General features: G+C 46.6%; 1 long non-coding RNA gene across 2 annotated transcripts; it reads left to right on the top strand.

Annotated features, from left to right (window-relative positions):
* The first annotated feature begins 24,360 nt into the window (after positions 1-24,360).
* LOC123330549 lies at positions 24,361-70,926 on the top strand. 2 transcript variants are annotated; one of them, XR_006546551.2, is made up of 5 exons: positions 24,361-26,883; positions 27,780-27,864; positions 64,456-64,686; positions 65,974-68,579; positions 69,097-70,926. It is a non-coding gene; the product is annotated as an uncharacterized LOC123330549 (long non-coding RNA). The 2 variants fall into 2 exon arrangements; XR_006546550.2 differs by lacking the exon at positions 24,361-26,883 and having other exon boundaries at positions 26,893-27,864.
* The last annotated feature ends 983 nt before the right edge of the window (positions 70,927-71,909 follow it).

Genomic DNA, 71,909 nt, shown 5'->3' with positions numbered 1-71,909 from the left:
TCTTGATGTACATTTGGGTTGTTTCCAGTTTGTGGTTATTTTAAAGCTGCTAGGAACATTCTTGTATTTGTCTCTACCTTTCAGCAGATAGTATTACCTGGGATTTGTTTCATTTGAACTTGAAAAGCTGGTCTGGACATTTAGGAAGATTGTATAGGAAATGAATACACAAGAAACCTGCTTGGTTTTGATGCAAATTGCAGAATGAAGAAGGATCACCACACTCAGATTTGACACAGGTGCTTGGCTTTAAAGATGTGCTTGGCCACAGTTTTATTACCTAAAAAGTCGATGAATGGAGTTTGTATCGAGCAAGGAGTAACTATACCATTGCTACGGCTCCTTCCTACTCCTCCTGACCTGGGGATGAACGGGATGGAGTCTGAAGTGACAGGTGAGATGGGGCGAACGTGGAAGATCAGTTGCACTTCTGGAATGCACGTGGAAGCGGACGTGTGTCCCACAGTGTCAGAGGGCAACCCCACTGCTCCGACTGTGCCTCCTGCCCAAGCTAAATCTTGCCTTTTGAAAAATAACATGAGGATTTGAGAATGAATTTTGAAGACCGTATAGTTAAAGCTAATGGCTATTTTCTAGAAATCTTCCAGGCTTATGGCTGCGTTGGGTAAAGTGGAGAGACTTTTACTGTGTAATCCTCGGTCACCTGTTGAAAACAGGAAGCGTGAGGAAACCTAGTTAGATGCAAGAGTGGAGCTCGCTTGGTTTTGGCCCCATTGCCAACTGCTGTGGGTAACACTGCATGGAGTGTTCCTTTTTATTTCTATTTCAACTGAAGTATGGTTGACTTACAGTGTTTTAGGTGTGCAGCAGAGTTATTCAGTTACAGATGTATGTACATGGTGTACATGTGTGCGTGCGTGCTCTGTTGTGTCCAAGTCTTTGCAACTCCCATGGACTGTAGCCCGCCAGGCTCCTCCATCCATGGGATTCTCCAGGCAAGAAAACTGGAGTGGGTTGCTGTGCCCTCCTCCAGGGGATCGTCCTGACCCAGGGATTGAGCCCACGTCTCCTGCAGTTCCTGCATTGCAGGCCGGTTCTTTACTGCTGAGCTACCAGGGAAGCCCATGTATAATGTACGTTACATATAATATATATATATATATATTCTTTTTCAGGTTCTTTTCCATTAGAAGCTATTACAAGATATTGAGTGGGTCCCCTGTGGTATATAGTATAGGTCCTTGTTGGTTATTTGTTTTACAAATTGGAGTGTATATAGTTTAATTCCAAACTCCTAATTTACCTCTCCCCATTTTTTCCCCTTTGGTAACTAAAGGTTTGTTTTCTATATTTGTGAGCCTATTTCTGTTTTATAAGTAAGCTCACTTGTATCCTTGTTTAAGATTCCACACATAAGTGATATCATACACTATTTATCTCTGCCTGACTTACTTTGCTTGGTATGATCATCTCTAGGGCCATCCATGGTGCTGCAAATGGCATTATTTCATTCTTTTTATGGCTGAGTCATATTTCATCATATATAGACCATGTCTTTGTTATCCATTCCTCTGTGGATGGACATTTAGGTTGCTTCCATGTCTTGGCTATTGATGACCTCAATAATACTTCAATCAGGATTCAGTAATCAATAATCTTTCCCTTTTCATTGAAATTTGAATCATCCGGTTGCCCATGTGTTGATGTGAGTGGCGAGTTTTCCAGTACAGAGGGTGTTCGGCTGTATTCCCTCAGGGTCAAGTTCATTGAGTCGCACCCAGGGACTAGTACCCGGTCATCCCCCGTGGCTGCCATGGGGCTCGGCCCTGCTGCTGCCTGAGCTGCCGCATTTGTAATGAGGTTCCCCTGTGTTTTGTTTTCTCTTTAGAATCCCCTTTATCAGGTTTTGGTGTCAAGTTGGCCTCATAAAATGAACTGAGGAGACTTCCACTTTTGCCTGTGGTCTGGAACATTTGGGTAATATTGGAATCCTTGTTGATTTTAGATAATAATATAGAAACTCCCTCAGACACCCACACAGCTCCCTGTCACTTCATCTAGTGAGTGGATGTGCAAATAGTCCTGGAAAGCTGAGATTGGTGGTGCCTCTAGCATCCATGCCCCTCCCCTCCATGATGTCTGCTTTCCTTCTAAGCTTGACAGCCACCTGCTGTGGTGTGCATCCATTCTTTTCTACCTTGTCTCCCATGGGTGTGTTATAAATGATACAAGACTAGGGATTTTATTTTGTTTATTGCTCTGTCTCTAGTGTCTAGAATAGAAGTGGCCTATGGCAGGAGAAGGCAATGGCACCCCACTCCAGTACTCTTGCCTGGCAAATCCCCTGGACAGAGGAGCCTGGTAAGGCTGCAGTCCATGGGGTCGCTAAGAGTTGGACACGACTGAGTGACTTCACTTTCACTTTTCACTTTCATGCATTGGAGAAGGAAATGGCAACCCAATCCAGTGTTCTTGCCTGGAGAATCCCAGGGATGGGGGAGCCTGGGATGACCGGGTACTAGTCCCTGGGCTGCCATCTCTGGGGTCACACAGAGTCGGACACGACTGAAGCGACTTAGCAGCAGAAGCAGCATGGCAGGAGCTGGAGAAGGAAACGGCAACCCACTCCAGTATTCTTGCCTGGAGAATCCCATGGATGGAGGAACTGCATACCATCCATGGGATTGCAGAGAGTCGGACATGACTGAGTGACTTTCTTTTCTTTTTTTTTTATGGCAGGAGTTAATAAATACTTGTTTGAGTGAATGAACTTAGCTGCGAAACCATCAAGCTCTAGTCACTTGTTTCTTAGTTGTAGAACTTTCATGGATTATCTAAGTATTTTAATTCTTTCTGAGTAAATTTTTATTTTTATATTTGACCAGAAAAGCATCCATTTCCTCCAGTGTTAAAATTTGACACAGGATTGCCTGAGGCATTCTGTTATATTTCTATAAAGCTTTTCTTTATCTATGGGGATAACTTCTTTTTTATATCTGATCTTGTATCTTTTTTAAAATTAATGAGCCAGTCTTTGTATTAATGTATCTGGGATACTTTGCAAATCTTTATAAGTAAACTGCTCTTTTCTTTAAAGTGATTTTACCTGAGTTTTCTTTTTATGTGTAAGATCCAAACCCTCCTCAATTTTGTCTCTTGATTCGATCTCCTGATGACCCTATAGCCCAGGTACCAAATCCAAGCATGGCTCGCGCTCAGTTGCTTCAGTCGTGTCTGACTCTTTGTGACCCTGTGGACCGTAGCCTGACAGGATCCTCGGTCTATGGGATTCTTCAGGTAAGAATACTGGAGTAGGTTGCCATTTCTTCCTCCAGGGGATCTTCCTGACCCAGGGATTGAACCCAGGTCTCCTGCGTTGCTGGTGGATTCCTTACCCACTGAGCCACCTGAGAAGCCCTACCAAATCCATAAATCTACTCAATTCAAGTAGATTTAGATAATCTCAACTCTTTAGAAAACTTTCTAAATTCCACTTGGGCAGAGACCAATTTATGTTCACCCTCTTTGTCTTTAGTGTCCCAGGCAATCCTGGGTGGACATGCCAGTCAGTTCACTTAGACCTTATGATCCCACAGGACAAGGGATGAAATCCAACCTATGAGCCCTTGCTTCCAATTAGGTTCTTGTGCCAAAGATTTGACCTAAGATGCACAGAGGCCATCCATTCGCCCAGTAATCCCAAATGCTTGCTGGACACTCAGGCGGCATGGAAGAGAAGTAGGCTCAATGAGCTGAAAGATAATAAAGAAACACACTTGCCATTTGTGACCTGATCCAGCTGGATGGAGACCACGGCCCCGTTGGCAGTCCCACAGCCTGGACAGGAAACCATGGTGGAGAAGCCACTCAGACACTGTTCGTGCACACATTGAGTGGGTGTTGCTCCTGCCATTGAGGGAGATTTTCTGCTGTTGGACACCGCTGACCTGCATGAGTGCCTTTAGCACATCATACCTTTTCTAGTCCCCATTTCCTTACTCATCCGACAGAGTTAATAATACCTCCTGGAGAAATGAGACCGTGAATGTGACTAATGAAGTGCAAAGGGCTCTCCAAATGCATCTTAGTATCAAAGTAAGAAATATCTAAAATACTGTCAAAGTAGATTGGGAGAAGACGTCAGTTACCAAAATCTAATCAGGTTTTGAGCTGCGTCAGGGTTTCCCAGGTGGTGGAGTGGTAAAGAATCCGCCTGCCAATGCAAAGAGATGGGAGTTGGATTCCTGGGCTGGGAGGATCTCTTGGAGTAGGAAATGGCAACCTGCTTCAGTATTCTTGCCTGGAAAATTCCAGGGACAGAGGAGCCTGAAGGGCTATAGTTCAGGGGGCCGCAAAACTCAGACACAGCTGAGCGACTAAGCACACAGGGCTGAGAGTGAGGGAGTCAAGAGTGCAGAGGGCTGAACTTAAACTTCTCAAAGGCACCTGCCGTCCATCAGAACTGAGGAAGCAGAGATGTTCCACCCTCTCACGGAGGTAGACCGAGTTTGATCCATCATGATTTGACAGATGTCTTGATGGAGAGAATGGTTATGTGTGTGGTGCCTTCCAGGCTCTAATTTTGTCCCTCTTGAATGTCAAAACTCTTTTGCTGATTTTTCTGTTTCCCAGCAGTAGATTTTTGCCAGCGGCTGAACTGGATTCTCAGCCTCTAGCGATAACTCAAATTGGACAGGTAGTTCCTGCTGTCAATTCACCATAAGCTTTCATCTTCTGTGTGTTTTCCTTTTAAGTCCTTTCCCTTAGAAGATCTTTGATCCTAAACCCCTGTTAGAATCTTTGATCCTAAACACTGTTGGAAATTTTACTCTTTCTTTCAAAATCTTTCCACCTAGCTCTTTAGGCTCTACTCCCCTGACCACTTAGCCCAAAAGGTGAGCAAGCATCTCGTGGATGAAATCATCCATGCATTTCAGGTCCCTTGCCCTACACCACCTCTAAGAGGTTTTCTGTCTCTCTCTCCCCAGCCATATCCTCTATTTGGCCAAAGTCTGATCATCAGGCTTTTATCTAGAGCTGGAAGATGCCTCTAGGGAAAAATGGGTATTAATCACCTACTTTTCTCTCTCTGGAATTTTAGTTTATTTAGTCCTCATTAAGTCCACAGCTCTCTAATGCTTTAAAATGATTTTTGCAACTTGTTATTTTGTCACTAAGTCATGTCCTACTCTTTGTGACTCCATGAACTATAGCATGCTGGGCTTCCCTGTCCTTTACTGTCTCCTGGAGCTTGCTCAAACTCTTGTCCACTGAGTCAGTGATGCCATCCAACCATCTCATCCTCTGTTGCCCCCTTCTCCTCCTGCCTTCAATCTTTCCCAGCATCAGGGTCTTTTCCAGTGAGTCAGATCTTCTCATCAGGTGACCAAAATATTGGAGCTTCAGCTTCAGCATCAGTCCTTCCAATGAATATTCAGGGTTGATTTCCTTTAGGATTGGTTGGTTTGATTTCCTTGCAGTCCAAGGGATGCTCAAGAGTATTCTCCAGCATCAATTCTTTGGTGCTTAGCCCTCTTTATGGTCCAACTCTCACATCCATACATGACCACTGGAAAAACCACAGCTTTGACTATAGGGACATTTGTCAGCTAAGTGATATCTCTGCTTTTTAATATGCTGTCTAGTTTGCTCATAGCTTTTCTTCCAAGAAGCAAGCATCTTTTAATTTCTTATCCCTTAAAAGAAAAGTGTTGAGAGCAGGAGCATTGGCTATGACCTAAGACATCCTAATTAGAAGTGGAAGTCTGACTTTTTCCATACATTGATGACTTGATTACAGCTCAGTCCACTCCATGCTCTGCCTTATCCCTGAGACTCCATAATTTTACTTGCAAAACTACTGCATTGGAGGCATTTTCAGTGGTCACAGACCAGGATTTTTTTCCTTGCGAAGCTGAGTAGTCCTTTAAAGACTGGAACCTTTGAAACTAGCTTTATGAGAATTATGACATCATTCTGAACTTTTGAATCTTCTATATCAAACTGGGGCCTGAAGTGGAAGATCCTGCACTCCCTTGTAAAGTCATGACATGGCTGAAGTATCCCATCAGGGTTGTGCCCTTTGATCACTGCCTGGAGTTATCTCCTTTTGGAGTTCTTCCTTTTAAGGCGTGAATATGGAGGAGGGATTTGACCAGGGTTTGGAGCTTTTTTACTTAACCAGTTAATTAGTTTGGCTGCACCATGCCCTAGTTGCAACACGCAGGGCCTTTGATCTTCATTGCAGCATGTGGGAACTTGAGTTGCGGCATGTGGGATCTAGTTCCCTGACCGGGGATCGAACCCAGGCCCCCCGCATTGGGAGCTCGGAGTCTTAGCCACTGGATCACCAGGGACATCCTGGGGTTTGAGCTTTTGGTCTGTGCAATTTATGAAGATTGGAGGAGTAAGTATCGACCTAGGGAGTGTAGAGACAGAATTAGTTCCAACCCGCCCAAACGTTTCAGGTCGATTCAGAGTTCCCTTTTTTCTTTTCCTTTTCAGGCTAGCTGTTCACTGAGCCACCATCATATGCCACTCTTCATTTTGGGATCCACTGGATGTTTTTCTCAATTATACTTTAAGAAGAACTGATTTCACCACCTGGATTACAGGCTTAAGCAACTGAAAGCCTTACTGGATTATCATTACAACCCTGTAGACTCATCTTTTTCAGAGTGTTGTCAGTGACGAGGTGGACTCTTCAGGGAAGGTTCTTTTACGGCAGAAGAGAAGGAGCCAGCTACAATGGGACCATGTCTATATGATGCTACGTGGTGGCTACAGCCAGGTATAGAGAGATGGCTTGAGGTCTAGAAACAAGGGGTACACAGCTCCTCTGAGAGAGAAGGGTCAGTGATCATGGAATGCTATCCCCCATGACCGGAAGGCAGTTGTAGGGAGCTGAGGGAGTTCCAAGTGCTGAGACTTCATTTCCAGTCCTTTGCACATGCCATCCAACTAGACAGAAATTATTCCTTTACTTAGGTCTCTCACATTTGGTGTGATAGGCCCTGCATCATATATCTTCCAATTGCCCAGTTGGCAGACATTCCTTCCACCTTTTCACTCCTGAAGCACATGGCATCATTTATGTATCAAACCTGCTGTCACTGAAGTCATGAGTAAAAATCCTATCTACCCTCCACTGCAAGGAGATCGAACTGTCAATCCTAAAGGAAATTAACCCTGAATATTCATTGGAAGGACTGATGCTGAAGTGGAAGCTCTGATACTTTGGCCACCCAATGTGAAGAGCCAACTCATTGGAAAAGACCCTGGTGCTGAGAAAGATTAAGGGCAGGAAGAGAAGTGGGGGTGACAGAGGATGAGATGGTTGGATGGCATCACCAACTCAATGGACATGAATCTGAGCAAAGTCCGGGAGATAGTGGAGAACAGAGGAACCTGGGATGCCACAATCCAGGGGGTCACAAAGAGTTGGACATGACTTAGCGGCTGAACAACAATAGCGTCAAGAGGGCTGTGTGTTTTGGTGGTTATAAGAATGAGCTCCAGGTTCAGATTTCCTGAGTACAGATCCCTGCGTCTGCTCTCACAGGCTAGTATCTAGGACAAGTCAACTTTTCCTGTTTGTGAAGTAGACCAGATCTTGGTAGCAACTTCAATAAATTTTGTGAGGGTTAACAAGCCACTATGTAATGATGTACACAGCACTTGGAATTACACACACTGATTACTCAATAATGCTAGCTGCTCCTTTTCTTACCACTTCCATTGAATTAATACACACAGAGCATTGAGAGGAACTAAAAAGCCTCTTGATGAAAGTGAAAGTGGAGACTGAAAAAGTTGGCTTAAAGCTCAACATTCAGAAAACGAAGATCATGGCATCCGGTCCCATCACTTCATGGGAAATAGATGGGGAAACAGTGGAAACAGTGTCAGAATTTATTTTTTGGGGGCTCCAAAATCACTGTAGATGGTGACTGCAGCCATGAAATTAAAAGACGCTTACTCCTTGGAAGGAAAGTTATGACCAACCTAGATAGCATATTCAAAAGCAGAGACATTACTTTGCCAACAAAGGTCCGTCTAGTCAAGGCTATGGTTTTTCCTGTGGTCATGTATGGATGTGAGAGTTGGACTGTGAAGAAGGCTGAGCGCCGAAGAATTGATGCTTTTGAACTGTGGCGTTGGAGAAGACTCTTGAGAGTCCCTTGGACTGCAAGGAGATCCAACCAGCCCATTCTGAAGGTGATCAGCTCTGGGATTTCTTTGGAAGGAATGATGCTGAAGCTGAAACTCCAGTACTTTGGCCACCTCATGCGAAGAGTTGACTCATTGGAAAAGACTCTGATGCTGGGAGGGATTGGGGGCAGGAGGAGAAGGGGACGATGGAGGATGAGATGGCTGGATGGCATCACTGACTCGATGGACATGAGTCTGGGTGAACTCCGGGAGTTAGTTGGTGAGGGACAGGGAGGCCTGGCGTGCTGCGATTCATGGGGTTGCAAAGAGTCGGACACGACTGAGTGACTGAACTGAACTGAGCATTGAGAATACATTACCCTTTAAATAAATGTTACTTTTCTTACCTGGTTGTCAGCTCTTTGGTTACAGAGACTCTCTCAACAGAGCAGTAGTGAAGGGCACCACAGTGGCCGCCCTTATGCTGGAGTGCTAATAAGACCACTAAGAGGATCTTTGTAAAAGGGTCTCCAGGATCATTTTACACTGACTGCTTGTCTGTGCTCAGTTGTGTCAGACTCTTTGTGACCCCATGGACTTATAGCCTACCAGGCTCCTCTGTCCAGCCAAGAATACTGGAGTGTGTTGCCATTCTCATCTCCAGGGGATCTTCCCAACCCAGGGATCAAACCTGAGTCTCCTGCATCTCCTGCATTGGCAGGAGATTCTTTACCACTGAGACACCTGGGAAGCCCTCCAGAATCCCAGAGAAAATATCAAAGGGAACTTTTGTAAATGATGGTTAGGCTTACAGATTCACATGGATCTTACTCATGAACTATGAGCGAGAGGCCCTCAGGTCTAAAGGGGTGTGAGTGCTCATTGACAAACTTGCCTGTTTTGAGTTTCCTGGAGGGACTGCTAATGCAGGAGACATAAGAGATTCATGTTTGATCTCTGGGTCTCCTGGAGAAGATCTCCTGGAGAAGGAAATGCAACCCAGTCCAGTATTCTTGCTTGGAAAATTCCATGGGCAGAAGAGCCTGGGGCTACATACAGTCCATGAGGTCATAAAGAGTCAGACATGACTGAGTGATTACAATCATTCAAGTGATTATATGTAGTGTGTCATTGTGATTTTAACCTCTCTAATGATTAATGGTGCACATTATCTTCAGTGAAATAGTTACTCAAACCTTTGTCCATTTTTAATTGGGCTACTTATCATATTATTAAGTTGAAATAGTTCTTTATATAGTCTGAAAAAATCCTTTATCAGATATGTGCTTTGCAAATATTTTCTCTCAGTTTGTGGCTCATCTTTTTATTTTCTTATTGATATGCTCTAAAAAGAGCAAAAGTTCTTAAGTTTGATAAACTTCAATTTACCGTTTTTTTCTTTCAAAGATCATGTGTTAGTGTCATATCTAAAAAAAACTTTGCCTAACTTAAAGTCACCAAAGATTTTTCTTATCTTTTCTTCTAGTTCTGAAAAAATCCTGGTGAAATTTTTATAGGAGTGGCTTTGTACTTGTAAGTTACTTTGGGAAATATTACCATCAGTTCTCTCCACTTTTTAATATGTTGTCCAGGTTGGTCATAGATTTTCTTCCAAGGAGCAAGCATCTTTTAATTTCATGGCTGCAGTCACCATCTGCAGTGATTTTGGAGCCCAAGAAAAGAAAGTCTCTCACTGTTTTCATTGTTTCTCCATCTATTTGCCATGAAGTGATGGGATTGGATGCCATGATCTTAGTTTTTTGAAGGTTGGGTTTTAAGCCAGCTTTTTCATTCTCCTCTTTCACTTTCATCAAGAGGCTCTTTAGTTCTTCTTTGCTTTCTGCCATAAGGGTGGTGTCTTGTGCATATCTGAGGTCATTGATATTTCTCCCAGAAATCTGGATTCCAGCTTGTGCTTCATCCAGTCTAGCATGTCTCATGATGTACTCTGCATAGAAGTTAAATAAGCAGGGTGACAATATACAGCCTTGACGTACTCCTTTCCTGATTTGAAACCAGTCTGTTGTTCCATGTCCAGTTCTAACTGTTGCTTCTTGACGTGCATACAGGTTTCTCAGGAGGCAGGTCAGGTGGTCTGGTATTCCCATCTCTTGAAGAATTTTCCACAGTTTGTTGTGATCCACAGTCAGAGGCTTTGGTGTAGTCGATAAAGCAGAAGTAGATTTTTTTTCTGGAACTCTCTTGCTTTTTTGAAGATTCAACAGATGTTGGCCATTTGATCTCTGGTTCCTCTGCCATATTAACAGTATTAAGCCTTTCAATCCATGAACAGGATATATTTTTGCATATACTTAGATCTTTAATTTCTGTCCACAGTGTTTTGTAGTTCTCAATGTACAGTTCTTCTGCTCCTGCTTTTAAATTTATTCCTAAATGTCTTCTTCTTTTTGATGCTATGGAATTAGCTAGAAGAATTAGCTAGAAGAATTGTTTTCTTAATTTCACTTTTTATTCTTTGTGGCCCGTGTATAGAAATACAGCTGATTTGTGTGGATTGGTCTTGTGTACCGTGACCGTGTTAAACTCACTTCTGAGATCGAGTAGTTTTCTGTTTTTTTAGATTTCTTGGAATTGCCTGCACAAAAGATCAACTTGTCTTGAGAATAAAGACAATTTTCCTTTTTCCCTGATATGACTGCATTTAATTTCTTTTTCTTGCCTTTCAGGACTAGCCAGAATATCCAGAACAATATTGAAGGTAAATGGTGAGAGCAGATCCTGTTGCCTCATTCTTGAGCTTCTGGGAGAAACATTCAGTCTTTCACAATTAAGTATCTGTATCTACCATGTCACCCACTCCAGTACTCTTGCCTGGAAAATCCCATGGGTGGAGGAGCCTGATAGGCTGCAGTCCATGGGGTCACTAAGAGTCAGACACGACTGAGCGACTTCACTTTCACTCTTCACTTTCATGCATTGGAGAAGGAAATGGCAACCCACTCGTGTTCTTGCCTGGAGAATCCCAGGGATGGGGGAGCCTGGTGGGCTGCCGTCTATGGGGTCGCACAGAGTCGGACACGACTGAAGTGACTTAGCAGCAGTATCTACCATGTCAACTGTAGGCTTTTGTAGGTTCTCGTTATCAAGTTGAGGAAGTTCCCTTATATTTCTAGTTTTTAGAGTTAGTCCCATGGATGGTGTTGAATTTTTTCTAACTTTTTTTTTCTCAGCATGAATTGAGATGACCATGTTTTTGTTCTTTGTTCTCTTAATAAGGTTTGTTATTAACACATGAAGTGATTTTGAAATGGTAGACTATTCTTGCATTCATGAAATAAGCCCCACTTGGTCATAGTATATGATTCCTTTTCTGTGTTGCTGTATTTCGTTTGTAACTTTTTTGTTAAGGAGTTGTACATCTATCATTTTCATTCAGTTTAAGATATTTTCATTTTCCTCCATGATTTTTTTCTTTGGCCTACTGGAGACATAGTATTTGTTGTTTAATTTCTAAAAATTTGGGGACTTCCCACATTTTTTCTGTGTTAATTTCTAATTTCATTGTGTTTAGAGAAAAAGTTTTGTATAGTTTCAAACTTTTAAAATTTCTGAAATTAATTCATTACCTAGATTATGGTCTATCCTTGAAGTGAAATCATATGTTTTTCAAAAGGATATGCATTCTGCTTTCTATTTATTCTATTCTATCCTATATTATGAATGTAAGTCAAGTTGGTTGATGCTGCTATTCAGTTCTATGATTTGCTGAATTTTTGTTAAAAAGTTTTTTGTATCAGTTGCTGAAAGAAGTATTGAAGTGTCCAGTTATAACTGTAGAACTGTCTGTTTTCCCTTTCAACTGTGACAGTTTTTGTTTCAACTGTTCTGGGGCTTTGTTGCTAATTGCTGCATCTTTCTAATGAATTGACCTCTTTATGAAACATCCTTCTTTGGCTTCTCTAATATATCTCATCTTAAAGTCTGTTTTGTCTCATATTACTGTAACCTCTCGAGCTCTTGTATGGTTATTGTTCTCATGGCATATATCTGATCCTCTCTTTACTTTGATCTGCATCTTTAAGTCTAACTGGTGTCTCTTGCGGACAGTACAGAGTTGGACCCAGCTTGTCATTCTGATCATCTCCGCCTTTTGAGTGGAGGGTTTTGTCCACTGATGTGACTGCAGTTATGCTTAATACTTGGCTTTTTTTTTCTTTTCATTTCTTTTCTTTGCCCTTGCTGCCTTCTTGGCTCCAGCAGTGCCAGGGGCTAGCCCTGTTGGCTGGAATCTAGGTGGTCCCTCATAGCTGCCTGGCTTAAATGAGCCCAAGGGGACACAGCCACTCCCCAGCAGGAGGCAGCCTCTGATGAAAGGACTCTCCCCTCGTTTTCCCGCTTCTGGAGGTGTTGGGAACCTGACTCATTTTTCCATCTCTCTGTGTTCTTCCCACGACCTTGGGCCAAAGCTAACCTCATTCATATTTGTGTCCCCCCTTCTGCCTCTCCTCTACTCCTTGCCAACCTTCCCCTGCCCTGGCTGGATACATTGGTAGATCCTGCACTCAGGAATCACCAGACAGGAAGTGGAATTCAGTTTTTTATTTCCAAATACATGCCCCCTCTCCCGAGTAGTGTGTGTTTGTGTGTGTGTGTGTGCGTGCATGTCTATAGAAGCTGCAAGAAAGAAGGAAATAAGAACTCATTTCATGTCTCATGTAAACCCCCAGGAAACAAAACTTCATGCTCACTCCTTTACACTTACATTTGCTCACTGTTATGGGGGCTTCCCTGGTGGCTCAGATGGTAAAGAATCCACCTGCAATGCAGGAGACCTGGGTTCTGTCCCTGGGTCAAGAAGGTCCCCTGGAGAAGGGAATGGCTACCCACTCCAGTATTCTTGCCTGGAGAATCCCATGGACAGAGGCTGGAGTTCACAGGGTCTCAAAGAATCAAACATGACGGAGCAACTAACTTTCACTTGACACCAGCCAGCTCTGGACATGAGCAGTTTTCTTCTGAGCCATCCTCACAGACTGTGCTGTCTGCATTCACCCATCACCTTCCTTCCATCCTCTGCCCTGCTTTGCTGGCTCCCCTGTGGAATGTCTCAACAGCACAGACTCTCACGTGGTTTCACGGCAGCTTTTGTTCAGTGGCACCGATTAGCTCCAAAAGTTACATGGAAAAGCATCTCTGATGGGCAGTTACGTAAGATCATGGGTCACTGGTTCTTCTGGAAGCGATTCAAAATACCTAGAAATGTATTAGAGTTCAATCACTGCAATGAAGCCAAGATCGGAGCTCCGGTGTTTATGAGGGAGCGGCGAGTTTTCTGAGGAAGCATCACTGGGAGGTGCTGTTTCTCCACTGAGCCTGGACGTGGCTGCACCCTCCGACTCTTGGCTTTCGCTCCTCTCTGTTCCTGTCTGTTAACTGCTTGCAGTTCAGGAAGCACTGCCGCCTTTCCTACCTGCTGGATTGTCACTGCCTCTTACTTTTCCTCTTGGTTGCCCCTGGCTTCACATGTCCACATGTCTCTTTATCTGAGAAGTGGTACCAAGCTAGCATTACTTTTCTACATTACAAGCTAGCGTTACGTTTCATTTCAAAGGAAGCTGCCTTTCCCTCCCTGGTTCTGTGTTTATTCAAGGAACACAGAGGTTTATAAGTGATTAAGGTTGCATGTTCTCATGGGTCGTGGTACAAGTGGGTTGAAATTCTGGGTTAGATCCACATGCCCCTCAAAAATATCAAGCTAGAAAAATTTTGAAATGTGTGGCAGAGACATTTACTGTTCCGTGATTATCTTTATGATATCCACATTTCCCAGCCCCTTGGGGCTAGGTGGGTCCATGAGACAAGGTCTGGGCAATGGGCCAGAACTATAAAGGATCACTTCTAGACCTTTAGGCCACTTGAGGGAGGGTGTATGAGCCTACACTTCTCTTCACTGGTGCATTGAACTGGAAACCATGGTACCCAGATGGGGTAGCTCTAAGAAGCAATTTGTCTGGGTCTCGGAGTTACTGTTCAGAATAAGAGTCCATAGAAAATGGCAAAAATCACAGAAGGCTTTGTGAGGGAGGCAAACGAAGCTTTGCATGTAAAGTCCATGAGATTTCCAGGTTAGCTTATTATGGCAGGATAACCTACTCAATTCTGGCTAACATATGAAGCATTCGAATGTTAGAAAATAAGACATTTTCTGCAATAACTAATAAATTAAATAGTGCATAAACAAAAGGGGTGATCAGTGATTTAATAACTGTTGACAAAGTTGAAATCCTGGTGCTTATGGAATGTAATTTGTAAAGTTTCTGGGAAGGAGTTTCTTAGGGGAGAATCAAGGGCTAGCAGTTACTGATGTTGTGTGATTTTGTTTCAAATGTCTAACCTATTTGAAAATTTCTAACATATTAGAAAAGTGTCTAACGATTTTTTATTTTTTTTACCTCAGTGCAGATACCAAGCATAATAAGAGTCATTTTCATATTTTCATTCATAAGCAGAGATGAAAGGAAAAATTATTTTCCCTAGAGTATGAAAGTGTGATAAAATGATTGCTTTAGGTGGAAATACCTTGGATTTAAGCAGTAAGAGAAGAGGAAACAAAATCTCTAATTTACTGTTTCAGTCACGATTCATGATGCTTCTCAAGATCCCGGAAACGTTGAATTCACTTAAAGTTGGACAGTTCTCTTTAACAGCCTCGAGAGGGCGCCATCACCCTAGTGCAGCTTAGCTGTTGAGCATCTCAGGATAGGGGAGAGTGACTGCTCTGTTTGAGTAGAGAGAGCGTGAGTATCTTAGGTTGTTGTCATTTTTACGGTCCGGAAATAACTTTTTTACATAGCCGTTTTAAGCATTAAAGTTAGAGTATACAGTTTAAATTCTCCTCTAAAGTAAGATATTTCCTGTCCCAGTAAAACCCCAAAGTATTTGCAAAAATACATATCAAAACACAAATCAGGGAATGACTGTATGACTTAGGAAATAATTTGCATCAGAATTTCTTTGAGTGGAAATCTTCCTACTTCATTCAATAAATGTATGATAACTTTTTTTGTATCAACATTTTAGAAGTAGATTTATTTAAGAAGGCGAATCATACACGTGGGACAAACCTGATTGACCTTGATATTAAGCCTCTGAACTCATCAGACTTTCCAAAGCCATAATATAAGAGGAAATAATTGTTGGGCGACCTCCCAGAGGCAGCTTTTGTTAATGCAACTTCGGACTGTAGCCCACCAGGCTTCTCCATCCATGGGGTTTTCCAGGCAAGAATACTGGAGTGGGTTGCCATTTCCTTCTCCAGGGGATCTTCTCCACCCAGGGACTGAACCCAGGTTTCCCGCATTGTAGGCAGACGCTTTTACTGTCTGAGCCATCGTGTTAGTTGCTCAGTCATGTCCCACTCTGCGACCCCATGGAGCATAGCTCACCAGGCTGCTTTGTCCATGGAACTTTCCAGGCAAGAATACTGGAATGGCTAGCCAGTCCCTTCTCCAGTGTATCTTCTTGACCTCAGCTGTGTCCTACAGTTTGTGACTCCGTGGATTGTAGCCCGCCAGGCTCCTCTGCCCATGGAGTTCTCCAGGCAGGAATACTGGAGTGGGTTGCCATGCCCTCCTCCCGGGGATCTTCCCAATCCAGGGATAGAACCCAGGTCTCCCTTATTACAGGCGGATTCTTTACCATCAGAGCCACCCGTGGGGAACATTAAAAATGTGTTCCTGGGGTAAGAGCTCTCCTTTAGAAAGTTTTTAAGAGGCTGAGAACTACAGAGGTGAAGCGTTATCTGTTTACCTGGGTTCTAGAGGTGCAGGATTATTACTTAGAGTTATCATTTTCATCTCCTTGGGGCATCTCGTTAGGATTCAGACTGTTCTGTGCCCTGAGGGAAACATGTAGCAGGATGTGCTAGAAAGGTTCAAATTATATCAAGCATGAGGGGGTTCGGAAATGGAAAACAGCCTCGGGCTTTCCCCCAGCTTCCACTTCAACCCTGTCATCAGCCTGGGGGAGCTGACCGCACAGCTGTGTTTGCTTTGACTTGTAAGATGGAGACAGGCAGACACCGTGCTTGGTGTGCAGGTGCCCCAAGACCAGCTTTCGGAGAGAGGTCTCGGGGTTTGCTACTGTGCTACACGGATAGTGTCCCAAAGGAGGGTGTGAGTGTCGTGACCAGGTCTGTTAGGCGGGATTTGAGCAAAGAGGCTGGGTGATGGAGACAGCATGGCACACTGAGAGGTAAGGGGTCTGAAAAAATGGCTGCTGGGCAGAGAAAACGAGCCTACACTCTCTCAAACACACGCTGGCTTAGCCTCCTGATGGTGGAAAACACAGGGTCTGGACCTAAGCAGCTGCCTCAGCCAGTGACACAGAGTGAAGAGGACCGAGTACATTGTACGGTGATGGGAAAGCATCATAACGTTTTCAGGTAGGATGCTGAAAAGATGCTGGTGTTTCAAAGGTCTCATGACTAGAAAGTTTGAAAAGTAACAGGTTGGATGACCTACCCTCATTTTAGAACTTACTACTTCCCTGGTGGCTCAGATGGTAAAGCGTCTGCCTGCAATGTGGGAGACCGGGGTTCAGTCCCTGGGTCAGGAAGATCTCCTGGAGAAGGAAATGGCAACCCACTCCAGTATTCTTGCCTGGAAAATCCCATGGACAGGGAAGCCTGGCGTGCTTCAGTCCATGGAGTCACAAAAAGTCGGACATGACTGAGCAAATTCACTTTCACTTTCACCCTAGTTTGGTGTCCAGGAAATAATGAGCTGTTAGTATTTAGCAAGAAAAATGAAAGCACAGTTACAGAATTTCAGCCACTTTTTCCTTTGTAATTGAACAATAATAATCAAGGGTTTCCCAGGTGGTGCTAGTGGTAAAGAACCCATCTGCCAATGCAGTACACATAAGAGACATTGCTTTGATCCCTGCGGCTCAGAGGGTAAAGCATCTGCCTGCAATGTGGGAGACCTGGGTTCAATCCCTGGGTGGAGAAGATCCCCTGGAGAAGGAAATGGTAACCCACTCCAGTATTCTTGCCTGGAAAACCCCATGGATGGAGAAGCCTGGTGGGCTACAGTCCATGGAGTTGCAGAGTCCGACATGACTGGGCGACTTCACTTTCACTTTTCTTTTCAGGAAGATCCCCTGCAGGAGGAAATGACAACTCACTCTGGCATTCTTGTCTGGAGAATCCCAAGGGCAGAGGAGCCTAGTGGACTACAGTCCATGGGGTGGCAAAGAGTTGGACACAGCAGGGCAGCTTTCTCTTAACTTCTTCATGGCATGTACAACACAAGAGTGAACTTTGATTCAAACCTGGGACTTTGGGTGATTATGAGGTGTGAGGGTGGGTCCATCAGTTGGAACAAATGTGCCTTCTGGTGGGGATGTTGAGAGTGCGGAAGCCTGTGAATGTGTGGGGATGAAAGGAGGCAATAGAAACTCACTGCCCTTCCCACCTGTTTTGGTGTTCTAAAACATAAAGTTTACTAAAGTATAAATGCATGTAAAAATTCTCTGTATAATTAAAAAAAACTATACAGAGGCTTTGTAATGAAGCATAGACATTGCCATTTGCCCCCTTAAATGACATTTGAGGGTCCCCTGCCGCCCCAGGCACGTGGAATCGTCCTGAGTCCGGGATTGAACCCGTGTCCCCTGCATTGGCAGGCAGATTCCTATTCACTGCACCACCAGGGAAGCCCTGCTTTTGCATATTTCTCGTTAGAGGCATATCTAGGGTTTTTTCCCCCCTATTGTTATTGTGACTGGGATGTTTTCTCCCCTATTAGACTTGCTAATTGCTTGCAACAGTACATAGAAAATTGTCTTGGGGGTAATTCATGCTAGCTGCTGTAATAAATACTCCAACATTGCAGTGATTTAGCACCAGAAAGTTCTGCTTTTTGCTGATGAGCAATCTGATACGAGTCGGGTCACCTTCATCCAAGAAGTGTTCAGCGTGCCAAGGTCTTTCCATTCCAGTCGTGCAAGGCTGGGGATTTCTGGACTCTATTTCCAACTATTACCGTGAGGACACCAGCCCCTCCTTTTCTGAACTCATCTCTTTCTTGTAATTGCTTTCCAAGTAAAGCTATTGCCAGGACTCTCCATTAACGCTCTCCGTTCATCTTCAGAACTACAAGATCCTCTGGCTTGTGACCTGACTTCCAAAAAATAAAAGCTAAGAATTTTACCAAGTATCTTGCCGCGAGATAACGCTGACTCATCTTCTAGTCTTGAATATCAGTTTTCTTACCTCTTGCCATCCGGTTACTAAAACAGTGCTATGTTTTTTAGATTTTACTGCGTTTTTGAATTTCAAGAATCCTCTTTCAAGTTATTTGTTTTGCATCAGGATGATTAGAGTGAGCCAATGTAACAAACAATCTAAAAAGAGGAGTGGCTTCGTCCCTGAAGCTGTGTTTCTTTCTCATGTTGCAGGTGTAATGAATTTGGTCTGTTTTGAAATGTGTTTTTCCTTTGTCATTTCTAAGTATGTAGGGCACGGGCAACGGGAGAGAGTCGTACCTTGTTCAGTCCACCGCTTTGGTCTGCTACTTTCCTGTGAATTGGTTTTTTATCCCTTTTAAAATGTGATGCCCAGCAGGAAGCTCCATGCCTCTGGCCCCTCCAGCTTTTGAGTCCTTGGATATTGTTTATCAGGCAGGAAGTACATCAGCTGTTCCACCTTACTTACCTGCTGTGAGCTGGAATAATTATACCTGCTCGCTGGGGCCCTCAGCAGTGTGTTCCCAGCCTGAATGGGAAACCCAGGATGACCTGAAATGATGTGTTTAGGTTTCCTCTTCCTATTCCAGCCCCTCGCCAGCCGCACTGCCCCAGTTGGAAGGACTGGTGGTGGTTTAGTCGCTCAGTCGTGTCCGACTCTTGCGACCCCATGGACTGTAGCCTGCCAGGCTCCTCTGCCCATGGGATTCTCCAGGCAAAAATACTGCAGTGGGTAGCCATTTCCTTCTCCAGGCTATCTTCCCGACCAGGGATTGAACCTGGGTCTCCTGCATTGCAGGCAGATTCTTTACCAACAGAGCTATGAGGGAAGGACTAGATTCTTATTTCCTTTGCCTCCCAATCGTGTTCTGCTGTGTGGTAGGCTGACCCCGGCCCACTTGCTTTTTAAAAAAATTTACTTATTTTTAATTGGAGGATAATTGTTTTACAGCATTGTGTGGGTTTCTGCCCTACATCAACATGAATCAGCCGCAGGTATACATTCGTTCCCTCCTTGTTGAACCTCCCTCCCATCCACCCCAATCCAGCCCACTGAAATCTGCCAGCTTTTCCCACTGGAGCTGGGCAATGGCCTTGGCTCCCTGACAGATGCAGGCCTGACCCCTGGTGCCTGTCACCCCCTGGGCGTCCCGTGCTCCTGGAGCTCCTCCAGGCTCTCCCCACTTGTCTCCTCACCCTCCAGGCTGCCGACTCCCGTCTGTCAGAGACGGATAGTTGTCCAGTGCGTATTGGCTATGGTTCTTTCTTTCCCTCGCAGGACGGCATCTCTTTAGAAGGGCTGGCTGCTCCGTCGGGTCAGTTGTTCTTCCTGCTTGACTTTCCTTGATCATGAATCCCCCACCCCCAGCCTTGAATGACGTGAGGGGTCCTGGCCTCTGTGTCCCCTCTGAACTGATAATCATTCAGGATGCCAGTGCATGCATGCGTGATAAGCCACTTCAGTCGTGTCCAACTCTTTGCGACCCCATGGACTGTAGCCTGCCAGGCTCCTCTGTCCACGGGGATTCTCCAGGCAAGAATATTGGGGTGGCTTGCTATGCCCTCCTCCAGTGGATCTTCCCGAGCCAGGGATAGAACCTGCATCTGTTACGTCTCCTGCATTGGCAGGTGGGTTCTTGACCACTAGTGCCACCTGGGAAGCCAGGACATCAGAGCTCTTGGGAAGAATTCACAGAGGAGGAGGGAGACAGGTGAAGTCACTCCTTTCCATGAACACTTCAGCTCAAATTAGTTCTGTCACATGAGTGATGCAAAGTCATAAACTGTTACTGATGAAATCTGGGCACACAGCGAAGCCTCTTTTATGCAAGGTTCACCTAGTTTAATTTGCATATATCTGAAGGTGACTCCTTCCACTGACACCCTGGGAGGGGGTTGGGTGATGGGCTCTGAAAATAACCAGAAACAAAATAACCAGTGGGGAGGCCACAGGGAAGGGGCGGAGCCCAAAAGAACAGGTGGTGGAGGGGGAGGGACCCCAAAGCCCACCACAGGGAAGTCGGCTGATCCTGAGCTTCAGTTCCAAAGTCCCTTAGGAGGAGGAGGATGAAGTGCTGTCCGTAAACACACTCTGTTTGCAGGGACTTTGGTGAGAGAAGTGCCCACAGTTGGGTCACTGTCATGCCAAGGCCTTAAACATAGTCAGACACAATTGCATTTGATAGAGTCCCTATGGGGCTCCCTGGACTCTTTATCATAAGCAGACACATCACAACATTATCACCCCCAAAATGATGACTCCATCTGATTTTCCTGGGCTGAACTGGAAACCCGAGATTGTATCTGCTGGTAACTGCTCCCATGTGTGTGGGTGTTCTTATCGACCCGTCACCCACGAGGGCCTCTGGCCACTTCATCCTTGTCCATGAGATAAACTGTGTGAATGCGGACTCTTGGAGGTTATGGTAGGAACTGTTCCCTTCTCGTGCAATTCAGAGCCCTAGGAGTTTGCAGTGACACAAACAACACACTCCGTGGAAAACAGTGTATAAAAACACACGTGGGACTTCCCGGTGCTCCGGTGGTTAAGAATCCACCCACCAATGCAGGAGACGCGGGTTTGATCCCTGGATTGGGAAGATCCCACAGGCGGCGGAGCAACTAAACCCGAGTGCGGCCACCACTGCAGCGGAGCGCCCTGGAGCCCCTGCTCGGCAGCGGGAAAAGCCACCATCACGGCTAGAGCAAGCCCACGGCTAGAGCAAGCCCACAGCTAGAGCAAGCCCATGGCTAGAGCAAGCCCAAGCACAGAGCAAGCCCAAGCACAGAGCAAGCCCAAGCACAGAGCAAGCCCACGGCTAGAGAAAGCCTATGGCTAGAGCAAGCCCGCGGCTAGAGCAAGCCCACAGCTAGAGCAAGCCCGCGGCTAGAGCAAGCCCACGCACAGAGCAAGCCCACGCACAGAGCAAGCCCACGCACAGAGCAAGCCCACGCACAGAGCAAGCCCACGGCTAGAGCAAGCCCACGCACAGAGCAAGCCCACGCACAGAGCAAGCCCACGGCTAGAGCAAGCCCACGCACAACAGAGACCCAGCACAGCCAAAACAAGAAAAGTAATTATTTTTTTAAAAATCACATGCACACTGTATATTTTTATATAAATCAACTTGAAGATAAAGAGCTTGTCTTGTCGTATGTGGTTCCTCCAGAGGATGTATTGAAATAAGGAAAGCAGGAGATTATATTCTTTTAGAAGTGATGTCAATAATTCAAATTGAAAGAAAAATCCAAACAACCCTCTAGATACTGGGCTTGAAAAATATATAACAAATCCAAGGAACATTTTTATGTTTTTTAAAAATTTTACATTTGACCATGGCTCTTCCTGAGGTTTCATGAGTATATACCTGGATGGAAGAGATGAGAAATCTGAAATACTCCTAGAACAGGTGAGGAAAAAAAGTCACTTTTAGACCATACTTTTTTCTTTCTCAGAAAAATGTATAATTTAATATTTCCCTTTCTGGCTTCCACTGGAAATCAGTTTTCCTTAGAAGTTAAGTGAGTGTGGTTCGAGTTTGCTTGAATGTCTTCTTTGGAAACTAGTACTTTGCAGTGTTCCCACCTCAAACCTGCATCTCTTGAGTTTACCCTTCAGCCTTTCAATGTATGGAATTATTGGCAAAGATGGATAAAGGAAAATTAAGAATCAGGTTAAGAAGGAACAAATCAGGGGTCAGCGGACTTTTGCATAAGGAGTCAGAAAGGCAGTATTTTTCGTTTTTTGAAGCTGATGATCTTTTTCCTTCCCAACTTGGCTGCTGTTACTCTAGACGGTGGGAAGAATCCTTTTATAATGTATTCATACGTGAAATCATCACATTCTGTACTTTAAATATTTCATAATTTTATTTGTCAATTAAGAATTTTAAAAAAGCCCCCACAGACAAGGAGCAAAAGATTGGGTACGGCTGTGTGCTAATGAAACCTTATTTTTAGGTTTCAATTTCATGTAATTTTCACATGCCCTGAAATATTAATTGTTGTTTAACTCTTAAAATCCTCTTAAAATGTAAGAACTATTCTCAGCTTATGAAGTGAAAGTGTCAGTTGCTCAGTCATGTCTGACTCTTTGCGGCCCCGGGGACTGTAGGCTCCTCTGTTTGTGAGATTTTCCAGGCAAGAATACTGGAGTGGGTCATCTTTCCTTTCTCCAGGGGATATTGAAACAGATGACGGACTGGATCGTTTGCTGACTTCTCACAAAATCACACCCTTGACTGCTTTTTACGTTTAGCTTCCCTTTAACGTTCCCACAAACACATTTATTATTATTTTTCAATTCTTAAAAAAAAATCTTTATTGAAGTGTAGTTTGCATACATAAAATCACCAGTTGTATACTTTGATTTTTTTTTTAAATTGCTTTACAGTGTTGTTACTTGAGCAGCATCTGACTGGGTTTAATGTTCTAGGCTCACATTTTCCTTCCCTCATTACTTTACAAACATCTCCTCCATTCTCCTTTGATATCAAATATTGCTATGGAGAATAAAGTTAGCCATGTTAAAAAAAATCCTTACTGTTGATCCGCGTTTCCCTGAGATTCCATTACTTGTTCTTGACGTGGCAGGAGCTTAGCCAGTATCTCAGTCATCCTTGCTGTGTAACAGGTCACCGCAAACTTAGCACACGGTCATCTCGTCTCACAGTTTGTGTGGTCAGGCGCATGGGCAGAGTGCAGGTGGCTACACGTTTCGTGTGGTCCCGGAGGCTGAGGTCCTGGCACTGACCCAGGGTCTGTGGGCATCTGAAGGCTCCCCTGGGGACGGACCGGCTGCCATGCTCACTTGGAGGCTGTTGGCAGCATCTGGACCCTTGTTGGGTTGAGGGTCTCCGACCCTCCCATGAGGACTGTTGGCTGGAGTCTGCTCCCTGTTCTGTGCCACGTGGGCCTCATCCACATGGCAGCTCGCTTCATTAAGGCGGGCAGGCTGCGATGAGACAGAGGAGGCTCCAGAGAAAGAAATCTGCGTCTTTTATAACCTGATCACAGAAGGGATAAGAAATCACACCCTTGTGTACCTTGGGAGCTCTAACATGTACATCGTCAAAAACGGAAAGTAAATTCGTCTTTTTTTAGGGAACACTTTTACTTTTGATTAGTGACCTACGTCTTTAAGCTTTGACGACTTAATTGCAACAACCTGGGCTGTTTACTCGGATCATACAACCCAGATGAGCAAAGAGCGCATACCTGATGGTCAGATGGTGTGTTTAGAGCAGCCAATAATGGAGTAGAGCTCACTGTGGTTCTGGGACTATCTGGGGTGCTTTCCAGCATCAGTTCAATGACCCATCACACCAAACGTGTGAGAAAGGCCCTGACTCTGTCGCTGTGGGGCTGGGAGGTTCACTGACCTGCTGGAGGTCACACGGTCCGAGTGGTGGCCCCTCTCCCTGCTCAGGTGGGCAGGTTCCAGGCTGCGCTGACCCACGGCTTTACAGAGGAGGACACGCTCCTGCAACAGCTCAACCTGGAAAAGGAGAGCAGGGCGATGACAACCTGAGGAGGGCGCCTGTTGCTCCAGCAAAGAGTAAGCCCTGACTGATTCAGAGTAGAATTTTGCTTTTTGTAAAATGATCGGTCAGTACTCCAAAGGGGACATGACTTAGCAACAACAAAAGCAACAACTCCAAATGGGACTGCACAGCATTTTTCTTCTCATCTAAGCAGACAACTAGTCTGTCTAGTCAAGGCTATGGTTTTTCCAGTGGTCATGTATGGATGTGAGTTGGACCATAAAGAAAGCTGAGTGCTGATGAACTGATGCTTTTGAACTGTGGTGTTGGAGAAGACTCTTGAGAGTCCCTTGGACTGCAAGGAGATCCAACCAGTCCATCCTAAAGGAGATCAGTCCTGGGTGTTCATTGAAGGACTGATGCTGAAGCTGAAACTCCAATACTTTGGTCACCTCATGTGAAGAGCTGACTCATTGGGAAAGACCCTGATGCTGGGAGGGATTGGGGGCAGGAGGAGAAGGGGATGACAGAGGATGAGATGGCTGGATGGCATCACCGACTTGATGGACATGAGTTTGAGTAAACTCTGGGAGTTGGTGATGGACGGGGAGGCATGGCATGCTGCGGTCCATTGGGTCGCAAAGAGTCAGACACGACTGAGTGACTGAACTGAGCTGAAGCAGACAACACACAAACCTGGGAGGAGCCACAATGTTTAAGAAATTCTACTCATCGGTCTTCTTTATTTGAGCTATATTTTTATGTCACCCAGACATGAATGTCATTGTTTGGTGACCCTTTTTTTCTTTTTCTTCCTTTTTCTTTCCCTCTGACCAGTGTTCTTTCTGCAGTACAAATGTTGGAAATAAATGCGGGGTTGCCGAGTTAATCTTAGTGAGAATCTTTATTTTGAGCTGGTGGCCAGGGTAGTTCCCCCTCCCCACTGGGAGAGAACCAGAGTGAGTCTTTTTCTTTGAGCCACATGGCCCGAAGCATGAGAGTGGAAACACTCGTGGTTTGTAAAGTCTTTTATGACACAAACCAATGTATCTCTCGCTTACCTGCTTCTTGCAAGACAGACAGGGAATGACAAAATCACCATCCTGGGAACAAACGAAGTGAATCATAATACTTGAAAGTTATTTAACTTTTGCTGTGTGAACAGGGATGCACGTGTCTACACGTTTATATTTTGTGGAGGCTCTGTCCTCTCGTTTCTCCTAGAACAGGCCTTTATTTTTAATTGCAGTAACTTGACACGTAACACTATATTAGGTTCAGGTGTGGAACACAGTGATTTGATACCTGTTTATTGTGAAATGATCACCCCAATAAGCCTAGTTAACATCTGCCTCTACACATTTGTGTGTTAGTCACTCAGTCATGTCAGACTCTTTGCAACCTGGTAGACTGTAGCCCGCCAGGCTCCCACGTCCATGCGATTCTCCAGGCAAGGATACTGGAGTGGGTTGCCATTCCTTCTCCAGGGTACCTTCCCGACCCAGGCATCGAAACCAGGTCTCCTGTATTGTAGGCGGATTCTTAACCACCTGAGCTACCAGGGTCTCCACACAAAGTTTTACGGTGAGAACTTATAGGATCTAGTCTCTCAGCAGCATTCAAACACGCATACAGTCTTACTAACCCCAGTCACCGTGATGCACATTCCACCCCCGGGACTTTTTCTCTTATAACAGGAAATTTGGATCTTTTGACCACCATCATCCATGTTGCACAGCCCTTAAGCCCCAGTCTGGCAACCACCAGCCTTTCTATGTATCTATGAGGCTGAGATCTTTGTTTAGATTCCACATAGAAATGAGGTCATATGCTATGTGTCTTTAGCTGTCTGACTTATTGGGTTGGCCACAAAGTTTGCTCAGGTTTTGGCCAACCCAGTATTTCACGTATCACAATGGCCTCAATTCCATCCACGTTTCAAATGGTAAGGTTTACTTCCTTTTTTATGGCTGAATAATATTCTGTTGTACATACATACTGCATCTTCTGTGTCCATTCATCCACTGATGGACATTCAGATTGCTTCTGTATCTCAGCTGTTGTAATTAATGCTGCCGTGAACCTGACGTAATGGATGGGGCATAGTTGATTAGAATAGATTCATAGGGCTTATGTAGATCAATCAGTACTATGGATCCACCATAGTCACCAATACTTTAATTTTATCCTAATGACTATGTTAAACGCTTACATATGACTGACTTTTTGTTGTTCAGTCACTAAGTCATGTATGACTCTTTGCAACCCCATGGACTGCAGCATGCTATTCTTCCCTGTCCTTCACCATCTCCCAGAGTTTGTTCAAACTCATGTCCCCTGAGCTGGTGATGCCATCCAGCCATCTCATCCTCTGTCGTCCCCTTTTCTTCCTGCCTTCAATCTTTCCAAGCATCAGTGACCCCACAAGAGACTGAGGCAGACTTGTCTGTGAGCGCTGGGAGTCTCTGGTGGAGGCATGGATTGACGGTGGCCCTCCGCGGGCTGAGGGGCTCTGGCAGCAGCAGTCCTGGGAGGCATGGAGTGCTGGCACAAGTCCTCTTGGAGGAGGTCACCGTTAGCCCTACCATGGAGTGAACCATATGGTAGGCCTGCCATGGAGGCTGCAGACGCCAGGACAGGGCCGCCTCAGGCCAAACTACAGGGAGGGACACAGCCCCAGCCGTCAGTAGAAAACTGGATTAAAGATTTACTCACTGGAGCAAGACCTGGTTTTCCCCACAGCCAGTCCTTCCGATCAGAAAGCTTCCATAAGCCCTCTCACTCTCATCCATCAGAGGGCAGATAGAAGATGCAAGAATTGCAGTCCCACGGCTTCCAGAACAAAACCCAGAATCAACCAGGTATCAGGATCTGTTCCGGCACCTTAAATGACTTAGTCCCCACAAAGCCCCTTCTGGTAGGTCTGATTCCTTCCCTCCCCATTTTACAGATGAGGAAACTGAGGTGTAGAAGGAGTGAAGAACCAGCTCCCGCTCCCACAGCCGCACCTGGCAGAGCAGCTGCTGCTGGACCAGCAGTTCCTGGCCCCTCAGGGCGTCAGGAGTCAGTGACCCAGCAGGTAACGGGGGGCACGGATGGTGCTCTGTGCAACTGCTGGCCGGCTGGTTGGCTGGCGTGACTGGGCCCCGTTCCCATCGGAGGATGGGGCCACTGGGGCTGGGTTCACGGGGGACGCAGGTTTCACAACAGTGAGCAGAAGGGTGTCCTCGGGCCTGACTCCCCCGCCTGCCCGAGGCAGCCGTGTTTCCTGCAGCACGTGGGGTCACCAGGCAGCCCCGGGGCCCCGGCAGGACTCACCCAGACCTCGGCATCCCACGGGTCTAGGTGCCCAACCTCCCTGGGCCTGGACAGACAAGGTAGGAAGCCAGCCCTCCGCCTGGGGGGCTGGGGTAGAGCAGGAGACCCCTCCCCGGCTCTCAGGGGCTGGGCCCGCTCACCCCCTCTCAGACCCCTGTCTCCCAACCGACTCTGGAGCTGGGGCATCTGGCTGGTGCCCGTCAGGCATGTTTCCTCCACCGGCTACAGAGAAGCGCTTTGCAGTCCACAGTTACCTTAAATACATGTACATTAAGTCTCCACTGGATTTCTAGAAATCCGCACACGCTTTAAAGGGTTGGAAACACTCTGGGAAGTCTCCAAAGGCAGCTTCGGGATCACCAACCCAGAATAAGAAACAGCCAAAGTCACTTGGGGGTGCTTCCACGCCTCCCCCCACCCCCAGGATTCCTGTGGCTGGAGCCAGGCTTCCCATCGGAAGGGAGTTGTTGCTGTTGTCCAGTCGCTCAGTCGTGTCCGACTCTTTGCGACCCCATGGACTGCAGCACTCCAGGCCTCCCTGTCCATCACCATCTCCTGGAGTTCGCCCAAGTTCATGTCCATCGAGTCGGTGATGCCATCCAAGCATCTCATCCTCTGCCACCCTCTTCTCCTTCTGGCCTGGATCTTCCCTGGCAGGAAGGGTGGACCATCTGCTGATCTGGACCCTCTGCTGATCTGTGGGACCGGGACTGCGATCCCTGCAGGCGATTCTCCAATCCTGGTGAGCAGAGCGTGTTTGCATGAAAACGCAGTAATTAAAAATAACAGGAAAGCCTTTCTATTTATAGATGGTTTTATAGGCTCTCCTCTAAAAAAATTCCCAAATTTGGCTCTAGCAATTTGGTAGTGGTTCTTCTGGGTCCTATGAGGGTTTTATTTTTAGTGGCGCAGAAGGGTTTCTGAAGGCATTCGGCTGTAATAACAGAAGAGGGCCACAGGCAGCCTTTGCAAAACACCAGGCTCCTCAGTTGGAAGAGGACAGCTGAAAGTAAGAAGCAGGTTAGCGTTAGTGAGGGTGCTCGTTCTCTGGGACGACTTTGCTTTTTGATTTCACGTTACGTGGTGTAAGACACTCTTCATACACTGAGTGCTTCATCGCTGCTTACACTCATCCCTGTGAGAGACTGGCGGAAAATTTTGTCTTATGTTTATGTAAAGATGGGGAACCTGAGCCTTGATGGGCCAGGATAGAAGTCAAAGTTACCTTTTTTTTTCCTTTTAATTTTTAAGTTGGAGGATAATTGCTTTACAATGTTGTGGTGATTTCTGCCATACAACAACATGAATCCACCATAAATATACCTATATCCCCTCCGTCTTGAACCTCCCAGTCCCCTCAGCCCATCCCAGCCCTTCAGGTTGTCGCAGAGCAGGGAGCTGAGCTCCCTGTGTTACACAGCAGCCTCCCATTGTCTGTCCATTTCATGCATGGTAAGTGGCAACCCACTCCAGTGTTCTTGCCTGGAGAATCCCAGGGACGGGGGAGCCTGGTAGGTTGCCATCTATGGGGTCGAACAGAGTCAGACACGACTGAAGCAACTTAGCAGCAGCAGCAGCAGCGTATGTTTCAACGCTACTCTTTTAGTTTGTCCCTCCCTCCCGTCCCCCCGCCCCGTGTCCGCAAGTCTGTTTTCTGTCTGCATCTCTATTCCTGCCCTGAAAATAGGTTCATTAGTACCATTTTTCTAGGTTCCATACATATGCGTTAATATATATTTGTTTGTCTCTTTCTGACTTACTTCACTCTGTATAATAGCTTCTAGGTTCATCTACCTCACTAGAACTGACTCAGATTCATTCCTCTTTGTGACTGAGTAGTACGCCATTGCACATATGTACCACATCTTTTTTATCCATTCATCTGTCTGTGGACATCTAGGGTGCTTCCATGTCCTGGCTATTGTAAACAGTGCTGCAATGAACATTGGGCCACCTGTGTCTTTTTGAATTATGGTTTTCTCAGGGTATGTGGCTCAGATGGTAAAGTGTCTGCCTACAATGCGGGAGACCTGGGTTTGATCCCTGGGTTGGGAATTTCTCCTGGAGAAGGAAATGGCAACCCACTCCAGTACTCTTACCTGGAAAATCCCATGGACGGAGGAGCCTGGTGGGCTACGGTCTGTGGGGTTGCAAAGAGTCAGACACGACTGAGTGACTTTACTTCACTTCATTTCAGGGTATGTTGCATTCGATCCCTGGGTTAGGAAGATCTCCTGGAGAAGGGAAAGGCTACCCACTCCAGTATTCTGGCCTGGAGAATTCCATGGACCGTATAGTCCATGGGGTTGCAAAGAGTTGGACACAACTAAGCGACTTTCACTTTCAGGGTATATACCCAGCAGTGGGATTGCTGGGTCATATGGTAGTTTTATTCCTAGTTTTTTAAGAAATGGAGTCAAAGCTGTCTTGAGGCTTGGTGTTATTATCTGCTCACCATAGGATGCCACAGGGTCATTACAACTGGCTGAATAAGACACTCTGTGTCCTGGCAGCTATTGTTCCTTATTGCCTAGAATCTCCTGAATTTCAGAGGATTCTTGGCCATTTCATGTACCAGATAAGACCAGGGTTAGTTTTGCTTTGATGTTTGTTGGTGATGATCCCTGCAATTAAATCAGAGTAGCAACCTTTCTTTCCTTAGAGCTGTGTTGGTGTATATGCTGAATAAATTAATGTCCTCATTTAAAGAAATTCACTTGGCATCAGCTATTTCTTTTTATGCAACTAGACAAATAGAGTGTGGGGAGAGGGCTAAAAAGAGAAGAATTTTGTATTAAAGAGTTTTTTTTCTTTGAAAAAAGCACAAGATAAGTCACTGGTCAATGTTTTTTAGTGCAGAGTGGTGAAAAAAAAAATGACCCAAAGATGGTGCCTGAAGTATAGACTGGAGTGACGTGCTGGACTCACTCAAGTGCTCCAGGGCTCATTTAACTTGTGACGGCAAGGTGGACACAAGAGAGGAAAAGAAAGGCTGCTCATTGTCAGGCTCTTGATTTTGAGAAAGATGCTACCCACAGCTTGAGGGAGAGCTTTGGAAAAATTTGCTCTTACTTTCTCTGCTTATGAGAGTACTTCTAGCAAAGGTGCTTCCCCAAATTGCCTTTTTGTCCTTTGAGTATCAGTCAGTGTACTCCAGAGACACAGAACCAATGGTGTGATTTTTATTAAGAAATTTGGCCACATGATTGTGGATTTCCTGGAGAATCAGGAGAGTGTGGCGGTTCAGCTGTTCACGTCCACATGTCATCTGCTGGCAAAATTCCCTCCTTGCTGGAGTGAGGTCAGTCTTTGTTCTAGTCAGGCCTTTGACTGATCAGATGAGACCTGCCTACATTATGGATGGCAATCTGCTTTTACTCAAAGTCCCCTGATTTAAATGTTAATTTCATCCAAAAAACAGTCTCAGAGAAATATCCAGAATAATGTTTGGCCAACTGTCTGGGTACCTTGGGTCAGAAAAGTTGACGGGTAAAATGAACCATCATATCCTTGCCTGGAAGCACAGAACAATTTCAGGAACTCCACAGTAGGGACCCTGCTCACCGGGTATCTACGGGCCCCTATGTTTCCTAGAGCCTTGCAGTTCCGCAAACATCTCTTCCACGTGAAGCAGTCAGCATCAGCGGTCCTCCTCAGTCACTATTTCCTTGCCTTGGCGATTGGGGAGTTATGTGTGAAGAAAACAGAATTACGCAATTGAAGCTCCTGGAGTCTTCTGCCTACATGCTGCTGCTGCTAAGTTGCTGCAGTCGTGTCCAACTCTGTGTGACCCCAGAGACGGCAGCCCACCAGGCTCCCCCGTCCCTGGGATTCTCCAGGCTAGAACACTGGAGTGGGTTGCCATTTCCTTCTCCAATGCATGAAAATGAAAAGTGAAAGTGAAGTCGCTCAGTCGTGTCCAACTCTTAGTGACCCCATGGACTGCAGCCTACCAGGCTCCTCCATCCATGGGATTTTCCAGGCGAGAGTACTGGAGTGGGGTGCCATTGCCTTCTCCATCTGCGTACGTGAGTGAGAAATAAATTCTTATTGTGCTAAGTCACTGAAGTGCCTTGAAATCTCAGTTTAGTTCAGTTCAGACTGAGCGACTGAACTGAACTGAACTGAACTGAGATTTCAAGGCACAGCTGTTCCATTCTGACCCTGGCTGTGGGTCTGTGTCTAAGGGTGCCTCTGTTTTTCTCTGCGTGTGTTTGTGGCAAGTTGATTAGAAGACCTGTGTGCCAGAGCTCAGTCAGCACCACCCCATACACTGACACTCACGCTGGTGAAGCCTGTTTTCCACATCTTCCCTCGCTGATTCTGACGAGTTTCTAGAGCTCCTCTCTCCAGGTCAGTTCTTTCCTAGGCTGAATGCAACGAGTATTGTTCCTGGCTCATCTGGGTCCATTCTCACTGTCTCTGGAGGCCAGCAACACCCATCCTGAAGCTCTTTCTTGCTTTCAATTCAGTTCGGTCACTCAGTCATGTCCGACTCTTTGTGACCCCATGGACTGCAGCACGCCAGGCCTCTCTGTCCATCACCAACTCCCAGAGTTTACTCAAACTCATGTCTATCGAGTCGGTGATGCCATCCATACATCTCATCCTCTGTCGTCCCCTTCTCCTCCCGCCTTCAATCTTGCCCAGCATCAGGGTCTTATCCAATGAGTCTGTTCTCCCCATCAGGTGGCCAAAGTATTGGAGTTTAAGCTTCTGCATCAGTCCTTTCAATGAATATTCAGGACTGATTTCCTTTAGGATGACTAGTTGGATCTCCTTGCAGTCCAAGGGACTCTCGAGAGTCTTCTCCAATACCACAGTTCAAAAGCATCAATTCTTTAGCACTCAGCTTTCTTTATAGTCCAACTCTCACATTCATACATGAAAAACCCATAGCTTTGACTAGACAGACCTTGGTTGGCAAAGTTATGTCTCTGCTTTTTAATATGATGTCTAGGCTGGTCATAACTTTTCTTCCAAGGAGCAAGCGTCTTTTAATTTCATGGCTGCTATTAATTTAATGGTCTTTTAATTTCTTGCTTTAGTCCGCCTGGAATTCCTTCCTTGGAGAATCCTCATCCTAACCCACATGACCTGTGGGACTGGAAGTCACCCCCCTTCTCTCCAGTATTGTGTTGACTACATGATAACCTGGAAAAATAAAATGACAGCATCCACAGCGTTCACTCTGGGTTGGTGTTCTATCAAAGCCAGACGCATTGGAGCCCTCTCTAACTTCCTGGAATTGGATGGGCGGGGGTAGCCCTTAACCTAGAAACGTGACCCAGGCACGTAGGCTGGGCTGCCAGAGTAACCTTCCCACCTGCTTGGATGTTGTTTCATCGCAAACAAAGAGCCCAACACGCAGAATGGAAGGGAGACAGCAGGGCTGTGAGGTGAAGGGATGGGGAGTATGTCCTGACAACATGGTTTTACTCTCTGGATTCATTGGAAATTCACCATAGGTTTCCCACTTAGCTGAGCAGATATGGCCCTTCTGTGGCTTTGGCTAGTTGATCTTGGGTTTCTGTCCCTTGCCGGAAGTCCTGATATTTATGGCCACATTCCAGGGACATCAACATAACTTTTCCTATCAACAGCTGCTGTCAAGGTCAGCTGCCAAGAGTCAGGAAAAGACGAACCCAATTCTGAACAGAAGCTTTAAGTATGGAGAAGAGGAAAATTGACCTTTTACTTTTTTTTTCCTGATTGGCTCTTCCTCCCTTTTAATGAGTCAAGTTCGTTTGTCAGTGTTACTTAATTTCCTTTATTATATTTGTGTTAGTCGCTCAGTCGTGTGACTCTTTGCCACCCCAAGGACTGTAGCCCGCCAGGCTCCTCTGTCCATGGGATTCTCCAGGCAAGAATGCTGGAGTGGGTTGACCATTTCCTCCTCCAGGGGATCTTCCCAACCCAGGGATTGAAGCTGGGTCTCCTGCATTGCAGGTGGATTCTTTACCATCTGAGCCACCAAACAGAGGGTATTTAATTGGCACATCTTGGCTTCTGCACTGATCGTACCTGCCAGGTACTGAGTATAGGTGATGCGTGCTTGCCTGTGAGTCTTTGTTAAGCAAAGACCTGGCAGAAAACACTTCAGCATGTTATTTCAATTTGAACCTGATTTCCCACATTTGTACAAAAGATAGCCTTCAGAGACTGTCTTTCAGGATCCCTTGAGATAGACGGAGCTGCTTCCACGTCATCATGTGATGAAGATGCTTCGGGATGAAGACTTGCATGTGTCCCTGGACCCCCAGGAACGCTCTCAACTTCTCACCTGGTGCTTTCTCCATAAGTGATCCCTGGGCTGTTCTGCTGCTAGAAGATTTTCTTCAAAGGGATGTTGTGAAATCTCATTTACGAATTGCTAGAGCCCCAGAGGCACTGTTTTCTCTAAGCATCCTCCTCTGTAGCTAACGTTTTACGTGTGATAGTACACTAGACCTAAAAATCAATTTCCTGGGACTCAGACGTCAGAGCATGATGACGCAGGTGCCATTAAGTGAGACCAAAGACGCTTTTGGCCTCAAGCAAGTCTCTGAATGATGGGCTGAGAAGAACCGAGCAAGACATCATGTAGAGAAAGCTAAAGGATCGAGTTATTCCTTCCTTCTGAAAGGGGTACTGTTGAATTCACTTTTATTGAAGAATTCTGAAGCACCGTGGTTAGCTGTTTCTTAGATTTCTAAATGCTTTGCGTGATGACATCTGTTTGTGATTTGAAGAGAAATTTGACCACTTGACATTGGCGGAGGTACCCTGTCTGTCTTGACTGTACCCTATGTCTTGTCTCTAAGTTACTGAAAACCTTCTTGGCATCTGGAATGTCTCATATTGTTCCCTGGGTGGCTCTCTGCCTCAGCTGCAGAACAAGGGAAGCTTCTAGACACATGAAACATGAACTCCTTAGCTCCACATGGAAACACACCATTCTCAGAGTTGAAAATGACTTTCAAGAATAGTTTTACAACCATTCCCTTATTCACGGATGACACAGGGAACATTCGGAGAACGGAAGCCACTTATTGAAGGTCTCCATGGTTTTGGGGGCGGAGGGGGATGGTTGCCGGGAACAGAGGATGCAGAGGGGAAGGGACACTGGGGAGAAGAGGGCAGACGTGCAGAGCAGTGTTTACAATGTGTCCGGGACAGTGTGGTCCACGGCCAGGCTGTCTGTGCTGGGGCTCAGCTGAGGACTGCAAGGTGGCAGGCTGTCCTCCTCCAGTGAACACTTTGCTGTCTTATCAGGATCCCTGAACCGCTCAGGATGCAGAGCTCGGTGTCACTCACATGTCACTGCAACCTAAATGTCTATTGACAGAAGAATGGACAAGAAGATGCGGTACATGTACACAATGGAATACTACTCAGTCACGAACAATAATGAACGAGTGCCATTCGCTGTGACGTGGATGGATCTAGAGACTCATCCCGAGTGAAGTACGAAAAAGACAAGTATCATATAATACCACTTATGTGGGGAATCTAGAGAGGGCGTACAAATAAACTTATTTGCAAAGCAGAAATAGGGTCACAGATGTAGAGAACAAAAGAATGGATACCAAGGTGGGGGAGTGGGTAGCAGGATGAACTTGGATATTGGGACTGACACATATACACTGCTGAGTATACAATAGGTGACTAATGAGAACCTACTCAGTGCTCTCTGGTGACCTAAATGGGAAGGGAATCTTTGAAAAAGAGGGGATATATGTGTATGCATAACTGATTCACTTTGCTGTACTGCAGAAACTAACTCAACATTGTAGATCAGCTATATTCCAGTAAAAAATTTTAAAAACTCCTAAAAATGTCACTGCAAATTGCTTTTCCAGGCCGAATACAAGCAACCTTTAGCATCTACAATTTTGAATTATCTGTGCCTCTCTTCACCAGCATTAGCAGAGATAATTGAAAATTGGCAACACTTAAATTCACGTTAAAAAAAAAAAACAGCTCAGAAAGCTTGTTAATGTCTTAAGACCACAAGGGTGCCATTTATTCCTTCCCAGAGGAGTCCTCCAGGCTCCTGCAATCCAAGGAGGATCTCTGGTCTCCCAGATGACCCAAGCGATGTCACTCATCTTGTTCTGGATGTCTGCTCATGACCCAGGCCCCTTCTGTGGTAAGGAGATATTTTCCCTGTATAAGGGCCTCTGGGACTCATTGGCGTGACCAGCAGCATCGACTCAGTCCTAGAAGCTCCAGCGGCCACCAGCGCTGGTGGCCAGGGGTGGAAGGGGCCCTCGCCAAAGTGTGGCGAGCCTCCCTATGATTCCAGTGCAGCTCAGCTTGGCAGGTGGCGCTAGTGGCAAAGAACCCGCCTGCCAATGCAGGAGACAGAAGAGATGTCAGTTCAATCCCTGGGTCAGGAAGATTCCCAGGAGTAGGAAAGGGCACCGTCCTCCAGTATTCTTGCCTGGAGAATCCCATGAACAGAGGAGCCTGGTGGGCTACAGTCCATGGGGCTGCAAAGAGTTTGGCATGACTGAAGCGACTTTGCATGCCTGCAGCTTGGTAGAGAGTCAGGCTGGCTCAGCGGGGATTGAAAGAAAAGCGTTTTGACTTTCCTGCCTAATGAAGATTCGTCATGTGTTAAGACTCTTAATCACTGAAGCTAAGAACCACTATTAATTAGAGCTGATAAAAGCATAAGAAATATTTAATCCTCTTGTTCTGGGAGCTGGGGATTTTCACAGCCTGACATTTGCGCTCGTAAAGCTACTAGTCTTACTAGGTTTAGCGTGGCTTCAGTTGTCAATGATCAAACGCACTGCCTGTGGCCCCGCTGAGCCATGTCCTGCCCTGAAAGATCCTCGGGGTGGGGGGCAGTTTGATGACTGTCACTGGCTTAAAATGAACACAGACACTCCAGCAAAATGACTGCTCAGAAAGACTTTTCTAAAAATTGGTCCCCGAGTGTTCATTTCTCTTAGGAATAAGGGGTTAGGATTAGCAGCAAACACAAGAGCTCAGCTTTTAGGTACTTTATTAAATCTGTTCTCTGCTGGTCGATTTTTAGTTTTCCTCCCTTTTAAATAATTGCCTTTAAAAAATATCATACCATACTATCAACTTTTGAAAAATAATGTTATAAAATAACTTGGTGTTTGAAGGTAGATTTTCTTTTTTTTTTCATAAAGAAGGCTTAATAAACATGCTTGTGAACCCAAACTATGTTTATTGGGTGAATGTGTAGCTAAACCTGTGCCTTTAATCCTCAGGTAAGCATTTGTATGGCTTGCATTCAGTGTGTATTCTTATAGCTGGGAAAAGTCAGTTGAGCTGGTCGCTGGTGAAGGAATTCAGAGTATGTTCACATTCACAGGGGCTTGAATGAAGGCAGTGAGTAGAGGTGATGAGGGATTTTAATAAATGTGCCTGGAAGTACATTCTTCAATGACATTGGCTGTGACCTTGGGCTCTTGATCACTGATGCGGCAACAGTTGATGTGAACAGTCCCCAAGGCTGAATCCTCCAAGCACGTTTGGGCTGAGACTTGGGGTCTCTCACTTCAGCCCCTTCCCGTTGTTACAGTGCCCTGTCAGCCAGGCTTCAGAGAAAGAAAGCTTTCCCCCTCATTCTCTTTCCAAACTGTCTGTAGCCTTGGTGACCAAGATTGTCATATAAAAGTCTACGAAAAGCTTTTTCATTGAAACCCAGGTACTCCAATTTTTCATGGAACCCTTATAAATGGTGGCTCTCATGTTTTAATGTATGCCTTTCACCAAGAGGCTTGAGTGGAGTGGGAGAGCCCTACCATGCCCAGTGCCCTGGGGGCCTTTCTGCAGATTCACTTTCTTTCACTCTGGCTTTTTGGGGTCCTGAGTCAGTCATGGGAAAACAGAGGCATGTTTATTAACAACCAAGACATCCCGTTAGGATGGGCTCATGTTTTAGTCACCTGGATGAGGTTCCCGAGTGATGTCATTAACTTAATTTTGCCGGTGCTGTTATTCATTCACTCAGTCGTATCCAACTCTTTGTGACCCTGTGGACTGCAGCACGCCAGGCTCCCCCTGTCCTTCACTATCTCCCAGAGTTTGCTCAAACTCATGTCCATTGAGTCAGTGATGCCATCCAACCATCTCATCCTCTGTCATCCCCTTCTCCTCCTGCCTTCAATCTTTCCCAGCATCAGGGTCTTTTCCAATGCATCAGCTCTTTGCATCAAGTGGCCAAGTTATTGGAGCTTCAGCTTCAGCATCAGTCCTTCTAATAAATATTCAGGGTTGATTTCCTTTAGGATGGACTAAACCTCTTTCCTTTAGGTTTGATCTTGCAGTCCAAGGGACTCTCAAGAGTCTTCTCCAGCACCACAATTCAAAAGCATCAATTCTTCAGCACCCAGCCCTCCTTATGGTCTAACTCTCACATCCATACATGACTGCTGGACAAACCATAGTTTGACTGTATGGACCTTTGTCAGCAAAGTGATGTCTCAGCTTTTTAATGTGTTGTCCAGGTTTGTCATAGCCTTCCTTCTTAAACTTTATTTAAGGGGATGTATTTCCATGGTGCCCTGGATGGGGTGGTAGCTAGGGAGGAGAGTATGGTTCTAACTTATCATCTTAATTCAGAAGCTCCCAGGTTTTTTTTTTTTTTTCCTTCTAAAGTTTACTTTCCTCCATAATTTGTTGTTGAGTTTTGTTTTTTTTTTTTTTTAAAGTTTATTGGGAAAACTTGTGTCTAAACCTGTATCTTTAACCTCAAGTAAGCACCTGCGTGTGTCAGGAACACAGTTTTTTCCTATCAAAGCCATTTCTCCCTGCTTTCTCTTACTTCTCCTTTGCTAATAAAACTCCAGTCTGAAACGGGTGAAGACCCTCGATCTGTGGGAAGGCTGGTCCCAGGAGAAGGACCATGACTGGCCTAAGCTAGCCCTTGTCACCCCACTCCTCTTTGCCAGTGACTGTGGGCATGAGACCTGGTCCTGGCCCATGGACTTGTATGTCATCATCCCTGCTCGATAACTCACCCCACACCACTGTGGCGTGAGTGACGATGGACGTTATTCTTCCAGTTTCTGTGGGAAAGGAATTTGAGGGTGGCTGGGTTGACTGGGGATCTCTTGAGAGCTTTCAGGCGCGATGTTGACCAGGGCTGAGGTTCCCTGAGGACTCGCCTGGGGCTGTGGGATCCAGGGGTCTAATTCTCAGGTTGGTGCTGGCCGTTGGCTGGAGGCTTCCGTTCCCTGCCCCAGGGATTCTTCTACAGGGTCTTTAGGACGTGGCGCCTGGCTTCCCCCGGAGCAGGCAAGCTGAGTCAGGGAGAGGAAGAGGTGGAGAGAGGGGAGAGCGAGAGAGATGGGGGGAGAGACAGAGACAGACGGAGACAGGGGGAGGGGGAGAGAGAAAGAGAGAAAAACTACCCACTCTATGACCTGACTTTGTAGACCCATAACAGCACTGTACTGTTACCTGTCGGTCTGTAGCTAATTACCCTAATGTGGCAGCTTAAAAAAACACACTTCTTATCTTGCAGCTTCTCTGGGTCAGGACTCAGGACTCAAGGTCTCTAGGGAGGCTGCAGTCAGGGTGTCGGCGGGACTGGGTTTCAGCTGAGGCTTGATGGGGAAGGATCTTCCAAGTTGAGTCAACAAGACTGACTGAGCTCCTCACGGCGGTCAGCTCTGGGCTGCCCCCCGTCCCTTACCCTGTGGGCCTCCATAACAAGGTCACTTTATCAAAGTCATGGGGAGAGGGTCCAGTGAGAGTCTTCTAGCCAGACAGAAGCCAAAATCCTATGTAACAAAAGCACAGAGGTAGCCTTCTTCGCCTTTGTCATGTTCTGCAGGTTAGAAGCAAGTCGGGGAGGGGGCTGTGGAGGGGTGTGAGCGTCGGGAGGTGGGACTGTGGGCGCCTCGGGGCGGGGCGGGGGCTGCCTCCACAGTCCCCCTGCTGTGCCTTCTGCTCTATTCATGCAGAGCATGCTGAGTTGCTCAGTCATGTCCGACTCTCTGCGGCCCTACAGACTGTAGCCCTCCAGGCTCCACTGTTCATGGAATTCTCCAGGCAGGGATACTGGAGTGGGTTGCCATGCCCTTCTCCAGGAGATCTTCCACACCCAAGGACCAAACCTGGATCTCTTACATCACTTGCTTTGGCAGGCAGATTCTTTACCACTAACACCACCTGGGAAGTCCCACAGTTTTCAGGCTGAGTGAGCCACTAAGTCTGGCCTGCATGCAAGGGAGGGCATGAGGCTTCACATTTCAAGGGGAGAGAGTCAGATAATTGATGGGCACATTTTCAAGCCCTTGCTTTCTTGACAGACAGCATATGTGCTTGGCTCTTCTCCTTCAGCCTTCTTCTTAGCTGTAGAGCTGATTGCAGCCAAAGCTGCAGCTGCTATGCTGTATCCACAGGACCACTGGGAGGGGATGAAAGGCCAAGAACTGCAGGTGGGGAAATAAGGTAGAAAGGGCCATGGTCGTATCGACAGCATTGGGAACATCTGAACCCACATAGCAAACTGGTGACCTCTGGATTTCTCATTATGAGTATAATGAAAATTAAAAAAAAAAAATCTTTTATTCTGAAATGGTCTAGGACTCACAAGGAACTTCCCTGATGGCTCAGATGATAAAGAATCCACCTGCAATGCAGGAGACCTGAGTTCAATCCCTGGAGAAGGTCATGGGAACCCACCCACTTGCCTGGAGAATTCCATGGACAGAGGAGCCTGGTGGGCTACAGTCCTTAGGATCACAAAGAATCAGACACAACTGAATGACTAACACACATGGGACTCACAAGAAATTGCAAAGATAGTACAGAAATTTCCAGCTATCATTTGTATGATCTTACATAACCACAGGACCCCACAGGAAACCAACCCTGGCACAATGCCATCAGCTCAACTACAACCTAACTCAGCTTTCACCATAAATTTCTATTTTTGAACAGCACGGTTGATTGCATCTGTCTCTAGTTTGCAGCCTAAAGCATTCATAGCTGATGCATTATGAAATTGTAAGTATATAAACACACGGATGGACCATTTTTGATCTTCTGATTGGTTGGTCGGCAGACAGACACTTGGGAATGCTGACTGTTTCAAGTATTTGATGGGAGTTTCTGCCTGACCAGCAGAGCACAGAAAGGGACTTGTTTTGAAGGTTATCACAGATCATAGGATAAGTTATATGTACATCCTGGAACAGGATGTTTCTAGGTTACTACTCTTAGAAATCTCTCCTATGAATTAATTAGGGTTCACCTTCACTCCTGCCTTCTTTGGTGCAATGTAAACAATTGTCTCCAAATAATCCTGTTTGAGTCTCTGCCCTGGGGGAGTTCAGGCTCTCTCGATTCTGCATGCATGCAGGTGTGGGTCCTGCTAAATTCAGCTTCCATTTCCCACATGCAGCAGGGCCTGGCATAGGGTAGGCACTCAGTAAAGGTGCATTAGGCAAACAAATGAATCAATGATGGGATTTCAATGCAAAGTGGCCTCACATTCAGGTGATGTGGGTGAGTGGGCAGGTGAGAAGACAGGTCCCACCCTGATGTCACCAGTGTGATGTCATCCAATAAAACTCACTCCTAAGACTCTAGACTTTTCCTTTGCATGATTAATTGCCTATTTTACTTCCCAACGTGGAGCGGCTGTGCTGGGGTGGGGGTTTCTCCATCAGGCCTCTGTGTACCTGTCTGTGTTGGCCGTGGGCTGCCTACTCATTGTCTTTTTGGGGGTTCTGAGAGGCACTGGAAGTGGGGGGGTACCCCCTAACCCATGTCTCCCACCCGAGTATGACTGATACTTCACCTTCCACTACTAAGGGTCATGCCACAAACCAAAGACCCATGAAAATGGGTTCTAGATTGGTTTACTTTTAGGCCCTTTCAGAGCAGCAATGGGAAACTGGGAGCCACTCTTCTGGAAAGTGACGCTGAAGTAAATCTCCTGGGAATGAGGCTGTCTCTGTGGAGGAGGACCTGAAGCTGGACAGGGAGGGGAGAACCCTGTACTGGGAGGTCTGGGGGCAAGAGGACCTCAGTGTGAAGGCGGGTGAGCACTGGGAGAGAGAGGGTACAGGCTCCAGGGCTGGGGCTCTTGAAGACATTGGATGTCTCTCTGTTTGGCCTGAGTCAGCCCGAATGGCATCTGTAGTTCGAGCCATGGTTTGGGCCTTTTCCTTGGAGCATCCACTTTTGGCTGCATCAGTTAGGGATGAGTCAGCACGACCCAAAGTGATGGTGGCTTTGTAATAGGGAACAACAAATTTGATTCCATATTGCATCTGTTTCTTTTACTTTAACCTGTGTATTCTGCTTTTGCTAGAAGTTAAGAATGTTGCCTATCACTCAAAATATACAGAACAGCCCATTCTCAAGGCTTGGACCTTTAAAGGTATAACACTTTCCCATTTTTATAGTGATAAAAAAATTTCAGAACAGAGAATGACATTTATCTTATTGGAGGTTTATAGGAACACTGTGACTCCATCTCGGTGGACAGTTGTGAGAACAAAGGATTCCAGCACCAAAAGTTTTCAGCAACCAGCCACAGCCCTCTCTTTTTAGTCTGAAAGAAGTCTGAATTCTAACTCAGATAGGACGGTTCTTTGGGACGCTAGCCCATCATCTCTAACTGCTGGCTTTCCAAGTAAACTTGCTGTTCCTTGCCCCAGCAGTATGAACTTGGACTCAGTAACAGCTTGAGCAAAATTCATTTCCATTTCATAAGTAAATAATGCTTTAAGATATTGGGGATCTGGACCCCTGTTTTTTCATGCTGCCAAACATCGTCTTCATTATCAGGAGCCAAGATGTGGCATCAGCTATGACATCCATAGCCAAACCCAAAAGATGGAGAAAGTGGTCGGAAAAGATGCCCAGAGGAGCACCAACTCTGCTAAGGAATGCTACTGGGAGCATCTCAACACTTCACGTACATCCCACTGGACAAATTGTAGTCACACGATCATACCTATCTACAGGGGGCTGGAAAATGCAGCTTTTATTTTGCACAGCCCGTGCCTGACTCTATAGAAAAGAGGAGAAAACAGATTTGAAGGAGGGCCACCAGTGGCCTCTGCCTGAAGCATCACTTACACACCCGAGAGCATATTCTCCAAAACTGTCAGCCACAGTCATCTAAATTCAGGGGTAAGAATACATTTTGCTAAAGCTATTACTGAGTCCAAGCTCACACTTCCATGGCCCAAGATTTTTCTCTCAGTCAGTTCATTCAGTTCAATCACTCAGTCATATCTGAGTCTTTGTGACCCCATGGACTGCAGCACACAGGTCTCTCTGTCTATCACCAACTCCTGGAGCTTGCTCAAACTCCTGTCCATTGAGTCAGTGATGCCATCCAATCATCTCATCCTCTGTCATCCCCTTCTCCTCCCGCCTTCAATCTTTCCCAGCATTAGGGTCTTTTCCAGTGAGTCAGTTCTTTGCATCATATGGCCAAAGTATTAGAGTTTCAACTTCAACATCAGTCCTAGAATTACTCGGCAGACAGGAGGGACTGGGAGGATGGGAGTGATCTTTACCTCCCAGGCAGGCTGAGAGGTTTCATGTAGCTGGAAGGAGGAAGCCAGGCATCTGTCTGGGGCCATAAGCTGGGTATTGACGTGCTTTCTGGGACAACTGCTGATGTGGGGGTTTCCTCTGGGGACTAATGGCTACCATCATTTTCAGCACTAGCAATGCCCTCTATTTATGTTTTTAAAGCAACGTCAGATCATTATTTTAAAGCCTTTTGAAGGTCTAGTTTCTCATCGCGTAGGGCTCATTGTCATTTTTTCCAGGAAGTCTGGTCTCCTAGCCCTTCCCCTTCTCCCCTGCAGGGTCCCTTCTGTGGATGCCCTGGCTGTCTCCACACAGTGTCCCCTCACATAAGTATCCCCCTTTCCAGGTCACCTGGGGACCGAGGTGGGCGGGGGGAGGGTTTCAATAGCACTACCGCCTCAACTGATGACTTCGTGGAAGGGGGACAAATGACCATGGCTCCCTGACTCAGAACTGGCCGTCTCTGAGTGTGTTACAGTCACTGGCAGGGGCCAAGCTGGAAAGACATTCCTGTCTGCATTTCCCTTCATTCACAGAGAGTCAGCTCCAGGCCCCAAGACTGAGCAGTCATCCAAAATTAGATGCCGCAACGGTTCTCATTTGTTAGTTAAAAATAGCTGTTCTGCATCTTTCTTGCAATCCACCCAGGGGCTGTTTTCAACAAATGTTTATGATTGAGAAAGACATTTGCTAATCTACTGCTTATTCAGGGAGAATAGCACTTCTTTCTTGTCCTCCCGCAAATAGACAACCCAGGACTCTGGTGGCAATTCACTTGCATTTTCTTTGCATTGGCAGGGCTGTTTCATTACAGGAGAATGACCAGCGAAGAGAGAGGCGAGAAGGGCATATGTTTAAGATGATTCTATAAAAGAGGCAATTAAAGTGGGCTCTGCTGGAAGACGGCATATGGTGCCGGGTAATTTTGATGCAGAGGAAATGCCCACATCTTTCATTTAGATGGCGGTGAGCCCAAAGCAGCGGCCACCTTGTGGATTTTCAGTCTCCGCCTGAGTGTACATGTTCATCCATCCTCTCTGAGGTAGAGCTTAGGGGGGGAGCCCCTGCCTTTCAGATTCAAGGCCCCCTTTATTCTTACTCTGAGTCAGCCCTGCCTTTGTGTTCAAACGGGGATCGCCCTCTTGCTTCGGATGGCTCCTGTCTCAGCTCTGCCCTGTGCTGCCCCTCCCTTTTCTCATCCTTCCCTAAGTCCTGCTCCCCCTGAGTCCGGTTGATGCGGGAGAGGCCAGAGGGTGGGTAAGGGGGGGCCTTACCTGGGCACTAGGGTCTTTCTCTCTCTGCCAATAAAGTGACATGAAGCTCCTCTAGGGGACATACCAGTGTTAGGAATTTTAAAAGTTCAGTTTGCCAAGAACAGAGTCTGAAGACATTTATTTTGAAGGCAGCGTTAGCCCTGAACTTTAAAAGGCCCCCCACCCCCCCACACAGGGAAAGTCATCTTTAAAACCCGGCTTTTGGATCTGAGGATCAGCTGGGAAGCAGAGCTATTCAGCCAGGCAAGCTGCTACCTATCCTGAAAAGTGTGACCGACAGAGGAGCGTGCTGGTCATGACTCCAGGCGCAGGTTTCCACAGAATATCCAGACTCACAGGACCTACTTCTCATTCCCATTCAGTGGCCGGTTTGTTTTTACTGAGTTACGATAGAATCAGATGTCGAAAAGCGACTTGTGTGCGCAGTCACTTCAGTTGCAACCCCACGGACGGTCGCCCGCCAGGCTCCTCTGTCCATGGGACTTCCTAAGCCAGAGGACTGGAGTGGGTTGCCATTCCCTTCTCCAGGGCATCTTCCCAACCCAGAGATTGAGCCAGCATCTCCAGCATTGCAGGTGGATTCTTTACCCACCGAGCCACCTGCCGAGTCACTGAAAAGCTAACATAGGTTTAAAAGGACAGAGAACAACAAACGCAGTAATATGAATTTTTTTTGTCCTTAAGAAGGTGTCAGGGGAGAAGTGCGTTCTCCTCTGGGGAGAAAATGATTCTGAGCCCTTAAAGGCCTGGTTGGAAGGGAGAAGGGAGTCATACCCTGCTGATGAGTGATACTGCTTTTTGGACTCTTGCCAGGACTTGGGTAGCAGCAGGGAGTCTGAGTGAAGGAGCAGAAGTCTGGAGAGAGACCATAGATATTAGAAATAGGAGCTACAGCCTGGCAGGACTCGGGGCCTGTGACCTGTGACCTGTGCCATCTCAAAGGCTCCACACAGAGGCCCCACCCTCAGATTATTCTCTGCTGCCACTGGTTTGAAATTCTTTTTTTTTCCATTCTGCATTGCTTTTATTTTATGAGAAAGCTCATTTCAAGTCTCCATGAAAACTCAGCTGAATACAAAGGCTTAGTGAAGGAGGCCTGGTGTCCTGCTTACAAAAGCATGGCCACCGTCCTTTGGCCTTAAAACTGCAAGAAGGGACAGACTCCGGCGTCCACTGGCAGACGTTCATCAGCCCCTAGAGCCTCACTCTCTGCAGCAGGTCATTTTTGGTAAGGAAATTACTTCTGCAAACTCCATCTCCAGGCTTTGGCTCAGGCGTCGCGTTTCCAGCATCGTCTCCACGGACAGTTTGGGTCCTGATGCGTGCGGCACAGTTTGACACACCTGGATTCATAGAGACAGCTGCCTCTGGGCTTTCTCTGCCATTGATGAGACTGGGGATGGGGGATTCTAAAAACAGTAGCACCCGCTAGTGGTCAGCACTGCTCCACCAGAAGCATGCACTCAGGGTGAAAGGTTCTTGCAGCAGGGGGATGACCGCCACTCCAAGGACAGCCACACCATCAGCCACTGTCCTTCCCTGGTCGTCTGCTTTACAGTTTCTCAACTTCTTGTTTTGACTGGTGGATCGTTGTAATCTGTTATGTCTTTCTTAAAGCTTGACCCATTTTCCTTCTAAATTAACTCCTCTGAAATGAGGGCATTTTGAGAAGGGGCGTCCTTAGTGGCTCAGTGGTAAAGAATCCGCCTGCCAATGCAGGGGACATGAGTTTGATCCCTGGGTTGGGAAGATCCCCTGGAAAAGGGAATGGCAACCCACTCCAGTATTCTTGCCTGGGAAAACCCATGGATGGAGGAGCCTGGTGGGTTACCCTCCACGGGGTCCCAGAGAGTCAGAAATGATTTAACAACTAAACAATGAACATTTGGAGAAGAATTTGTTGGTTCTTGTTCCATTTTCACTTTACAGTCCTCAGGCAAGAAGTTCATGTCCCAGGTGGGGGGAATGGGATGTGCACGCCTTCAGGAAAGGGGAGGAAAGGGGAGGAAAGGGGAAAGTCCGGGTCCCAGACAGCAGGGTCATGGGCGGGGGCTGGGTTTGGGTTGCTGCCTGGCCTGAAACGCTTCACATGTTTTGAATGAGGAGTCGGCTGGTCCTGGCTAGAGGGAAGGTCAGAAGGGAAGCAGAGAGGAAGGGTAAGCAGAGGGGAAGGGCAAGCAGAGGGGAAGGGCAAGCAGAGGGGAAGGGGAAGCAGAGGGGAAGGGCAAGCAGAGGGGAAGGGGAAGCAGAGGGGAAGGGCAAGCAGAGGGGAAGGGCAAGCAGAGGGGAAGGGCAAGCAGAGGGGAAGGGGAAGCAGAGGGGAAGGGCAAGCAGAGGCAAACGGTCGTGAGCTGAGGGAAACAGCGTACAAGACAGAAGATCGTATGTGTTATACAACTTGGGAGAGAGGAAGGGGCAGAGAGGGCAGAGAGAGCGAACACTGGACTAGATGTTTTTGGATCATACAGAATAAATAAAACACCTCCTGTTACGTGGCTTCCAAAATACTTGCACAAGAGATGCTTGTGCTCAGTCATGTCTGACTGTTTGCGACCCCGTGGACTGTAGCCCACCAGGCTCCTCCGTCCATGGGATTCTCCAAGCAAGAATACTGGAGTGGGTCACTATTCCCTTCTCCAGGGCATCTTCCTGATCCAGGGATTGAACCCCGATGTCTTGAGGCTCCTGCACTGGCAGGAGGATTCTTTACGACTAGCAGCACCTGGGAAGCCCCAAGAAATGCTTGAGCGAGTGAGTGAAAGTCATTCTGTTGTGTCCGACTCTTTGAGACCCCATGGTCTATACAGTCCATGTGATTCTCCAGGCCAGAACACTGGAGTGGGTAGCCTTTTCCTTCTCCAGGGGATCTTCCCAACCCAGGGATCGAACCCAGGTCTCGTGCATTGCATAAATCTTCCATCCAGGTGTGTCATGGCTGCCTTTAGTTGCAACGCCTTGAAGTAAAACAAACATGAGTGCAGAGTGATCTCTCTTTATTTTTCGTCAAAGCCAATTAGGAAATGCCCTTCTTTAAATCAAACCAGCTTTTTTTTTTTTCTTTTGGAAAGGTTTGGTTCCCGAGTGAAAGGGGGACGAAGGGCCGCGTGGCTCCTGCGTTACGTTTAACTCAGGAGCTTTCCAGTTCTCAGCCCTTCCTGCAAAAGTGTTTCGATCGCTTTTCCCTTTTCTTCTCTGAAGGGAGTTTTATGGTTCTCTGATGTGCATGAAGGTCAAGGGAAGCTTTGTGAGCTGCGGCACAACATGAATTACGGAGCCCCTGAAGTAACGGTGGGGTCAGAAGGGGCCGTGGAACACACGCTCGGAGGCTGCATCCGCAGGCCTGTAACTGCTGATTCATCTCTCCCGCGTGCAGCGAGAAGTCTCCCCCTCTGCCTGCTCGTTAGTCCCGAGGCCAAGCCTTTTCCATATTCATCACGGAGCTGCACCCATCAGGCTGTGGAACTCGGAGCCTCCCTGAGCCGTGACTCACGGCCTGTGAGAATTACTCCACAGACAGGAGGGACTGAGAGGATGGGAGTGATCTTTACCTCCCAGGCAAGCGGATGCAATGACCCAGAAACCTGGGCACGGGGCAGGAAGCTGGCCCACACGGTTAGCTTCCCTGTTGGTTGTGCAGCCTGGTGAAGTCTCTGAGGTTTACGGTCTTGGGGGAGAGGAGACAGGGATATCAGCTGGCAGGCCATCAATCTACGGATCGGAGGTGGCTGGGATGCTGTGGGGCTTAGGGGTGGGGACAGTCTGTGCGTGTGTGAGGTTGTTGTAGAAGGCGGGTCTTAAGTCAGACCTGGAGGGAGAGGCCCGTGGTGGGGTTGGCAGGCTGGGGGTGCCTGGGCAGACACCATGCGGAGAAGGGTAGTGTTGACTTGAACAGTGTGGTGAATAGGGTGACTAACTGGGAAAAATGCCTTTCCTAGTCCCTGGGGTCGTGAAGAGTCGGACACGACTGAGCGACTTCACTTTCCCTTTTCACTTTCATGAATTGGAGAAGGAAATGGCAACCCACTCCAGTGTTCTTGCCTGGAGAATCCCAGGGACAGGGGATCCTGGTGGGCTGCCATCTATGGGGTCGCACAGAGTAGGACACGACTGAAGAAACTTAGCAGCAGCAGCGGGAAGGTGGTAGATACCAGGGCGTGGCAGAGGAAGACCACGGTTAGGGTCAGGGTCTCCCCGCCTCATCATGGACCAGAGTGACCTCACAGGGGCCCCGGCAGCCCCTGCTGCAGTGCCCATGCTCTGCCACCTTTATTTTGTGGCCAAGCCATATGCCATGTGGGATCTTAGTTCCCCGACCAGGGATTGAACCTCAGCTCTGGCGAGTCAAAGCACTTAGTTGTAACCACTGGACCACCAGGGAATTCCTGCTAAGCCCTGTCCTCCATATGGGCGCCCTGCAGGGATCATAGACGTTCACTCCTCTCTAGAGTCGGGGCGGCCCCCACACGAGATCCTGGGAACACGGAAGCCACATGGCAGCCTCATTTCCAGCTGTTCCCTGCTCCTTCCAGGGCCCAATGAGCCAAGCAATCGATATCAGAGATCTCAGCTCACAGCCTGCCGTCAGGTAGGAAAGAGAGCTGCTTGGGACGTGCTGAGGCTGAACATCACAGGGCTTCGGGGGAAGCCAGGGTGACCAGACCTGGAGTCAAACCGGGGCTGTGTCCCAGAAGAGTCAAGGCCAGATGGTCACGGAGCCAGGGTGCCCCTGGTTCGTTCCTCCGCTTGTTCGGCCCTGAACTTTCTGGGTGCTGGCATGCTGCAGTGGGGGCCACAGATAAGCCGCAAAATCTCAGGAAACCTGAAGCTTCATTGGGGAGACTGACCACAAACATGTAAAGAATAAATAAGATGACCCTGTACTTTCCCACTTGTGAAATCGATAGCCAGTGGGAATTTGCTTTATAATGCAGGGAACTCAAACCTGGTACTCTGTGACAGCCTAGAGGGGTGCGATGGGGTGGGGAGGAAGGCTCAAGAGTGGGGGACATATGTACACCTATGGCTGATTCACGTGGGTGTATGGCAGAAACCAACACATTGTAAAGCAACTATCAGCCAATTAAAAATAAATAAATTTTAAAAAAAGAAGAAAAAGAAAAAAAAGAGTAAATAATGCAATACCAGATGCTGAGAAGGAAAGCAGAGCAGTGTGGTGTTAAGGGGTGATGATAGGGACAGGCTGGTTGGCTGGGTCACCCTGAAAGGCCTCCTGGTGGGTGAGGGGTCAGGCGGCTGGGAGAGGGTCTCCAAGGTGCTAGCGGTGGGGGGAGTAGCATGTTGGGAGAGGGGTGCGATTCGCGGGGCACAGCACAGTCCTAAGCGTTTCCGCGCGTCCATGCTCGGGGGTGAGAGCAGAAATGGGGGGCAGGCTGGGACCCTGAGGCTGAGAGATGCCCCCACCACTGCTCCTCGGAGCCCACAGCTGGCAAGTGGTGGGGCCGGATCCTGAACACCCACCCTCCACCCATCCCAGGCCAATCTGCTCTCCGTTTTCCCAAAGCGACCACTGACACGCCCCTAGCATTGAGCCTCCCAAGGAGGCTGGGGATGGAGCTCCTGGCCAGGCTGAGCTCCACATGCACGTGTCCGGTGGAGGCGCCCAGGGTGGCAGGAGGGGCATCTCTGCGGACTCCTGTCCTCCTGGAAGGGTCCCAGAGGGAATGCTAATGCCGTAGCCAAGGGTCTTGGCTCATTTCGGATGTTCTAAGAGCCGCCCAGGGTTTCTGAGTACGAATCACGGGTGCAAGGTGGAATTTTAGGCAGGTGGGCAGCGGGAGGGCTAAGGGTGTGAGGGTGGGAAAGGGACTCACCGCCTGGGCCAGCCTCAGGCTCACGGTGTCGTGGGTTGTATTGTTTCCCCCCCAAATCCAGCCCTAATCCCTGGGACCTCAGGATGTGATTTCATTTGGAAATAGGGCCTTGGTGGGTGGTCACATGACATTGAGGTCATTAGGCCGGGTTTTCTCCCCACGTGGCTGGAGTCCTTATAAAAGGAGAGAAAGTGGACACAGACACAGAGGGAGAATGAATGTGAGCATGCAGGCAGAGATGGGGTGAGCTTACACAAGGCAAAGAAGTCTGTTTCAATTGAGTTGTGTCTCCTTCATATTCATGTATGAAGTCCTACCCCCTCAATGTGACTCCACAGTAAGCCCCCACACCCAAACCTTCAAGTTGTGAACTTTCAAAGGTGCAGATGTGCGGTCCATCAACGTCAGGCGTGAGTGACGTTGCAGCTGGCCCTGCATCTTCCATTGCTGATGACCCTTCAGCTCTACTGTCTCCCACCTCCTCTACCTCCTTGTCAGTCACTCTCCTTGCCTCGTCACTTGATGCCAGCCCCTGTGTGCCAGCTGTTGTGTGATACCACTGTACTTCTCAACGTACCATACTGCAAGATTAAAGATGCTTTCTTTATTTTTGTGTTTGCTGCTTATGGATTATTTGGGTGAAAAATATTATAAACCTATCTCAGTACGGCACTACATAGCTGATTGTGTCAGCTGGGTACCTAGGCTAATCTTGTTGGACTTCTGATGTGCTCTCGGAATTGAACTTGTTTGTATGTAGGGAAAGTGAAAGTGTTGGTCACTCAGTCAGGTCTAACTCTTTGTGACTCCATGGACTGTAGCCCACCAGATTCCTCTGTCCATGGAATTCTCCAGGCCGGAATACTGGAGTGGGTTGCCATTTCTTTCTCCAAGTGAACCCAGGGCTTCTGCATTGCAGGCAAATTCTTTACCATCCGAACCACCAGGGAAGCTCTGCATGTAGGGGACTTACTGTATTTGGAGATGGGGGTCTACAGGAGGTGAAAGTGAAAGTCACTCAGTCGTGTCAGACTCGTTGCAACCCCATGGACTATACAGTCCATGCAATTCTGCAGGCCAGAATACTGGAGTGGGTAGCCTTTTCCTTCTCCAGGGGATCTTCCAAACCCAGGGATTGAACTCAGGTCTCCTACATTGCAGGTGGATTCTTTGCCAGCTGAGCTACCAGGGAAGTCCCTTAAAAGGAGGTGATAAGGGTTAAATGAGGTCTCTCTAATCTGGTAGGACTGCTGTCCTGATAAGAATAGGGAGAGACACTGCAGTTCTGTCTCTGTGCCCCATGAAGACAGAGAGAAGGCAGTGGTCTGGAAGCCAGAAGAGCTTATAGCCTCCAGATCTGTGGGAAAATAAATGTCTGTAGTTTAAGATGCCTGTCTGTGGTTTTTTTCATATGGCAGCCTAAGCAGATGAAGACACAACATGCTGTTGGGTGGTAGGTGAGAGGCATGGATCAGAAACTCCCTCACATCTCAGAAGGATCCACCCTGCTGACACCTGGATCTCTGAGCTTCCCAGGTGGCTCAGCAGTAAAGTATCTGTCTTCAGGAGATGCAGGAGATGTGGGTTCGATCCCTGGGTTGGGAAGATCCCCTAGAGAAGGCAATGGCAACCCGCTCCACTATTCTTGCCTGGGAAATCCCATGGACAGAGGAGTCTGGCAGGCTGCAGTCCATAGGGTGGCAAAGAGTCAGACACGACTTAGCAGCTGAGCACACACTGACTTCTGGAGCTGTGAGCAAATACAGTTCTGTTATCAAACGCTGTTTGTGATACTTTGTTACAGCAGTCCTAGTGAACTCTTACCATTGGGAACAGAAAAAGCTTGCAGAGAAGATTCATTCTGGGTTGGAAAGTACCAAGCCATTGAGGTTGTAACACACCAAACTTCTTATTCTTTTTTTCCTTAGTGCTTTAATGGAAATGGCACTTTCAGGAAACTCTAATGATGAGTAAAAAAGATTTGAATTTTTCCTGATGATGAAAATATGAGGAAAGGTTATCTTTTTTTCCCCTACATACTAAGAAATAGGACTTACTCCTTTTCTCCTTTTACAAATGTACTCAGCCTTACATGCTAATAATAATTTTATGTGACATTAAAACATAGGGACTGCATAAACAGCAGAGCTCTGGTGTGTAGTAATACCACTCACTAGCTTCAGCCTACGAGAAAGAATATTAACAGATATATTGTTGGCACACTTCAGTTCAGTTCAGTTGCTCAGTTGTGTCCGACTCTTTGTGACCCCATAGACTGCAGCATGCCAGGTCTCCCTGTCCATCACCAACTCCTGGAGCTTGCTCAAACTCATGTCCATCAAGTCGGTGATGCCATCCAACCATCTCATCCTCTGTCTTCCCCTTCTCCTCCTGCCGTCAATCTTTCCCAGCATCAGGGTCTCTTCCAGTGAGTCAGTTCTTTGCATCAGGTGGCCAAAGTATTGGAATTTCAGCTTCAGCATCAGTCCTTCCAGTGAATATTCAGGACTGATTTCCTTTAGGATGGACCGGTTTAATCATCTTGCAGTCCAAGGGACTCTCAAGAGTCTTCTCCAACACCACAGTTCAAAAGCACCAATTCTTAGGTGCTCAGCTTTATGGTCCAACTCTCACATCCATACATGACTACTGGAAAAACCATAGCTTTAACTAGACTTTGTCAGCAAAGTAATGTCTCTGCTTTTTAATATGCTGTCTAGGTTGGTCATAACTTTTCTTCCAAGGAGCAAGTTTCTGTTAATTTCAAGGCTTCAGTCACCAGCTGCAGTGATTTTGGAGTTCCCCCCAAAATAAAGTCTGTCACTGTTTCCATTGTTTCCCTATCTATTTGCCATGAAGTGATGGGACCAGATGCCATGATCTTAATTTTCTGAATGTTGAGTTTTAAGAAAACTTTTTCACTCTCCTCTTTCGCTTTCATCAAGAGGCTCTTTAGTTCTTCTTCACTTTCTGCCATAAGGGTGTGTCATCTGCGTATCTGAGGTTATTGATATTTCTCCTGGCAATCTTGATTCCAGCTTGTGCTTTATCCAACCTGGCATTTCTCATGATGTACTCTGCATATAAGTTAAATAAGCAGGTGACAATATACAGCCTTGACGTCCTCCTTTCCCAATTTGGAACCAGTCTATTTTTCCATGTCCAGTTCTAACTGTTGCTTCTTGGCCTGCATACAGATTCAGGAGTCAGGTAAGGTGGTCTGTTATTCCCATCTCTTTGAAGACGAGGAAACTGATTTTTTTTTTTTCTTTAGTTATTGACACATGCACATGGCTAAACTGCCTTGAGCTATTTTAGATTAAAAAACACATAAGTTCGGAGGTAACAAGTTATCTCTTACCTCAAATCAGTTATTGAAAACGCAGAATCAAGGATCACAACCAAGTGATTTTTCAGCAGTTCCCCAAATTGTGAGCCACGTGAAACTCCCATGCCCAGCTTTAAGCCAGGCAAAAAAGCTTAAATTAGTGGTTCTTAAAGTGTGGTCTCTACCTGCTGTGAGTGTGTTAGAAATGCAAATTCTTGGGTTCTACCTAGAACACCGATTTAGAATTTTAGGGGCTGGAGCCCAAGATTTAGTGTTTTTGTATTTTAATAAAAAAGCCCACTTATTTGGCATTTCCTGGTGCTGAACAAGAATACAAGGATATTTCCGTTTTTATAATCGCATGTACTTTAGAAATTAAAATTTCAGGAGCTATGAAACATGTCTGAATATTTGCTTAAAAATCTCATAGCTTGTTAAAAATAGTCCATGAGGCCTATATTTATATATCTTGGAATAAATCAGCTCACTTTAGAAAGAGAGCTGTCTTCATTTCCATTGGGTGTCATAATGTCCATTTGGGGCCCAAAATAGTTCTCTCTGCAGGCTGTACGTGGGTTGAATGAATTTTTTTTTGGATCATCCTTGATGGTCCAGTCTTCAGGTGACCCTGCAAAGTGTCAAACGTGAGCTCCCAGACTCTGACACTCTCCTTGTCTCCTCCGTATTCCCTCTCCCTGCCTCTGGTGAAGACACAGTGAGGAGGGGGCAGAGGTCCCCTAGAAGCTGTGCTGGCGTCTGTTACCCAGGACCTCAGCGGGCACAGCAGAGCCACTGAGATGGGACCATCTATTGTATACTGAGGGACTCCCTTGGCACATGGAGGATTTTAGGAACATACTTTTCCCATACTTGCATATTCTTAGCAGCTGGGGCCTGGTTTGGCCGTTAAGTATATTTTAGAGTCAAGAAAATAACACAATGAAATATTACTCAGCCATTGAAAAGAATGAAATAATGCCATTTGCAGCAACATGGATGGATCTGGAGTGTCATACTGAGTGAAGCATGCCAGACAGAGAAGGAGAAATGCGGTACGACACCCCCTATATGTGGAATCTAAAAGAAAGAGTATGAATGAACTTTCTTACAAAACAGAGAGAGAGACAGACAGAGAACGAGCTTATAGTCACCAGAGGAATGGATAGTGAAACAGTTTGGGATGGACGTGTACACCAGCTCTATTTAAAATGGATCACCAACAAGGACCTACTGTGCAGCACAGGGAACTCTGTTCAATGCTATGGGGCAGCCTGGATGGCAGGGGAGTTTGGGGGAGAAGGGATACATGCATATATATGGCTGAGTCCCTTCACTGTTCACCTAAAACTATCACAATATTGTTTATCGACTATACCCCAACAGAAAATAAAAAGTTTATAATAAAAAAAAGAGAGAGTGAGTAACAGAGGGGCTCTGTCTTCTTTGTCTCCATCTTAATTTAGACTCTGAGACCCTGCAGGAGGGGCCTGACAGGCTTTTCCTAGTGTGGGCTTGCCTTGAATTCAGAGTTGCCCCAAAGGAGAGGAGCCTTTTCTCTGCAGTGCTGCCTGCCCCACATCCTCTTGGGTGGAGCTCCGCGTCCCTGTTGCAGATGGCCTTCTTCTCTTGTGCCTTCAAATGGCAGAGGGTGAGAGAGAGAGAGAGCTCACCTCTGTTGTGTCTGTTCTTATAAGGGCACTAATCCCATTCATGGGGGCCCCACCCTCATGATCCTATCACTTCCCAAAGGTCCCACCTCCAATTATGGTCACACGGGGGATTAGGTTTCAACACTTGAATGCAGGGGACACAAACACTCAGCCCATAGCAATTACAAAAGCAGAAGTTTTCCTGACCCACAAACACATACCGTAACCTCCCCACCTCCATCCTGCACCAAATGAATGGCCCAGTATTTCTTCCAAAGATAAATTCTGTGGCTTCTTTAAAATGAGAGGAAAAGATTCAAGCAACTTTGAAGAAGAGCACTTTCTTCACTTTATTCCTTCACACTAATGTTCTTCGAGGTCCCAATGAGTAAGATCCCAGAGATATCCTCTCTTCTGTTCCTCACCTTAGCCCAAAGGACCACCCCTTGTTCTAAGTCTTGCAGACCCTCCCAAAGCCCCCTCTCTCCATCTTTTTTGTCTATGCTCCCAAGTCTTTTGCCTGAAGTTCCCTTGCAACAACAAGCAAATGAATGTCCCTTAGTCTTGCTAATGTTTGGGAAAAAGCAATTTCCAGAAGATCCTCAAATGTCTTAAAATTTGGGATGTTTTGCTTAGCCCAGAGGAATATAAGCCATTAAACCCTTCATCTTTTCTCACCAATTCCATTTTTAACAGCAAATATTTAATTTGTGCTTCCCCTCTTTTCTGAGCAGAGTCTGTGCATGGTCCAATCACACGATGTCAGCCTGAATACCCTGAAGGGGGTGCCAGCTCTTTTCACTTATGTGATGTGTTTTTATTAGTTTGTCGATTTGCCATCTGGCAGAAATTGCTGCTGATGATAGGATGAGGCATCTGAGGTGAGCAGCAACTGAGAGCAGGACAGCAGCAGCAGGAGAGGGTGCCAGGCTGTGTCAGCCCCAGCGTTTGGTCTTTTGGGGCTTGTGTTCTGTTTGTGTCAAGAAGCTGATAAGACCCCCTCCCCTACCTGGTCAAGACTCAGAGAACCTCAGGAGGGGTGGTCACCTGTAGAGACAGAACCACTTAGGAAAGATGAATCCATCACTTTACTGGACATTGGGACCCCATGAAAGAAATGAGGAGCCTCCAGTTAACATCCTGGTCACAGAGATGGTGGTGCCTGAATATGTTGGTGGGGAGACAGGTACCCTCCCCTCTTTGGAATTCCTCCTCTGCCTGTCCTCCAGCCTGCATTGGCTGTTGAGATCGGAAATCTGGAATAGCAGAGCCCAGGTTCTTGTGGGGGGTGAGCTGTGGCTGCGGGGCTCGATCCATCGCATCGGTACAAAGAGGTAAAGTGCTGTGGGTGGGAGGAGGAGTCACAGGTGACTTCAGGTGTCGGGGTTGGGATGACAGCTGACCACCAGAGCCTGTCCAGACCTGCTGGCCTAGAGTGGGGCTCCTGTGATGATGCTGTGATGGCATCAAGTGCTTCTCTAGGGGCCAGCTACACACTGAGCAGTCTTCTGAGTGTTCTGTATGCTCTCACCCGCTTGGTGCTCAGGGATCCGAAGGGGCAGCTGTGCTTCGACTCCCTTTTGCAGATGAGGGAACCGAGGAGCTTAGCCGAGGGCGGGTCACACGCCTTGCCCAGGGTGCAGGTTGGTAGGTGGCAGAGCCGACACAGACCAGGGGGTCCGCTGTCTCTCCTGTGATACTCCTGACACAGGACTGCTCTGGATCCCTTCAAGGCATGTTTATGACGTTTGTTCAGGTTCAGCCTGAAGACTGGCTGGGAAGCTGAATTCATGGATGATGGCAGGAAGCTTGCTGTTTGGCTAATTAATCCTGAGGTCTTAAAGGTCTGAGGGTAAACAAGCTCTCTGCTCCTGGTTGAGCACCTGGTGAAAGAAAAAGGAGAGACGTTGAATCAGAGGGCCTTCGTCTCAGGCGGGGCGTGAGACTCGCCGTGCAGTGTGTGTTTTAACCCCACTCCCGTGGGAGCTCATAAGATAAACACACCCCAGAGGCAGAGAGCTCACAGTAACTGAAGGGTGAGACAATGAGCCTTGCAGCCAGGATGCATGGAGCCCTGCAGGCCAGGCACTCAACATCTCTGTGCCTCAGTTTCCTCCTCTGTGAAATGGGAACAACAGTAATTTCTACCCCAAAACTTTGTTATGTGGATTAAACGAGTTAATATTTGTAGTGCCCATAGGGGAGAGTCAGGCCCATAGTTAATGCTTTATGTGTGCTAAGTCACTTCAGTTGTGTCTGACTCTTGGTGACCCCCATGGACTGTAGCCCACCATGCTTCTCTATCCATGAGATTCTCCAGGTAAGAATACTGGAGTGGGTTGCCATGCCCTCCTCCAGGGGATCTACCCGACCCAGGGATTGAAACCACGTCTCTGGCGATTCCTGCATTGGCAGGCAGGTTCTTTGCCCCTAGTGCCGCCTGGGAAGCACCTAATGCTCTATGATGTTTGCTAAATAAATAAAAGTCACTGCACCATTCCACCACTAGATTTGAGACAATTCTGGCTTTTTTAAATCCAGTGATTAAATTTGTTAATGTTAGAAGTCTATTGGTCAGACAAGTTAATTATCGAGTTACCTGTGGAGCCTCAAAGATATAAAAGTTGTACATGCGAGCGGGACACATGAGCACCGCGTTACCCTGTATCGGTCTCTGCACCACTTCACCCCTGCTGGCGCTCTATGTCCGGCCCAGGTCTGTGCTCCTGGAGTGCCCAGGCTGCCTCCAACCCCATGGCTGCCACCACAGATTTCAGCTGTTTTGCCGGGCCCTACACTCGCCTCAGCCCCACCCCTCGTGCCCTAATGCTGGAGTGACCTGCACCCCGGAAGCATCCTGGAGGAGGGACCTGGTGTCACCGCAGCTGGCTGGAGGGGACCAGGGGCACTTCGTGGAACACACGGGCCCGTGTTCCCAGGGATGCGCCTGACCAAGACAGACAGGGGAGGGGAGGCGCCTGGGGAAACCCCCTCTCCTTCCAGCCACTGCTCTGCCCAGCCCGTCCACGGATGCCCCAGGTGGCTGTTCTTCTGCAAAGCGGCAGGCCTGGCCCTATCCTGCCCCGTCCTGGTGGGCTTTCCACCTCTCCTGCCCTCTCCCCCCTTTCCCTCTCTTTCATCACCTGGGCCTGGGCTTGAAACTCGCCTAGTCCAGGAATCTTTCAGCCTGGCCTTGCTGTGTCCTAAAACCCTCCAGTCAGAATATTATTTTTGATTCTCTATTCTTGGGGTTAGAAGTTAGGCATGTCAGCCTGCCGCCTCATCAGACTTGCCCCCTTGCTGGAAGAGTATTTATTTTCTCATCATTCGTCCCTCAAGGCACAGCTCAGATACCGCCACCTCCACAAAGCCTTGCTCCTGGGTTCTTTTCCTTCTTTGTCCTGCATCCATAGAGCTTGCACTGGGATTACCCACCCAGGAGTTTGCTCCTAAGACCTGCTTAAAGACAGGGGGTGTCCATGGTACAGTGTCTTTTAGGTGGTGTGTGCTTAGAGAATGCTGAATGGAATGGGACTCCATCTCTGAAGATGACACTTTTGCAAATTTTTCGGTGTAGGTTTTTTTTCATTTTGACTAAATATGCAGTTAAGATGTGGATTAAAGCCAGTTGCACGAATGATCCTCATTAACTGTCTTAACCCTAGAAAGATTTCTGAGGAAGAAAAAGACATATAATAGTTTGTTACTAAGTAACATATCATGTTTCTTTTTTAAGGCTAATATATCTTTTGCTCCTTGGAAAAAAAGCTATGACCAACCTAGACAGCTTATTAAAAAGCAGAGACATTACTTTGCCGACAAAGGTATGTCTAGTAAAAGCTATGGTTTTTCCAGTAGTCATGTATGGATGTGAGAGTTGGACCATAAAGAAGGCTGAGCGCCGAAGAATGGATGCTTTTGAACTGTGGTGCTGGAGAAGACTCTTGAGAGTTCCTTGGACCGTGAGGAGATCCAACCAGTCAATCCTAAAGGACAATCCTGAATATTCATTGGAAGGACTGATGCTGAAGCTGAAACTCCAATCTTTTGGCCACCTGATGCAAAGAGCTTTTCATTAGAAAAGACCCTGATGCTGGGAAAGATTGAAGGCAGGAGGAGAAGTGGACAATAGAAGGTGAGATGGTTGGTTGGCATCATGGAGTCAATGGACATGAGTTTGAGCAAGCTCTCGGAGATGGTGATGGACAGGGAAGCCTGGTGTGATGCATTCCATGGGGTTACAAAGAGTCAGACAGGACTGAGCAACTGAACAGTAACAATATTTGCTCTTTGATACAATTATGCCATTTTGTTAAAAAAAAGTCTTGAATGTAATGTTCTTGAAATGAATCTTCTTTATTCAGCATAATAGTGTTGAAGAAAAGCCCCAAAGGGAATATCCATGAATATATATTCTGGTTCAGCCTTCTTCCTGACCATTTATATGTATTTAAAATACCTATCTGTAAGTGTGATGACCCACAAATCACCATGATGTGCAAAGATAAATAGCAGTTTATCCTGTAATTTCTTTATATTGAGAAAATTTCCTTCATTCTTATCAGCTACATCTGTTGCTACAACTTTTACTGGAGCATCTATGGCTTATTTCCTGTTGACTAAGTCCTTGGCACTGGATGAGACGGCTGTGAGCATTTTTGAACAGTACATCAGATGCTTTTCTCTGGAGCAAAGGACAAAGTTCTCCCTTCCTCTCGTTTGTCCACAAGACATGTCACCTGTCTCCCCCTGAAACAAGCAGAGGGGAAGCAAGTGATTGCTCTTTGTGGAAAAGATAGGAGAGGAAGTATTTCAAGCTTTTTTAAAAAACTGGAGTTCAACCGTTTGCAATTTTGTGCTCGTTTTAGGAGTACAGCAAACGGTTTCAGATCTCTCTCTCTCTCTGTATATGTACATATACATACATGTATGCGTGTGTGTGTATATTCTCAAGCTTTCTGATTCTCCAGCTTTTTATCTTTGTTTTAAAAATACATTCATTTTTTTCAGCTGATACTAAATGCAAATCACATGACATGCCTGTTTTTCAATTCTTTTCTATCCTTAGGGAAATAGTCAGCCTATTATAACTAAATTGGCTACTCACTACACATACTGTTCTGAAGTTGCTTTAATAGATATCTCACAATATATCTAGGAGCTTCTTCTACCTAAGTTCTGTGTAAGTATGGAGCTGCCACATTCTCTTTTATATCTACCTAAGTCTGTTAGCAGGAATGTACCAACATTTATTTAACAGTTGCACACTGAAGAGCATTTGGTTTTGAACCATCTGTTCATACAAACAAGAGTTGCCATAAGAATCCATGTGGATATACCATCTCACGTGAGTGTGAGCATTTCTGTAGGATATATTCTAAAAGCAGTCTGCTGAGTCAAAGTTGATGTGTACCTCATGTCTTGCCAAATCATCCTTGGAAAAGATTACACAGGTTTGTTCTTCACCAACCGAGTACAACAGAGCCTGTTTCCCGTGAGCTCACCAGCAGAGTGTACTACCAAACAGTTAGGGTTTTGTGAATCAAGCATGTACAAAATTATATGTCTGTCAAGTTTTAATTTGTGGCCCTCTTTTTTTTTTTGTATTAAATTTTCTTTATTTTTTAAAATTAAAATTAGTTGATTTATGGTAGTATATGACTTCAGGTGTACAACATAGTGATGCAATATTTTTATAGATTAAATTCCATTTAAAGTTATTATAAAATGTTGGTTATACTCCCTGTGTTGTATATTATATGCTTGTATCTTGTTTTAAAAAATTTATTAATTTTTTAATTGAAGGATAATTGCTTTACAGAATTGTGTTGTTTTCTGTCAAACCACAACATGAATCAGCCGTAGGTGTACATACATCCCTCCCTCTTGAACCTCCCTCCCATGTGTGGGCCTCCTGAAGTGAGGTTTGTTCATCTGTTTGTTCATTCTGCTAATGTTAATTGAGTGCTTACTGTGTGCAGATGCCTTGCTGTTCACTAGTTATGCAGCCTGGAACACAATGAACCCCAAATGACACCTGATTCTCAGGCAGTGGGCATTTTAGAGCAGACAGACAGAGGAAAATGTCAGGTGGTAATAAGTTCTATGAAGTCAAAGAAACTAAGGACTAAAGAGTGTGGGGTGCAGGGTTGTGGTGTTAAATGGGGATAGTGATGGGCATTAGTGCAAAGCCCTGATGGGGGTGAGGAAGAGAGCCATGTGGGCTTCCAGGGAGGAGTTCCAGGGAGATGGCACACAGGCGTAAAAGTTTGGAGCCATGCTTGGCACCCACGCTGCTCATCAATTGCTGCATAACCAACCCAAACCAAGCAGAGCATCACTTGGTTATGCTGGGGATTCTGTGGGTTGTGAACTTGGACGGCCACAGTGGGGATGCCCTCCTTGCTCTTTGGTGCTAAGGCCTCACCTGGGAGGAGAGCTAGGTCTAACTTGAGGTCAGAAGCTGAGATCACACGGAGCTCTCTTTGTTCACATGTTGGCCCCGGGCTGGGATGGTTTGAAGGTCGCGGTCAGCTAGGACTGTCACACGGAGTCCCCATTTCTTTCCTCCTGGACAGCAGGGCTTCTTCTGGCTTAGCGAGCAGTTTCTGAATGAGGGCATTCTGAGAACGAGTGTTCCAAGAGCACGAAGTGGAAGCTGAAGGGCTTCTTATGACCTAAACTCAGAATTCACAGTCTGTTGATCAAAACAGACAGACTCTCAGGGGAGGGGCATGAACGAAACCTCTTCAGGGTAGAGATGAAGTCACATTACTGGGCAATGCGTTAGTAATGGTTCTTCAGAGAAACAGAAGCAACAGGATCTATCTGTCTATCATCATCTATCTCCCTATCTGTCGGTCTATCTATATATCTGGATCTATCTACCTACCTATAGCTTTTATCTACCTCTCTATACATGCCTTTATAGATATATAGAGTAAGAGGAGGGGAAAGAGATATGTTTTTTTTTTTTTTAAAGAATTGGCTCATACAATTGTGGGGGATAAGTCCAAAATCTTGCAGGGTAGGCTGGTAGCCCGAAGACCCAGGAAAGAGTTGGTGTTCCAGCTCAAGTCTGAATGCATCAATTCTCTCTTCCTCTGGGGATCCCAATCTTTATTTTAAGGTATTCAACTGACTGGATGAGCCCCCCTGCCCACTCTCCCCTCCCCACCCTGCCAGGGCTTCCCTGGTGACTCAGATGATTAAGAATCTGCCTGCAATGCAGAAGATGTGGATTCAATCCCTGGGTTGGAAAGATCTCCCAGAGAAGAAAATGGCAACCCACTCCAGTGTTCTTGCCTGGGAAATCATATGGACAGAGGAGCCTGGCGGGCTACAACCCATAGGGTCACAAAAACTTGGACACAACTGAGCAACTTTCACTTTCACCCCCCACTATGGAAGGTAATCTGCTTTAGATTAAGTCCACTGACTTGAAGGTTAATGTCATCTAAAAAATACATTCACAACAACATCTAATCTGGTGTTTGAGCAAATATCTATGTACCATCTTTGTTTTAAGGTATTCAACTGATTGGATGAGTCCCCTCACCCTCACCATGGGCATTCCCTGGTGGCTCAGACAGTAAAAGCATCTGCCTACAATGTGGGAAACCTGGGTTCGATCCCTGGGTCAGGAAGATGCCATGGAGAAGGAAATGGCAACCCATTCCAGTACTCTTGCCTGGAGAATCCCATGGATGGAGGAGCTGGTGGGTAGCAGTCCATGGGGTTGCAAAGAGTCGGACACGACTGAGCAACTTCACTTCACTTCACTTCTGTGTACCATGGCTTGGCCGAGTTGACAGACAAAATTAATCATCACAGGCAACACTGATGCTGCCATCTTTGGGGAGCTCTTCCACATCAAGCTTGGAGAAGAAGGAGGCCAGTGCTGCCGGAGTGGGAGAAGAGGGGGCCAGTGTGGTAGGAAGGTAGAGAGGTTGCAGGGAACCAGATGCCTGGGCTCTGGGGCCATGGACTGCAGGCTTGGATCTGAGATGGGAAACCGATGTAGGGTTACATTTCAAAGGGGTTACTCTGCCTGCCCTGTGCAGAATGGCATAGAGAACAAGTATGAAAGCAGAGGGCTCAGTGAGGAATCACAAGACTCCAAGCAAAGGTGATTGTGGTGAGGAGTGGGTAAGATTCTGGATCTTCTCAGAAGGCAGAGCCGATAGGATGCATTGTTGTTGTTCAGTCGATAAGTCGTGTCCAGCTCTTTACGACCCCGTGGATTGCAGCACACCAGGCTTCCCCGTCTTTCAAGAGTTTGCTTGGATAGCTAACTCTGACCCTACTTGAGGTCAGAGTTTGCACAAGCTCATGTCCATTGAGTCGATGATGCCATCTCATTCTCTGTTGCCCCTTCTGACAGATTCTTTATTGTCTGAACCACCAGGGAAGCCCTAATAGGAAGCATTAACACATTAGATATGGGGGCATGGGAGAGTAAGATTCGGGGTGACTCCACGTTTTGGAAAGTACAGGTTGGAGAATTTTTTCATGCTTTAGAGACATTTACATTTCGTGTTCCTTAAACTCTCTTACTACATACTGTGCCCATGTTTTCCTATTGCACTGTTGGCCTCTTTCTTAAGGATTTATTGGAACTTATTATGTGCTAAGAAAATAAACTCTTATGTATGAAGTTAGTTGCAAATATTTCTTTTAGCTCTCCATTTGTTTTATAACTTTGGGGTTTTTTTTTTTTTTTTTTTTTTACTGCTTGGAATTATTAGTTTTTGCTTTTAGTAGTATGTTAATCTGTTTTTTATGTCTCCTGGGTTGAAGAGCTCTTATTTTTATATGAGATTCAACAAGATATGAGGTCATTTGCTTTGCATAAAAAACATTTTCTGTTTCCAGTGGAACTAGAAAAACATTGTGTAAGCCAGGGTTTAGGAGTAATAAAGATTTGTAATTTATAAGTTTAGAAACACAGTTTAAATCTTGACCATTTCATCTGAAGCACCATAAGCAGAACTACTCTGTGTTAAAGTAGCCTGAATTGAATTCTGATTCCTAGCTTTACTCTTTACTACCACTTTTGACAGTGATTTTGGCAAATAATTGAAGTAGGCTGAAGAGAGGCTGAATGACAGAGAAAACAATGTAGAAAAGTTTGGTTAGTTCTTGAATAATTAGGTTGAAATAGCTTTAATCCATTCATATTGTGATTCTTAACATTCTAATCTTTTGCTTCCATAATAATTTGATTAAACTGTAGTGGATTATACTTGACTTAAAACAGCCAATGGTGAGTATCAATGAATTCAGCTTTATAGACAAATAAAGCATCAGTTTGGGAAAGTGTACTTTTCAAGAACACATATTGAACACTCTTTCACCTTAGCAGAACCAAGCATTATTTCCATATTAGTTGCTGATTTCTCTCTGGTTTTGAATTGCAGAAAAACGTGTCTGCACTTTTTATGTTTGATAAGAATTAAGGTCAACTTTTATTCTCTGTATGTTAAATTCAGGATACTTATGAATAACATTTAAGGCACATGGTAGGGAATCTTAGAGGCTGGGAAATGGCTCCTGCATCTTATTAATGCTGTTCAGATTCAATAACATAAATTAGTGTGTGATGAATAATAAATATATCCTTGTCTGTACCACATTCTTCATAATAGCAGTACTTATCACTAGATTCACATCCTATCTTAGTAATTTTGCAGAGTGAGTGGATTGTTTCTGTTTCTTCAGCCTGAGGGATAGCCGTGCAGCTGCTCACAACTCAGTCTTCTTTCTACCCGGATGACCACGCGTGGGAAGACTGGCTTCCCAAGAGGATGACTTCCATCTTGCTCTCTCTGGCTCTTCTTGTCTCTTGCTTTGAGGAAAACATCTGTCATGTTGGAAGAGCCTGGGTGGCAGGAACCTGAGTGTAGCCTGCGATCCACAGCCCAGGAGGAAATGAATCCTTCCAGCAATCACGTGAGTGGGAGAAATCCTTCCCCAGCTGAGCCTTGAGAGGTCCATAGCCTGGGAGAGACCTTGATGGAGGAGACTCAGCTTACCTGCACCTGGATTCCTAACTCATGAAAACTGAAAGGCAATACATGTTTGTGATGTTAAGTTGCTAAGTTTGGGGGAAATTTGTTATGCAGTGATAGCTAACTAATACACCTCCACCACCCAATATACTGCTAATGACTCCTTCTGCTGAGTGACTCTGTGTAGTCTCTGGAGCACAGGCTGGCCCTGGCCCCCTTTGGGGAGCCTCCTGTCTGACTCTTGCTTAGGTATATCTCTCTGTGCTCTCCTGGTGTCTGGCTGAGAGCTTTGGTGCCCTCATGACAGAGGTGTTGCCATTTACTTGTCTGTTCCCAGGGCCAAGGGCTCGAAGAATGGAGTCTCGTCCCTACTGTTATTTATTCTTCCTCCTTCCAAACTGATGAGGATGATGTGTCACCAAGGCTTTTAGGAGACAGGAGAACATGGAAAAGTTGTGAAGTCTGTGACTCAAGGACCTCAGGGAAGTAATGGGAAAGACCCTGCAGAAATACCAATAGTTGGTTATAAGAAGGGCTTCCCCGATGTCTCAGTGATAAAGAACCCACCTGCCAATGCAGGAGATGCAGGTTCCATTCCTGGTCTGGGAAGAGCCCCTGGAGAAAGAAATGGCAACCCACTCCAGTATTCTTACCCGGAGAATCCCTGGAACCTGGTGGGCTATACAGTCTGTGAGGTCAGACATGACTTAGTGACTGAACAACAACAACAGCAAAAGTTGTAAGGAGGTGTCTAAATCTCTGTGTTTGTCCCCCAAACTCCCAACAGTGCAAGCTCTGTGTCCATCATTCCACACGCCACCTTCGAGTCACAATGTCCACCCTGGGTCTGTGATGTGTGATCCTGGCCCACATCCACTGCTGACTTATTAGGGCCAGACAGCAGTGCCAGTGAGATTCTCCCAAGAGGGAATTTGCAATTTTGGATTGAGAAGCTCAGGGAATTGGAAGCCCTGGGGCTGAGTCAGGGAGTTATATTGATGCAGGGCACGTCTCCTTCTGTATTCTGTCTGGAATATGGAGCGGCTCTAATGAAGTCTACGGAGAGCAGTTTCTCAGGACTTGGGTACGAGAATATGCCAGAGACATTCTTGATGGACAAGGCCAGCCAAGAATATGTACAGGATCTAAGCTTTGTGGGAAACTCTGCTCTTGAGCCCAGCGATGCTAGAATGCAGTTAATCTATTTGACACTTTGATTCATCTACAGCCTGCTTCCTGCTCTTGGAGATCTTCTCAACCTCTTGGATATTGTCTGGCTGTTTCTCTAGGGTGCACGTAGGTGAACACCCACATGTGTATGTGTAAGTATGTCTGTTGCACAGGTGAGTCAGAATGTGTGTTCATGCATGGGTCTATATATGTATGAGTGGTGTGCACATGTATGTGTGTGTGTGTCTGCTATCTGCTCCACTGGAACTGGGAAGGACTAAGTTCATCACCCTTTCAAAGCCTGAGGTGTTTATACAGGCTCTAGCACAAGGGGCTTGATTTTTTTAAGGCTTAATTTTGTCCCATGGAAAAAGGAAAAAGTAGAACCAAGCTGACAGGGGATGAGATGGTTGGATGGCATCACCAGCTCGATGGACATGAGTTTGAGCAAACTCTGGGAGATGGTTAAGGACAGGGAAGCCTGGGTGCTGCAGTCCATGGGGTTGCAAAGAGTCAGACAGGGACTGAGTGACTGAACAACAAAGAACCAAGCTGAAGATGCGTTAGTGGTGTGGGCATCTGGCTGGGCCCAAGACAGCAGCAGACCTGCCTGGCTGGCCTTGGCCCCTGCTGCCTGGAGCACTGACCTTAACGGCAGGGCTGAGAGGCCACCCGGGGCCTCTCCAATGGAGGCGCTGCTGTTTTCAGGCTGGAGGCCGCGCCGTGCTCTCGCCTGCGCGGGGCTGACCCACTTCTGCGGAGGGATCACCAGGTGGGCCTGCGCTAGCTGTTTCCTCTCCTGCGGCTTCTTATTCTTGCCCGGCACACCGGATGGCTGTGCCGCTTCTGATCCCCGTGATCATCGAAGTTAGCCTGTGTGTGTGGTGTGTGCACGCATGCAAATGTACTACTGTTCTTTTGTTTTCGTATTGGAGCCTTGCCAGGTACCCATGTGTAGTCCGTGGGGTCTGGGGGGCAGGGGAGGGCGGCTGTCTGTTCCGCCACAGGGTCATGACCACTGCCCGTCCCCTGCCCCCCCTGCCTCCCATCCTGGTAATGATGCCACAGTCTGCCAGGCACCTGGGAGGGGACTCTCCCCTTGGGCAGGCTGTTGGGGGCGTGGAGCCTGGAACCGCCCTGCAGACTCCTCTCTCGTGTGTGTGTGCAGAAGAGGCGTGGAGAGCTGGCTGGGACCAGAGGGGTCACCCCCCGCCCCCGGAACTAGGTTGTGGGGAAGATGGGGGTGGGTCTGGTGGCTTTGGAGAAGGTCACCAGCATCTCCTTGGCTGATGAGACGGATTGGATGAAGATCAGGCTGGATGAGATGTGGTCTACGTGTGGCTGTCGGATTGATCAGTCGAGTGTCGCCCCAGCTTTACCGCAATAACCTATCTGAAAGACCACCCGATGATATTCAGCAGGAGAAGGCGAGCCCACTGCACTTCCATGGGATTCTACTCGGAAACTGGTAGGCACCGACCGCAGCCCATCCAGTTTCAGTTCCTGCCTGTGAGCTTATTTTGAGTCTTATTTACATCATAATTTGAAAAAAAAATTCGTTACCAGTTTTGAGGAAAAAGTAAAGGAAGTTAGAAAGCTCCCTTCTGGTCTTTCCAAGTCACCCGTTGGGATTCCCTGGTGGCTCAGCTGGTAAAGAATTCAGCTGCAATGCAGGAGACCTAGGTTCAGTCCCTGGGTTGGGAAGATCCCCTGGAGAAGGGAAAGGCTACCCACTCCAGTATTCTGGCCTGGAGAATCCCATGGACTGTATAGTCCATGGGGTAGCAAAGAGTCGGACACGACTGAGCGACTTTCATTTTCACTTTCAAGTCACCTGTTGGTCATAGCGTTTTGGGCAAATGTAGGTGAAGTCAAACAGGTTCTGCTTCTTTGTCCCTGTTGACCTGATGCGTTGATGCCTAATATAGAGTACTTGTAGTACGTTCCTTGGATGGACCATCTGTGGCGGATTCATTTTGATATTTGGCAAAACTAATACAATTATGTAAAGTTTAAAAATAAAATTAAATTAAAAAAAAAATAAAAACACCTAGTTTGTCTACCTCAACTGGGACTCTAGACAGGATTGTATGGAATAGTCTGATTTGATGGTTAAAATACTGGATTAATGGCTTCCCAGGTGGTGCTAGTGTTAAAGAACCTGTCTGCCAATGCAGGAGACTGAAGAGACATGGGTTCCATCCCTGGGTTGGGAAGATCCCTGTAGAAGGGAACAGCTACCCATTCCAGTATTCTTGCTTGCAGAATCCCATGGACAGAGGATTCTGGTGGGCTATAATCCATGGGGTCACAGAGAGTTGGATATGACTGAGGCGACTGAGCATGCATGCTGGATTAGGGTATGATTTGTACGACTAGAATTTTTTTTGATGTGAACCATTTTGAAAGTCTTTCTTGAATTTGTTACAATATTGTTTCTGTTTTTTTATATTTTGAGTTTTTAGTTGCAAGGAATGTGGGGATCTTAGCTACCTGACCAGTTGTCCACCCTGCACCACCTGCATTGGAAGGTGAAGTCTTAACCCCTGGGCCACCAGGGAAGTCCCGCATGTGACTGGCTTCACCTGGAGAGGCGGAACTGAAACTCCTGGGCCACAAAGGAGACCCTTACGCAGTGGCTCCAACCCCTCACGTGCCCCTTTGGTGGGTCCTCGGAGGACCAGGAGGGGGGCGGTGTCTGGGCGGGGATGTTGAGGAGACCAGCCCTGAGGCAGAGCGGGGCTTGGGGCCTGGAGAACAGCCTGGGTTTCCTTGCAGAAGGCACCGCACACAAAGGGCGCTCACAGGGACACGCAGCCTGTGCGGGGCTTGCTCTGCTCTAAGAAGGCTTCTTGTGCTGACAGGTGTGAGCCATCTGGGGCCCTGTCTCTCCTGTCACACACCCAGATCCTCTCTGCAGCTCCCTGGATCCATCTGGGTGCAAAAGAGGTTCCCCTGCCCCCACCTGTGTCTCCCTCCCACCAACCCCACCTCCCTCCCTGACCTGCTTTCTTCCTATTGTTGGAATCACGCTGCTCTGAGTTTTAGAAATCTAGCCTCTTTCCTAAATTCTTCTATTTATTTTTGAAGATTTTTTTTTTGATGTGGACCATTTTTAAGGTCTGTATTGAATCTGTTGCAATACTGCTTCCATTTTATGTTTTGGTTTTTTGACCACAAGGCACGTGGGATCGAACCTGCAGCCCCTGCTAGAGAAAGTGTTAACCACTGGACAGCCAGGTAAGTCCCCCCATACCCCTCTTCGATTAAACTTTCTAACGCCCCGATAATCACACCACTTTACAAGCTTCTCCTCAGGTGTTCTGCCCACTTACCCTTTCTTGGAAACATGGAAGCCCAGCTGCTTTTTCCCTCCTTATTTGTCTTTTTGTCCAAGCCTGTGTTTCCTCCCACTGCCCTGCTGCAGGTCCCTCCCTGATTCCCCCAGAGCCTCTCTCTGCAGCTGAGAGTCACCCATCATCTCTTAGGGAGACTGCCATCTCTGTTGACCCAGGGGCTGTTTAATTTCCCTTGGTTCAATCGTTCAATTTTTTTTTAAAAAGTTAAAATGGATGTTGTGACTCTTGCGCTGATGGAGGGCGGACGGTCATGGCCAGGAAGCCTTTGGTTCTTGAGCCTCTGATTCCTGGAGCTGGACTCATGAGTGTGATGCTGGCACCTCTCAGTCAGGAGCGTAAGGAGGCACTGGGGTTTCCATCACAGATGACGTGGCTGCCAGTGACGTTTGTCACCAAAACTGCTTGCCTCTTTCACCGGGGGCCTGGAGATGGCCAGGAGGTGGTGAGGGGCAGAGAAACGGGTCAGACTTTCTGTTGATAAGGAAAACCTCACAGCTTTTGACAGGAGTTATTACGGGATGCTTACTAACAAGGTACAAATGAAACTTACTTTTTGTTTTTTAAAATAAGATGTTACCTTTAGATTTAAAATACAATTTAAACATTTTAAAATTTAATATGTGCATTTTACTTTTGCTTGTTTTATTTATTTATTGCAGTATAGTTGATGTCATGGTCCGTGTGTGGGTTGGAAAAGAATTTCCAGACATGAGGCAAGATGAGAGGAGAATAAAGTTTATTAGCATGGGAGATGCTGCTAGAACAGCAGCCTGGCTAAAAGGAGAGCTGACCCGTTTCTCAGGCTAGTAGCTGATTTTTATAGCCTGGAGACAGAGGAAGTTCCTACTGGAATGGTGGCGATAGTTGATTGGTTAAGATGCTATAGGGGTGGGTACTAGGGTTGTTGAAGGAAGGGGGACCCCTTCTAGGCCCCAAGAGTGGGCTCCAGTCAAACACTCGGGAATGAATTGTCCGAGGAGACACATGAGCTGACGAAGCAAGAGACGGTTGGGAAGGGGCTCCAGGGGTGAGTAGCAGGCTAAAGGAACCTAGCAGGCCAGCTCTGCCATGGGGCTCGCAGTTTCAGGTTTTAAGGTGATGGGGTTAGTTTCCGGATTGTCTCTGGCCAATCACTTTGACAGAATCCTTCCTGGTGGCACACGCATTGCTCAGCCGAGATGGATTTCAACAAGAAGGCTTCTGGGAGGGGATCAGACACGTGATGTCTCCTTTTGAGCTTTCCTGAACTCTTCTGGTTGCTAATGGTTTATTAGTTCTGTGCTCTTTGCCAGGACTTCCTGTGTAAAATAACTCACACAAATGGTTACTATGCTGCCTGGCCAGGGTGGGCAGTTTCAGTCAGTATGTTTCTCCGAACAGGTGGGTATTTTACCTAATATGGGGATCGGGGAACTGGCCAGTTTAGATCTGGAGGCTCGTGGTAACAGTTGCTATGGGGCTTGGACAGTTCCAGATTTTTTGCCCTGTGACCTTGGCTCCACACCTGTGACCTTGGAATAGGGCTCCACAGTGGATGTATAATATTATATAAGTTACAGGTGTGTAATACAGCACTTCACAATTTTTAAAGGTTACACTTCATTTATAGTTATAAAATATTTGCTGTATTTCCTACATTGTACAATATATCCTTGCAGCTCATTTTATACATAATATTTTGTTTTTAATCCCCTACCGCTGTATTGCCCCTTTCCCCTTCCCTCTCCATACTGGTAACTCTAAATCTGTTCTCTATATCTGTGAGTCTGAGCTTTTGTTGTTATATTTACTAGTTTGCTGTATTTTTTCAGTTCAGTTATCAGCCGCTCAGTCATGTCTGACTCTTTGTGACCCCATGGACTGCAGCACATCGGGCTTCTCTGTCCTTCACCATCTCCTGGAGCTTGCTCAAACTCATGTCCACTGAATTGGTGATGTGATCCAACCATCTTGTCCTCTGTTGTCCCCTTCTCCTCCTGCCTTCAATCTTTCTCAGCATCAGTCTTTTCCAAGCAGTCAGTTCTTCTCATCAGGTGGCCAAAATATTGTCCAAAGTAAGGTAATGGTCAAAATTCTCCAACCAAGCTTCAACAGTATGTGAACTGAGAATTTCCAGATGTTCAAGCTTCATTTAGAAAAGGCAGAGGAACCAGAGATCAAACTGCCAACATCAGTGGGATAATAGAAATAGCAAGGGAATTCCAGAAAAGCACCTACTTCTCCTTCATTGACTATGCCAAAGACTTTGATTGTGTGGATCACAGCAAACTGTGGAAAAGTCTTAAAGAGATGGGAATACCAGACCACGTTACATGCCTCTTGAAAAACCTGTATGCAGGTCAGGAAGCAACAGTTAGAACCAGACATGGAGCAATTGACTGATTCAAAATTGTGAAAAGGGTATGTAAAGGCTGTATATTGTCACCCCATTTATTTAACTTATAAGCAGAGTACATTAAGTGAAATACTGGGCTGGATGAAGCACAAACTGGAATCAAGGTTGAGGGGAGAAATATCAATAATCTCAGATATGCAGATGGCATCACCCTTATGGCAGAAAGTGAAGAGGAACTAAAGAGCCTCTTGATGAAGATGAAGGAGGAGAGTGAAAAAGCTGGCTTAAAAGTCAACATTG

This window comes from Bubalus bubalis, chromosome 19 (assembly GCF_019923935.1).
Source record: "Bubalus bubalis isolate 160015118507 breed Murrah chromosome 19, NDDB_SH_1, whole genome shotgun sequence".
NCBI lineage: Eukaryota > Metazoa > Chordata > Mammalia > Artiodactyla > Bovidae > Bubalus > Bubalus bubalis.
Note: the sequence above shows the minus strand (reverse complement) of the source record. Positions and strands in the feature narration are given on the sequence as shown.